General features: G+C 39.7%; 3 protein-coding genes across 15 annotated transcripts; 1 reads left to right on the top strand and 2 right to left on the bottom strand.

The window, feature by feature from the left end:
* The first annotated feature begins 3,518 nt into the window (after positions 1-3,518).
* Positions 3,519-12,561, top strand: LOC132991236 (homocysteine-responsive endoplasmic reticulum-resident ubiquitin-like domain member 2 protein). The gene is made up of 9 exons (XM_061059916.1): positions 3,519-3,613; positions 4,015-4,323; positions 6,708-6,785; positions 9,011-9,124; positions 9,310-9,440; positions 10,290-10,403; positions 10,489-10,776; positions 11,226-11,334; positions 11,705-12,561. Exons 2-9 carry the CDS (start codon positions 4,177-4,179, stop codon positions 11,870-11,872), a joined length of 1,149 nt encoding a protein of 382 aa, XP_060915899.1. The 5' UTR covers positions 3,519-3,613; positions 4,015-4,176; the 3' UTR covers positions 11,873-12,561.
* Positions 12,562-13,853: 1,292 nt separating this feature from the next.
* LOC132991234 (sodium bicarbonate cotransporter 3-like) lies at positions 13,854-55,344 on the bottom strand. 12 transcript variants are annotated; one of them, XM_061059907.1, is made up of 26 exons: positions 55,190-55,344; positions 40,746-40,827; positions 38,555-38,704; positions 35,517-35,655; positions 34,555-34,715; positions 34,184-34,372; positions 32,835-33,194; positions 28,927-29,042; positions 28,030-28,187; positions 27,568-27,655; positions 27,179-27,325; positions 26,690-26,796; positions 25,007-25,181; positions 24,051-24,184; positions 23,635-23,880; positions 23,182-23,287; positions 22,003-22,164; positions 21,404-21,517; positions 21,062-21,223; positions 19,830-20,081; positions 19,256-19,324; positions 18,826-18,999; positions 18,404-18,541; positions 17,548-17,645; positions 17,185-17,233; positions 13,854-16,086 (listed from the first exon to the last, which is right to left on the bottom strand). In XM_061059907.1, exons 1-26 carry the CDS (start codon positions 55,229-55,231, stop codon positions 16,063-16,065), a joined length of 3,642 nt encoding a protein of 1,213 aa, XP_060915890.1. In that variant the 5' UTR covers positions 55,232-55,344; the 3' UTR covers positions 13,854-16,062. The 12 variants fall into 12 exon arrangements, with proteins under 12 accessions (XP_060915890.1, XP_060915884.1, XP_060915896.1 ...); XM_061059901.1 differs by lacking the exon at positions 17,185-17,233 and adding an exon at positions 16,536-16,652; XM_061059913.1 differs by having other exon boundaries at positions 28,963-29,042.
* Positions 55,345-63,820: 8,476 nt separating this feature from the next.
* Positions 63,821-68,795, bottom strand: eomesa (eomesodermin homolog a). Of its 2 annotated transcripts, XM_061059915.1 has the most exons (7): positions 67,097-68,795; positions 66,495-66,649; positions 65,713-65,834; positions 65,351-65,509; positions 65,137-65,198; positions 64,295-65,016; positions 63,821-64,168 (listed from the first exon to the last, which is right to left on the bottom strand). In XM_061059915.1, exons 1-7 carry the CDS (start codon positions 67,792-67,794, stop codon positions 64,155-64,157), a joined length of 1,932 nt encoding a protein of 643 aa, XP_060915898.1. In that variant the 5' UTR covers positions 67,795-68,795; the 3' UTR covers positions 63,821-64,154. The 2 variants fall into 2 exon arrangements, with proteins under 2 accessions (XP_060915898.1, XP_060915897.1); XM_061059914.1 differs by having other exon boundaries at positions 63,821-65,016.
* Between the last annotated feature and the right edge of the window lie 3,294 nt (positions 68,796-72,089).

Raw genomic sequence — 72,089 nt, 5'->3', positions numbered from 1 at the left:
AGCCTACTGATCCTGGTCAAATGTAGATGACTTACAAACATGTGGATGACCAAAATCTTAAAATTAATGATAAAATATTATTAATTTTTTTAAATGATAAGAAAATAAACTCAGTTGTGTTAAAATGAAAACGTATTTTGCTGTATACAAACCAAAAGTATGCTCCTATAATAAAATCAAAATGGGGTTAGCTCAAATTGGTCCTATATTTTATGGCAAAAATAGACTTTTCTTATCTCACCAGAAAGCAAGTAACCCAAAGATCTTTATAAATGCAATTGAACACACAAACAGACAAAGGAAACAAATTGCACCGTGACCTCATAATGAAAATGCATTGTGATCCTTGTTGTTAAAACCTCCTCCTTCCAGTGATCCATTCACACCAATGAGTCATCAACTAAGGCACTCATTATGAACAGAGGGCATGAGAAGCATGTACAGTTCAATAGAAAAGGAAACATTGCAACCTTGTTGAATAAAAGCTTATTATTTGCTGTGACTATTTTTGTCAAAGGTCAAATGTAATGATACACATGTAATATTATATTAAAGTGACTCAGGATTTTGAATTGTTGAATGCTTGTAGCTATTCTTTTTTTTTTAAAATCAGCTAATGTGTATGTTTCACAATTATTTATGTGACTTATTTCTCATATTAGAGAAAGAATAAATAATTCTGGATCAGTAGGTTATCTTTGGACATCGCCAAGGGCAGATAGACATACTAGACAGATATGTTCTATAAGCATCAATTCCGTTTTAGCCAGCCTGTTTGTTTGCCAATGAACAAAAAGATATGTGCATCAATGCTTAAAGTGCAGATTCAGTTAAAAGGAGACAGGGTCTTTATAATTTGTCATTCATCTTCTCTTCTCTTGTGCTCAATGAGGAATGAGAGATCAGAAAAATGTTCACACCTTCTACATTACCCACTTGCTCTGAAGCCTTTCTTTTTTTTGGCCAAAGACCTATGTTCTATTCTTTTATTATCTATTGTTATTCCTATACATCATTTTCTCCCACTCCATTTTGAAAATAAGTGGCATGACAAATGGGAGGTTATCAGTTAAATATAAAATATCAAAACATTAAATAGTGTATTGTTCTATGTTGTTATCGTTTTTTGTTTTGTTACAGATGGTCACTATTTAACTCTAGGTTGTTATATAAATATATAACACTGAACTCATTTCAACCCTTTGAAAATATGTCAAACCGTGGCAATGGGTGTTCCATATTACAACATCAACCACTGTGAATATGAGGAACGCAGTGTGAAAAGCAGTCCTTTGTGAGCCAGAGTAAATGATGGATAAACACACAGGGAGAGGGAAATTAATGAAACTGAACATCTCTAATGCAGTACCACTAAAGCATTGCTGTACATCACTTTGTCAGCATGCTGCTTCCTCAATGAGAAACTGATTTATCAGAGGTGTTAATATAGGGAAACAAACACAATGGATGTCACAAAGAGAGTGCTTCAGAGTGATTTTTTAAATGGAAAAAGCTTGTAACTCATGAAGCAACAAAGCAACCATCTCGTAGGATTCAAAGTTGAGACTCAGAGGCATGTATTCAGACTATGTGAGGAAACTGGAGCACCTGAAGGAAATATAGGTCAAAAAGTGGGTTATTTATTAAAGAGGTTAGATCATATGGTCCTCAGACCAGCTAGGGAGTCAAACATTGTAGATTTACTGGTAGCATTTCCCATTGTTCTGTACATTTGTTATAGTTTTCAGGACAGATTCACTCTTATGTTCCCAGAAAACACAGATTGGCTGCCATGTAACACATGTTATCCTTTATTTTATTAGGAAGAACCTAGTGATACCGAGGTCTTTTTTCCAGGGGTGACCTGCAGCAATTCAATAAAACACAGAACAAGAAAAACATATAACACGGTTAAAATAATTCTAAATACATTAAGAAAACTCATGAACAGGTTAATAAGTAACACTTTAAAACAGTTGCAATTACTTTCCCTTAGTAGATCAGACACTAGCTCTTCTAAAAATGCAATATATAAGAGAAGGAAGCTAAGCCGTCATTTCAATATTGTTCCACAGAATAGACGAAGCACTTAAATCAGTCTTTCCCATTTCCATCCTAAGTGACCCAGTTTTGAGATCTGGTTGTTAGGCCTGATATGTCATGTAAGCAGGGAGTTTACCAACGAGTAGCCTGTAAATAAAAAGAATGCTGTGCCTCTTTCAATGATGACCCACAGAGCGATATTGGACACGTTGGTGAGTATACGAAATCTGTCACATGGAATAAAGAGCATTATGTTATATGGCATCCATGGCTTCAAGACAGATGCAGTTGCATCTGTATGAGCTCAAAGCAGCAGTACAAGGGCAGGATATATGATGGCATGTGCAGGACATGGCAGCCTGTAACTTTTTCTATTCAAGGGCCTACAAGGTCTCTATTGTATGAGTTGTATGAACCACAGGAAGAAGGCTAATTCAGAACAGATTAAACACAGGTTTTTTCCAGCGATGGTCACAGTTTAGCTGCAAACAATCCATACAACAAAACGGCATACGGTTATTTGGCATTGATTTTTCAGGTCACAGTTACATATTTGACTTCACGTCATTATATCTCCACATGAGTAATTTATTTCTGTGTTTATATAAGCCAACCTATTACTTAGGACAACAAATATTTTATGAGAAAGGACTGGATAGTGGCAGGGTTGTTCCTCTGTGCCAACACTAGATGGCAGTCAAATGGAATCACTCGAACACAAATAATCCTAATTAGTCAATTACTTATTTAGCTAGTGATATATGTTGTGTTGTTATTCCCGTTCATTTCCCTAGTTTAAGGTCATAAATGTGAGAATATATTTCATGAAAAGATGCATGTTAAAATTCCCTATCCTAGAAGTTTAAAAGTCAAAGATACATAAACTGAAATTAATACAGTCTTATTTAAACATTATCATCATTAAGATTGTTTTTTTTCCCCTTTTTTTGGAAAGGTGTTGAATCAAATGTGATCATTTTGATGTTTTTTAAGTTATGTCTTTTATTTTTTTTACTAAAACACACCAACTTGTTCACCTAGTTTAAACAAAAAAACAAATTTCAACATTTATTTAAAAAAAAAGTCACAATTTAGAATTAGTCATAGCTACATATATATGGAGGACGAGATCTGACAGAAGTATAAATAGATAAATAAATGTATAAATAAATACTGAAATAAATAAATAAAAGAATGAATAAATAAATAAATAATTAAATGCGTGAATAAATCAATAAAAACTGGTAAATAAATGGGACATAATTAAATGTCTTAAATTTATTTCTACATTTATTTATTTCCACATTTACTCATTTCTACATTTATTTATTTATACTTCTGTCAGATCTCGTCCTCCGTACATATATACATAAAAAAAACCTTTATTATCATAACTGGATTGTGTGATGTATCTGCTGTAACTCACGTTTCTACCACTAGATGGCGGTAGTGAACTGTAAACATTCAATGTATACACCATTTTGAAATCCAACGAAGAAGACGAACACTCAGCAGGTTCAATCAAGGATTGGAGTTACGAGTAGGCTGTCACTGGGGCTGAACTAGGAAGGTAAAGTGAATTTAACACCGTTTGGTTTAAGACGAATATATTATAAGTGTTAAAGAAATGCTATCTGACGACTCTTTGGGTGTTAGTTGACTTGCGTTAGTATCAGAGAAGCTACTATAGCTAACGTTAGCTTAGCAAGTATAATATCGCTCTCTAAACAGGGCTGGCTAGTTGTTTGCAAATGATAATTGTCCCACACCTTTAAGTTAATAACCAGGCCGTTATAATGTTGTAACAAAGTAATACTAGTTGACATTAAATGGCTGGTCAGAGCGTTACTTACCGCATTAATGGCAGTTTCCTTGTCAAATACATTGTGACGTCATACATAAACCTTCATGCTAAACACTTAATGTGCTATTGTGCTCACTCTAAACTCGTGATTTCCTGTCATTCCTCAGGCTCCAGCTGTGTCCCGTTTGGACAAACTGCAGATTAGCATCATCTCACTTTACATAACATTATTGCTCCGATGGTGGCCAGCAGGGATCAACTAGAAAACTACTAGAAGGTCTTGATCCAGAACCTTTTTCTTTTCCACCTGAGACAAATGGTTTTGTGTCATGGATCCAGGTGTTGTGGATGGTCTTGTTACCCTTGTCATCAGGGCACCCAACCAAAAGTACAATGACCAGACCATCAACTGTTGTCAGAACTGGACTGTGGAGAAGTTGAAAGCTCACCTGTCCGATGTGTACCCAAGCAAACCAGTGAGTATTTGACTGTAGTCCACTTAAATGATGAATGAATTCCGAGGCCTAGCTTTACACTTCTATAGTCCGAGCTATTATCCTCTGTCATGCAAGTCAGCTAATCTCCTTTGTTAAGTCACAAGGGACATTTACATCCAGTGTCTTGAGGGGTTTTTTGAGTTGTGTTTTTTTGGAGTGAAACAAAACAGACTGATTACAGAAACATGTGACTAATGTTCCCTTCCTGGCAGAATCCATCAGTTACTTTAGCTGTGTTTCCACAGAAAGTAGCCATGAGCCTGTTAAACCAGCTACGTTGAAGTCCACACTAAATACTACATTGAAACTATTTAGTTTATAACTTAAATGTTGTTATTGTTTACTTGCACCATAGAGACATAATGTTTATCTTGACTAGTAGGACATCGGGTTCAAACTAAGCAGAAATGACTTTTTCACTACATGTCACCACCTTTTTAATGCAGTATTCTAACAGCTGAAAATCACTTCTGTTAAAAACGTTTCACAACATACAGAAATGAAAAAGAAAAATATGACAAAGCGTTATGATTAGGTGATAACCAAAGCCTACACCCTTAATCTACAGCCTGTGTAAAATAACCATGAGTGATGATGGATGTAATTATCCCCACACATGGAGAAAGAAAATAAGAATAAAAAAAGTCATCGTGCATTTCTGAGAGATGTAAACTTTCACAAAGAATACACTGCCAACAAAAAACAAACAGCTGGTAAAACCATCTGCTCCTCCTCATCCTCCAAGTTATTCCACCTTTCTAAAAGATACTCCCTGACATCTGTATTTTACAGAGGACTTCACACCTACTAGGAGCTCAATCTAAGATTTAAGATGAAACTTATGCCTATGTTGGAACTCTCTCAGCTGGTGCAACATCTCAATTGTTAGTAGTGTGTAAACGTCATCCTAAATTAGAAGTAACGTTCAAACTAGTCTATGTTTGAATTTACACATAGGGACTAAAAGTTATCTCCAGCCCACTGTTGTTTGCATTTATGACAAGGTCTTTGACAAGTTACCGTGGAAGATCTTCACATATTTACACCCGTTTGCAGAGGTAATAGCCATGTTGTAAAAAAAGTTATCTCTGCTCCTTAACATGTTTTATTACTTTATGGCACATCACCCGTAATTTATAACTCAGATTTAACTGTACTGGCCTTGTTTTAATATGTTATACAATAGTAAAATTCATAGCCACTGCTCCCTCTGAGCTCTGTAAATATTTAAGCATTGTATGGCAACAAAGCTCTGTGGAGTACTTGAGCAAACATGATGCTGAGAAACTCAAGCCACCCCCTTTCCATCCTGACTTTTTAAAAGTACTACACAGAGACTACACCTTTTCAGGTTATATTAAACACAGTGGGACTTTATTTAGACCGTGTTCCCAGAGGTAGAAAAGCAACGAGTATCTCCTAAATTCCCTAGGACCTGTGTAAAGTTCCCACAGTAGAAATCCAGCTTTTGTATAGATAAAAGAGCAGGACAAACAGGGAGCCCTGCTAGTGATGGTATCTATGAGCTTTGTGGAGTTTGAACCCTAATGTGTGTTTTGGTGTTCATCTCAGAACCAGGGTTGAAAAGTGGACTCTTTGACAGAATAAAACCTCAAAAACAACCATTACATGTTGAACTTGTCTTTTAATCTTCATCTGTAAATCACATTACAGTTATCATTGAAGGAACAAACCATTAACCTTTTTCTACTCTGCATTGTAAGGATGTCTGCCGACTGCCTTCCATAGTAGTTGCAGCTGAAATGCCCGTAGTTTTAGAGTGTTTACCATCCTGCTTTGATGAGCTACATATCTAATTTAGCTGCCATTCTTCTCTTCTCAGGACTTGTTCTGATGTAATCATTGTATACACAAAGAGACAAACGGCTCCCTTATGAAGCGTCAGAGTTCACCTCTGTTAGGATGTGTTTGTGTTATTTGACATGCATACTTTAACAGAGACATATTTAGAGGCAAAATGAATCTAGAATAAAAGGTCCACATCTCTAATTCCTGAATGGACGAGCAGTGAATGTGGGCTTAAAGAGGAGGCACTCTGACCTCTTTTTCCTGCAGGTGTAATCCACTGTTAAGACCTATTCATCCCAATTAAGGTCAATGTGATGTCATCCTTGTCACTCACTCACTCACTCACTCACTCACTCACTCACTCACTCACTCACTCACTCACTCACTCACTCACACACACACACAAAATCTCTATCTTAGGGGTCATGATCTATATTTCCTCATCAGCATCATTAATACTAACTTGACATTTTGAATTTCATTACCTTAAATGTTTTTGCTGATAAATAATTATCTCCCTTGACCCTGTTAAAAGTTCCATTTTGTATTTTCAGAGCTCAAAAGACCAGAGGCTGGTGTATTCTGGGAAGCTGCTTTTGGATCACTTCACCTTAAAGGACGTACTCAGAAAGGTAAGTTCTGGGGCAGCGGTAGCATAGTGGTTAGTGCCTCATGTATGGTGGGTCTGGTCCCCCGAGTGGACGGCTTGGGTTGGAAGCCGACCTGTGGCTCCTTTCCCGCTTGTCCTCCCCTCCTACCTCTCTCCTGGATTTCTGACTCTCTCCACTGTCCAATGTCTAAATAAAGGCATAAAAGGATACTAAAGCTAACAAGAAGCACAAAGCTCCAGTAAGACTTTATGGCCAGAAGTATGCTGTTATGTGGTGGAAAGGAAACCCTAATGCTACAATGACATTTTAGACGATGATGTGCTTCTTATTTTGTGGCACTTTGGGGGAGACCCTCTCCTGTTGACACATGGAAATGACCTCATGCTCACATAAAGAAAATGTCTGCTCAGAGAGTGTAACTCAGAGTAACTGGACTGGCATGCACAAAAACATTTCCTCAACCCCATTCATCATCTTTGAACTGCAGCGTCCCATGAACTGTGAGTCAGGCCTCGTGCACCATCATCCCTGACTGAACTCACTCATACTTTTGAGAGAAGGAGAAAGTCTGCTGTCTGATTGTAAAACCTTTTTAGGGGAAAAAAAGAGTAGAGGCTGTTGTAGAAGTCACTTGTATCAAAGTATTTTTTTTTTTTCTTTTTCCAGCTGTATAGTTACATTCGGATATTAAAGGTCCCATATTCTTCTTTTTCTGGTTTTATATGCCCTTTAATGTGTTTTCCATGTATCCTGTGCATGTTTAGGCACATCTATGTGCAAAAATTCAAAGTCCGCGGAAACGCGGCTTCTCCTACGTCCTCCTGTTAGCTGTAGCATTAGCTGCATGTAACGCTCGGTTCTAGCCCCCCTCGATAAAAATTTGTCAGTGCGGCGTCATTGTCAGTGTGAGATCACTGATCTAAGTCCATTGGCTCGTTGTAGCAAGCCCAGCAGCTCATGTTGAAATTTACGAGAAGCGTGCTGAGCAACTGACCAATAACGACAGAGCGGATCGGCAGACCAATCAGAGCAGACTTGGCCCACGTGGGGTCTAACAGTGTGGGCTCAACAGAGTGTAGCTGACGGACTCAGAGCGTAGAGGGAGCAAGGAGGAGCAGTACATGAAAACACTTTTTTCGGACTTTAGCTATTGTGAACGTACAAAAGTAGGTACATAGATTAAATATATGAACCCCAAAAAGGGCAGAATATGGGCTCTTTAAGCCAGCAGAAATAGATTACAAAAGTAAGATACAAACCAAAATGTCCACTCCAAAGAATATACATATACACAATAATACACATAAACAAACAAGTACATAAATAAATGTTCATAAAAGTAGAGGAGAAATTAAAATCATAAATAAAAGTTGTAATCATAAAGAAATAAATTCTAATCCACTCTAAGATATCATGTGTCAAAGTACAGGTGCGAAGTCAACCCCAGGGAAAATGGTGCATGATCTTGGTCTGCGCCCAAATTAAAAATCACTCTCTACTGCATTAGTAAAGCCAGTACAGGTCTCCATCTTGTTGTGAAAGTTTCCTTTTGGAGTCTTAATTGGTATGTAATTTGTTCCATTTGATAAATGTCCCAAACTTTCTGGATCCATATATTGTAAGTGGGAGGGTCTGGTTTCGCTCAGACATGTTTTGATGTGATGATAACATGTGGAGTTTGTGTTTACGCTAACATTGATAGGCTCCTAAAATGACAGCTAAGTTGAGCTTTTTCTTTTATGAAAAGGTAAACGGAGAGATGCAAACCTGCACTTCAGTTACCATTAAGTGTGTCAGGTGGCATCACAGCGGTCCATAAGAAAACATGAATGTACAATGTATGGTCAATGAGAGCATTTCATTTGCACTTTTTTCTGTTTTTTTTTCTTCTGAATGGAGTTTTGAAAATGTTTTTATCCCCAGTTTATCTGCTTTGGTGCGTTGCAACAAGGCCACAGCAATATTCACTATCAAACGGGATCTCACGTTTCTCTGAAATTGTCATCATTAAAGAGTTTTAAACGTTCATCAATTCAAAATGTATCGATGTAAGTCAGATAACCTGAATCTGAATCTTTTTATTCTTAAATTTCAGCTTTTCAAAGCAAATTTTTTAAAAAGTCTACTCAGAACAGTTTTGAAGTAATCGATGACGCACACAACAGCCATAGAGTTGAGAAGTGTATCTGCTTTGAACCTGCATTACCTGTGCTCTGTTTGATAATGAGCTGCTTTGACTTCCACAGCAGGATGAGTACCATATGCTCCATCTGGTGTGCGCCTCAAGAACCCCTCCCAGCTCCCCGAAGCCCCCCCGCAGCCACAGTAATAAGCCTCAGGAGAGCTCGTCCGGTCCCACGGTAGGTCAGCCACACACCCATCACACCTTTCCATTCATTTCATCATCCACACATTCCCTTTCATCATCCAGCTCGCTGCTGTTATCTACATTTCCCTGAGGATTAAAGAGGCGCCATTTGCCTTTCATTCAAAAAGGATCATTAACAATGACTTATATTTGGAACTCTTTTTTTTCTGGTTACAGCCACCGCAGAACTCTACTGGTTCTTTCACTGGTCAGCAAAGCGGGCCATATCCAGCAGAGAGCCTTGATGGACTCAGACAGAGAACTGGACATTTTCCAGATCCGCATATGTATCCACAATTTATGCACAGGTAAGCCTTTGGACTGCAGTGATAGTTAGGGTACTTAACTCTTAACTTAACTGATGTAGAAAGTAGAGACAAGAAAACATATTTATATTTTCATTTCATTGTACAGTGTTCCCCTTTGTTATTTTTTTTGTATTATATCTTTGCTTTAATACAGTGTATAGCTTCTGTACAGTTTATTTTAATTTACTTAACTTTTTTTCTTATAATGTTATTCTATTTTATATATAATTTTAACTTTTTTGTAGAAGCTGACTCAGGGAGAAACGCACAAAAATTCCAATGTGCCTGTACTGTCCTGTACCTGTGCAGATGGCAATAAACATCTATTCTATTCTTAACTGAGCAAACTTACTACAACAAGAAACTTCGGACAAATAACACAAGAAGAAGTCAAAGTGTTCCTAGCTTGTCCTACGGCTCAAGAATCGGGTCTGAATCAGAGCAAAAACATTTTTATAGTTTTTAAATCACTGCTGCCAGCTTCTTTGAACCGTTCATATTTGTAACGAGATCGGTTTGTGGTGTTAAGTGCAACATTTTGAACAATATACTTCACATCTCCATGTAGTTTGCTAGCTCACCAAGACATTGGTGTTGTGTTGTCAATACAGTTCAAACGTGGAAGTCAACCGGAGGACCGTCACTGTAAAGTTGCGATGTCACAATTTAGCAGAAAATGTGTTGAGACCATTTCTGAGTACAGGCAGTGTGCACTTTTCTGTTTATTTACAAGATATGACTGAAGCACTTTCTACAGTAAGGGTCTTTAAAGTTAAAAACATGAGAAATGTGTGTGTGTGTGTGGCATTGTAAATGTAACTGTTCTAACTTGACTTGCTTTCTTTCCAGCTGGAATCAGTACCCCCCGCAGACATTTCCTGCAACAAACACGCCTGCTTACTACAACCCCATGACACTGATGTGGTGGCAGCAGCTTTACGCCCAGCAGTACTACATGCATTAGTAAGTTCCCTTCATGTTTGTGTCCCTACTTTTCCCCTGAATGTTTACTGAAGTAATGTTTTTTGAACTTCTCGTCCCCCGGCAGTCACTTACTGGCCGCGTCCTCTCAGCACCTGCTGCCAGAACAGCCCTCTCCTCAGTTTAACCAGCACGATCCTCTGGCCCAGCTACCTCAGAGAAATCGCCGTGGCAACCCTGAAGTTCAGATGAACGCACAGGGAGGGGAGATCATGAATGAGGAGGAGCTAAACCGAGATTGGCTGGACTGGGTGTACACGTTTGCACGCGCTGCAATCTTACTCAGCGTAGTTTACTTCTACTCGTCCTTCAGCCGATTCGTCATGGTGATGATGGCCATGCTGGTGCTCTACCTGTGAGTGCTTAGAATATTTGACCCATGAGTTTTACAAGTACTTCAGATAGATTTTAACTTTAAAGGAAACCCAGTGTTATCTCTCACAAATATACTTGACATGATGCTCTAAGTTTCTGTTTTATGCAGCATTTAAGGGTATTTGTATTACACCTATGCAGCTGGAAGGCAACGCTCAAATAAATCAGTGATAAATGAAATGTTTAATCCACCAAAGGGATGGAATCTGATAAGTTTCTTGTTATAATTACTCCTTAAAGGTGTGTGTAATTAGGTTTATGGAAAGTTGTCAGAGAACCAGGCTGACTAAGGTTGTGACTTTGGGCCAAAATATATATTTTTTTCTATACCAGAGAGTGGACAACTCAAGTTTTACTCAGATGAAAGGATAATGTTTTATGAACACTGTGGAAACTTTGTAATCTTATTTTTTTATTTCTGTTTTTAAGACATCAAGCCGGCTGGTTTCCCTTTAACTTGGAGAATGAACTCTTTCCTGACAGAGCCAATCAGGATGAGATGGAGGCAGAGCTGCATAACCTGGACTTACAAGAAATGGTAGCTACCTTTGATCCGTTTCAGCTTTAAGAGTCTGCAGCACAAGCCCTTCACATATGTACAAGCTTCCAGATAACAATACTATGACATCAAAACAATAACACTTAACTGCAGATCCAAATCCAATGCATTAAATAGTGTTTAAAGTTCAATTGAAAACAGGTAGAGAGTATTTTCAAAAATGTTAAACCCATTAAACAACAATATTCAAGGTTTATTTTTTTCTCGCCTTGCGAAAAAAAGTACTTTTGATGATCTCAATTCAACAACAAATTGTCAATTTAAAGCTGTTACTATGGGCCGTTACATTTGTAAAACATACTGTGTCTCCCTTGATTGTCCTCTTCTAATTTGACTTCATCCTCTCCAGGAAGGACTGATGGATGACGGCTCGGATGACGATGGGGAAAGCGGCGAGGAAGGAGTAGATGATCCCAACAGCGGCCCCCACACGGGCTTCCTGTCCTCCACGTGGTCCTTCATCATCACCTTCTTCATGTCACTCATCCCTGAGGGGCCGCAGAATGCTGCAAACTGAACCATGAGCCACTACAGATCTCCACTGGGACACGTTTTCTTTTCTCTGTAACAGGAGGACGTATATCCTACCTGCTTGGGGAAACTCCTCCTATAACAATGCAGTGTTATATTTTCCCCGTTTTTCCACTTTGTTACAAATCAAGGACTTTGAGCCAAGACACAAACGACTGATTTCATCTGTAAAAAAAAAGGAAATGGTCCCTTGATTAGGATTCCTTTTGTCTGCAGAAAGACAAAAAAACAACATAATTTTTAGTTAGCCTGCTACATGCGAGGAGTGCTAGTGATGCCTTGTAAAGAATAGTTGTAAATTCGTTATTTGTGTCACTTATATAATAGGGACAACAGCACATGTATAAAGTGAAACCGATATAGCACTACTTTTGCTTAACCTGATTTTGTTTCCTTTAAGAAACTGCGTTATTTGTTGAAATAGTTTAATTTTTATTGTAAAGATTTTTTGTTACGTTTGTTGTATCCAAATAAGGCAACTTCAAAAAAGGCAACATAAGTCCAAAGGCTGAACCTGAGCGAATAAATGAAACATGTAGCGCCTGTGATAACTTAACATGTGTTTATAAAATGTGTCTGAACTCTTTGTGTGTGTTGTGCTGATGACAGTGATGCTGGAGCAGAGTGAAACAGTGTACCACTTGTTCTCTCCAAGAGTAAAGAAGAATTACCTTCTATTGTCTGCTTGTTACATGAAGCACTGCATCACTTCACAGTTCATGTAGGACCAAACCAAACAAATGTCTTGGTAAGAAGTATAAACATTATAAGTCAGTGGAACTTGGGTTAAAACAATTTTTTCTTTTTACTATTTAATCGTACATACTTTATTAATCCGAGGGAAAATCAGGTTTACACTGTTATTGAGAGACATCCTTGTCACACACACAAACAGGACCTATGGACATGCATTAAATGAGAGATGTCAGAGTGCTATGCAGGGAGCGTGCCAGGGTTGGGTTTTCGGGAAGTAACCAGTTCAGCAACCAGACCAACTTCCATATACCGCACCGGGGCTTGAGCCCTCTGATTCCCAACCTGAGTCCCTACAGACTTTGTTTGATTTCTTTCAAGCGGAGGAGCTGAGATCTTCACCCATGGCCATGTCCTTTACAATGAATGACATCCTGTCCCTACAGGCTGCTAAAGCGAGGTAGTCAGCCCTGAAAGACAATAGTTGAATCTTACTGTATTGCTGACAGACCATTGATGACTAAAGGATAATATCAGTCATATATACAAAAATATTTATTATTAGCAAATCTGAGCTATGCATAGCAGACTTACATGTGTCAAATAATTCCTTGCTTTTTGTTTGTGTTGCCAAATCAAAGTTACACAATAGCGATCTTGAAAAGCCAAAAATGATAAAGTCTCACTTACGTAGATTTCAGGACTACGTTGACTTATTTTAAATGATTCTGAATATGTCAGCAAACGTGCATGTTCAAACCACCTGTCTGTATTAACCATTATTTCTTACTATCTACACTAAAGCTCCTCCAAGTCTAGATATAAATGAAAATAAAAACTTTTTGCAAGAAGTGTTACTTTTCAACACTTGTTCTGGCTCTCTCTCCTGTAAGATAGATCTCTGCTGCCACCCTCTGTCTCCAACATGAAATAGATCCAAGGTTTAGAAACAGAACAGAGCCTTCTCATTGTATCTTCACTGGTCTGACTGGAACTCCTCCAACGCTGGATATTTAAAAAGGGCAGTTAGGTATATATTTCAGGGATTTAAAGAATATGGAGTACAAATATATGCCCTTATTTTAGTTATCACCTAAACATTTCCATTGGGAAGATTGTTTTTTGAGAATTGTGACCAAGATAATTTAGCATTTTACAGTTCCAAAAATGTAAATATACCTCTCCTCTTAAACTGTGATGAGACACACACAACTTAAATAGGATCATACTCTCCTATAGAGCTGTAATTCAAATGAAGACAGAAAAAAAAAAAATCACCATGTATTCACTTTTATTGCTTTGCACAAATCGGCCATGACACAAAAGTCATTGTTCAAGGATGCTGTGTGCTTCATTGATGCTATGTGTCTGTACAGCACAACAAAGACATTTGTACTGAGTGATAAAGGGTCAAATCTCCACCCTCTATGTTGTTGACATCCACTCTTAAGAGCTAACATGTTTAAAATGATGTCATGTGAAAATAGGGCATTTTCCATCAAAATAAACACTATTATTATGAAATTACATGACTGGTGGATGTTCACTTCATTGTGATGTTCACCAGATCAGATGACTCACATTGTATATCAAATAGTCCATACAGTATGTTTAGGGAAATAATAATTTGTGTAAAAACAGATGTTTGGCAGAATGTTACTGACTCCATTTCTGTTGTTGACGGTACAATCATTTGACATTCACTGATCATTAGAAAAACAGTACCTCAATATTGATTACAGAGCTTTAAATGTGAGCATATACTAGAGCTGTGACAGTAAACAGACACACACTGACTTTAGAGTTACATTTGCATGGAAGATAAATTACATTGTTTAAGTCAGTGGCTCAGACTACCACCTTCACACAGATGCTAATTAACACTACAACAAATATGATGAGCCGTTTACTGCTTCACTCTTGTACAATAATGACAGTCTGTCTTTGGCATTTATGTGCCACCTTGTGTGTACCTGTACATCCGTTCTGAACACAAGATAAATAACCAGCTTTGACAAGGCACGCAAGCTAATGTCCGTATTTGTCACTGTAGCTACACACAGACAGAGCCGATGAAACGCACAGAAATCATCTCACTAGTTATTATCTGCCTGAACAGTAGCCACATTCATGAGTCCATACTCTGCACAGTATGGGATACTTATTGCTAAAAACACGACTGCACGTAGCAAAATAAGAACAACTTCATAGAATATTCTATTTTTTTTACATTTACTGTAGAAATAGTTTGCATAAAATGATTTGCAGCGCGAAACATCCAGATTTATCTCTACACTGCACACAGACACATCAACACCAACAATAATACAGACAGTATAAAAAACAGGTGCAACTATCTCATGAATATTCTTTTTTACTTTGCACCTTTGTTATGGTTTATGATTTACAGACTTTATTAAAACAGTTGCGACACCAGCGATGAGAGGTGGGCAGTTAATTATCGCCGCCTTGTGACAAAAATATCAAGTGACCACAGTCAGAAATCGTTCAAGATTCCTGAGTTCTTTAACTGATGTTTGCACTACAGCTCTAGAGATACGGTGAGAGGAGGAACCTTTTTTTTTTTTAAATCATTAATACGCTATACTCTGTTTTAGGTAAGAAACTATACTGGCAAAGTGCTTCCTGTACAGTACAGACTTCATATGGCCTCTTATGTAGGTTTTCTACTATGTTACATATGAAAATATTAGAGCTTAAATACAAACATACATACTGACGTTTCTATAACTTCACATACAATATTAACAGTGAGGTTTACAGTGAAATAACTGAACAACTTATGAGCAGCAATATCAATACTGAGTTCTCTCACGCACACCAGAGAGATGATCCAGTTCTACAAAGATGTATGAATTAGTAGTGTGGTGTAGTACTGTCTGAATGTGTCCTTGTTTTGGTTTGTGTATAAAACGGTACCAAATCAATTATTAAATATAATCCACTGGCAGCAACAGTACCTGTATGGCTTTCATCTAATGAGTTTCTATCTAATGTAAAACCAAATAAACAGTGCAGGTAAACACATGGTGCATGAATAACATAGAACAATACTAGAAACAGTAAAATAAAATTAAAATATACAGAAAAATTCTGTTCCAAGATCCCCACCAGTGAGGCCTGTTCCTTTGGCATCTGTGGTTTTAATGGTGACATGTTTGCAGGAGTTCCTAAACAGTGAGCGTCGGTGGGCAGTAACTGCAGAATTCCTTCATTCCTCAGAGATCTGCCGTCTGCACACCTCAAGACTTGTCTGGAGTAGGACTTACCGTCCTGGGGGGCCGCGCCTGCTGCTCTGAAGAAGGGCACGCTACAGCAGCCCCCTCGGACCATCAAGATGGAACCCGTCAGCGGGAGAGAGTGTTGTGTGGGAGGAGGTGTCTGGAGGGGATGAGGGCCTCTGATCACAGGAAGGCCTCGGCAGTGGAACTTCCTCCTGGTGTATCTGGGCTGACATCAACTCTAACACAAGCCACCTTTTCCTGACTGAATAGAGAAGATGAGGGACAAGATGATCATTTAAATGTATGGTGGTGTTTAAGGGTGGAGGACAACGGCTATTGTTCATTTTTATTAGCTGGAGGAGTGATACTGGCAATTTGAACAAAATTTGACATTTCCTCATGACGACAAATAACCTCTCAAATTCAGATGTACCCCATGTACAGAGGCTAAAGCCCTCCAAACAGATGCCCCGGGTCCAAATCTGTCCTGTGGCTCCTTTCCCGCATGTCATTCCCCACTTTATCTCTCTCTCAGATCACTGACTCTATACACTGTCCTATCACTACATAAAGGCATAAAAAGCCTAAAAATAAACCTTCATTTCAATTTTTCATTTTTACTTCATTTTTTTTTTTTTTTTTTTTTTAAGTCTGAGGACCTAAAGGACACAAAGGGCTCTGGAAGAAAACTCCAGGAGATGGCATAGCTACCTTCCACTACGTTTCTCAGGTTGGACACATGACTCTGCACTCGAGTTCACTGCTTTCCACGCTGCTGTTTTGGCCATTTCATCAGAGATATTTACAACCAAGGGGTCATATTTAGAACTATAAAAACATGCAAACACACGCACACGCACACACAAGCATACACACACACACACACACACACACACACACACACACATACACACACACACACACACACAAACACAAAGAGAAAACAGCAAGTACATGTCAAACCACATGGAGTCAGTGCAGGACAGTTCAAACAAGCAGACACAAACATGCAGAGTTAAAATAAAAGAACAGCACAAGTTCCAGACACACACAGTCTGATCCATGTTCTAATGTATAAGAAATGTGGGATTATAGCTTTAGATGTGAGTTATCATGGTATGACTGCACATTTTCACTAAGTTAGATAAAGATAAAGTTATTTCAACAAGACAAACATTTTATTAAAGACCCTCAAAATAAAACCCAACAGCACACAAAGCAGCAGGTTTAAAAGCCAGTGATTGTGTTTTTAAATCGCTGAGTGACAGTTTTAGCCATGCGCTGACTGTCTGAGTATCAGTGAGGTTAGAGCGCAGCCATGTGGGTCAGATGTGTAGCATCAGACACACAGCCCTGCTACCTCTTCTTCCATTGGGAGGCTGTGGGTCACTAGTCCTATTCTGTAAGATCTGTTCAAGATGGACATAATAACACAAAGCTGACTGACACTGTCATGATTATCATTGTCAGTTGTACATGGCCCTTGTTTATTATTTACTTTCCTTTTAATGCTGATAAGGGAACTATGTACTTGTGATGTCCAAAAAACATTTTGACCATTATAAAATGTTTTTTGCCTCTTTAAAAGACTCATACTACAAAATAATACAAAATAACCACATACCATATATAACTAAAAATAGAAAACACTCTTTAAAATAAATACAATCCATTTAATAGAGATCCAGGCCTCAAAGTGTGCCTCATATGGAGCATCACTCACCTTCCTGAGAGTGTTTTCACTGGGATTTTGAGCAGGTCGGAGCCTTCATAGCCGACCTTCAGTCCCATGTCTTCCTCCTGCAGTCGGGACTCTTTTTGCTGAATGAAAATTTGTATTGGAAGCATTAATCTCGACAATAGCTGTCAATGCAATAAGGCACAACAAGGGAAAAACACAAGAATGAGTTTACGACTGTAATTTTCCTCAGGATGTTTTATGAGGTTTTATTGCTCCGTAGTCACTCGTATATTAAATTGGCTGTTATGAGTCTCATGTGGTGATGTTTCTTAGTCAAAATGTCCCTTCCTTACATAGCAATGCTGTTTGATATCCACAACACAAATATTTCAACGTTATTTACAGGTGTTTATGCAGCCAGACTCACACCTTGTATTATAAAATGATCAACGACCTGAAACCTGACTGAATGTGTTGAGCACTCTTCATTTGGATCCTACTGACAAGACCTGGCAGCTCTGTTTACAAATGTAGTATGTTTCATTCTTCTTAACATTAAACTGTTAACAGTGCAAGTTTGAACAGTGTGTTGGACTGGCAGTCATGCAGGATTTTTTTTAAACATGTACATATAAAACAAATCCCCTAGAAGTCTTAATAAAAGAAGATTAGGCACACATTCTTCTACAGGACAGTGCAGAAAACACGGTCTGAGATATCTGTTCTGTTTTCCCCATTTTAGAAGTTGGAGACTTGTCATAGAAGAACATTAACACTTAATTATAAAAAAAAGGCTAGTACAGTGATCCAGTCAAGAAAAGAAAAACTAAAAATGTCTCATATGTCTGCATGAATTACAGACATATCAGACAAGATATCAATAAATAAATAAGTTTACCAGCTTTTCCCGAGCTTTCTTTTTCTTGTCATCTTCTTTCTTCTTCTTACTCTCTGGAATCAAATCATCAAGCCAGCTCAGCTCTCTCTTTGTGAAGAAAAAGTCCAGAAGCTTTCGGATAAAGACCAGCGCCAAAACCTGAAGACATGCAGACAAGAGATGTATTAAAAAAGAGCATTAACATCATAAAAACTTAATATAATCAGGGAAAACACAGGGATTGTAAATCAGTACATTTAAAAACTTACATACCTACAACCTACATCAAAATCAATGTTATTTATGTATCATGGTGATAAAACAAATGAGATTTATTCAAAGTACAGATACAATAATTCTCTCCCATGAGTTGTGTCAGCCTAGAGTGAACTTAAAGATCTCATTTGAAGTATAAAATGTGCGACAGTCTTTAAAACCATTACCATCATGGGAAACACAACTGCTGCTGCAGAGGCCTTGATGACCCAGAGCAGCACCAAACAGGTGAGCTGCACCAGGGTGAAGATGTGGACCTTCCACAGTGGCACGTAGCGCAGGTAGATCAGGTCCGGCTGGTGTTTGGCGGGCATACCGAACAGCTTGATCCTGTCAAAGAACTGCAGAGAAAACCAGAAAATAAAAGCAGCTCAGTGAGGCTGAAGAGACGAGGGGTGACAGGGAGAGGGGGAATAATTCAATCCATTATTCAGAAGAAGGAATACATTTAACAAAAGCCCTTTAGGGTTCTGAATTACGATCAAAGGTTTGGAAGCACAAGAAGCACATTTATCTTCAGCAACGGTTCATGACTGCCATTTCTGTTCAGAATAAAAGGGTATATTATCTTCAAAGAGCAGCAGAGGAGAGTCTTACTTGAATGCCTTTGAGGGAAGAGACACCCATGTAGAGAAAGACTCCATACAGGACTGGCATAGGAATAAACTGTGAGGGGCAGAAATGAAGTGACAGGAGAACTACAGCATTAAATCACAACTCACAGGAAATGAGAGGAAAGCTGCTGCACAGGGTCAAATTTCGTGAAAACTTTCCAAATTATTCACAAAACTTGGCCACAAATTAATGACTTTAAATAGTAAATGGTAAATGGACTTGATCTTATATAGCGCTTTTCTAGTCTTCCAACTACTCAAAGCGCTTTTACACCACATGTCACACCCTTTCACACACTGATGGTAGTGATCTCTATGTAGTATCATCCATCAGAAGTAATCCCATTCATACACCACCACTGAAGCAGCAGGAGCAATTTGGGGTTAAGTGTCTTGCCCAAGGACACATTGGACATTTGGCCAGCTGGGGATTGAACCCTTGACCTTCTGGTTGAGAGGTGACAACTCTACCAATTGAGCCACAGCCTCCCCTTTACTTATTTAGGAAGGTTTAAAATGTGAGGATGTATTATTCCAGCGTTTCTTGCATATCTCACCTTAAGCACTGAGGTCATAAATACAGAACAACCCATGAGAACAAAGATCATGAATCCAGTGACCCGCTGCTCCCTGATACCCAGGAACTTGGGCTGCTCTCCTGGCGCGGAGCAGCCAGACTCCACTTTCAGGCTGTTAACGTGGGAGATTGATAGGACAGTTGCTGCCACAAACCATGGCAGGCCCATGATCGAGCACACACCCAGCATCACTGCCACGATCAGCAAGTCCAGGTGATAGCCACAGCCTTTCTGTGGGGAGATAAAGACAGCAAGAAAGTCTGAAAGCCAGCTCAGCAGTCATGGTTATCTCCTGTGGAGCAAATGTAATCCTTGAGAAAAAAAAACAGAATTAGATTAAGAATCATAATCTGTTGAAGATCAAATTTGAACATAATGTTCCTGGAATCTCGGGTTAGCTATTCTTGCCTAATTCATTTTCCTGGTGGACTCAATTTATTTTTAACACAGTAACACTGTAGAACCCTAAGGCATAAATTTAGGCATAATACTTCAGAAAAAGGCTGACAGAGATTATAGTTTGATGTAAGAATAGAAATAAAGACTAGAGAATATGTATACTATACACAAGGATGACAGAAAGGGACAGAGATAAATGAGACACAGAGTATTAAGGCGAGAGAGACAAAACAAGAAGCAGCTTGGATTATCCTAAATGGTCCTCATTGCACTGGTTGCATGTTCGACTCCTGATCCTGATGCTGTCTGGTGCATGTCCTCCCCCACTCTCTCTCCCCACATTTCCTGTTAGCCCCTAACCGTCCTATCTAATAAATGCCAAACAGACAAAAAAAATACTCTTTAAATTGTGGTTTGTGGTATATTATCACTGTAGTAATTCCAAGCTTTTAAATTATTTTAGTGTATATATTTTATTGTTCTTTTTGCTCTTTTATTGATTTTATTTTCTGTAGTAGCTTTATCTCATTTCTCGTTGTTTATCATTTATGTATGTTTTCTCGGCATCGTTGTAAATGAGGGTCGCCCTCAATGATCTCTCCAAGAACTTAAATAAAGGTTGATGATGATGATATATTTCATTTGCAACAACTTTTCCTTTTCAGGTAAAGAAACCTCATTCAGGGACTGGGATAAAAGCCTTCTACAGGAGGTCCAGTCCTGTAGGAACCTCCACCTTGAAAAACTTTTAAAATGATGTTTTATCTGGATACTACATCACCAGAAGTATATGTCCTCAGGCAGGTGCTGACCTTGAGCTTATGCTCCTTGCGGTTGATGATGACAGCAGTAATCTGTTGGTCCATAAAGATGAGGATGGTGCACAGCAAGGCAGGCAGCACTGCCACCAGCAGCGTCCACCAGGGATTCTCTCCTAACGGGTCCATCAGCCAGCCTCGGTTCTTTGAAGTTGGCTATGAGGAAAATGCAGCAATAGGCTATATTTAAAATACTAGGCAGACATTTGGCAACTTTCTTTGTATTCTTTAAGTACTTCATTTAGATATTTGCTTACAAATTAAATTAATTTAAAGAGGAAGTATTTATGTGTGATGTCTTATGCAGTGTTCAGACGTGTTGGAATAGATGCCTACCTCAAAGCGGTCAGGAACATCAAGTTTAGGAGAGGGGATCCCCATGAGATAATCCACCACCACCATGATCATGATGGTTATAAAGACAGCGAAGTCACTCGTAGTGGATCGCACCTACACAACAAAACATACACACAAGAACACAGCTATATTTATCTGTTTTTATAAGACATGCAGCTAAGAATTGATGCTTTTTTTCTATTGTCAGTCAGACACACAGCTACAAATAGAACCTTTTTACTTCAGGTCCCCTCTGAGATACACGGCAGAAATAATTACATTTAAGTCGACAGTAACATCATAATAATGCAGACAATACCAGCACCTGCCTACACAGAACACCAAGTGATAACAGACAAGCTGGTACTGTGTGGGAGGATGAAAGAGGATTTGTTCCTCTGTACAGGAGACTGCTCCTGCATACTAATAACTGACACAATGTAAACATTTGCATAGTGTGAGAAGCAATATAGCGTGCAGAGTGATAAAAGGAAAACCATCTCTTCCAGCTTTGAATTTATTGAGGTTTGGATCTCAAACAGTAAATTAATGCATTGCTGTCCTGTGTGCAGGTAAAAGTGATGTTTTAAGAATCTCACCTTGGTGGGGAAATATCTCTGTGTCTTGAACTGCTTAAGGAAGGAGGACAGGAAGAACGTGGTGAAGAAGAGGATGATGGACCAGAAGAGAACATCTGGGATGTAAGGTCCATGATGACCGCAGCCCTCGCCCACAAACTCCCCTTTAAGAATCTTACACATCTAGAAAAAAAAAGAGGTACCAGAATCAGAATCAGAATCAGAATCAGGGTTTATTGCCAAGTACATTTACACATACAAGGAATTTGACTTGGTGTATTGGTGCTAAACAATTAACAAGGAAATAAAGCAGAACTAGCAACAACTTAAATAATACAGTAGAAGAAGCTATTACAATATATAAAATATAATTTAAAAATGTGAAGTATAAAATAAAAAACACAAAATGTACAAAAGGTGTAATGTAGGAGCTGTGCAGTGGACTATGAGAAAAAATCTTAATGTGTGTAACTACTCACAGAGCGCATGTAAGGAAGATACATTTTTAAAGTCCAGTGGGCGTTAATGTAACGCATAAAGAACAGTTCAGCATTCACATTACTTTGATGTTTTACTGGCTGTGGGGGTGATGAGAGTCTGGGTTATGTGGGAGGAGGGGGGAGGGGGGAGGGCAGGGACATTGTTCATCAGGCTGACAGCAGAGGGGAAGAAACTGTTCTTGTGGCGAGAGGTTTTGGTCTTGATGGACCACAGCCTCTTGCCAGAGGGGAGAGTCTCAAACAGTCCATGTGCGGGGTGAGAGGGGTCGGCCACAAGGTTAGCACTGTAATTCAGTTTAGTTTCATTAATTTCATTAATAAGTTGGTCAAATTTTTTGGCAGACTGTGTCCAACTTTAACTATTTGAAAAAGTATTTTTTTCCAAGTTATTCTCATGGGACATGTTTGTCTTTATTCGATAGGACAGCTAAAGAGAGATAGGAAACGTTGGCAGGAGAGAGTTGGGGATGACATGCACCAAAGGGACGAGATTCTAATTCAAACCCACAGCAGCGACAAGGACTACAGCCTGTGTATATGGGACGGACGCTCTAACTACTGAACCAGCATCCTGAAATAGTGATCTTTTTGTGTATTTAGAGATCAGAATATAAGCTTCTCAACACATCCTACCCACGTGAGAGAGTGTGTTGTGTGTTTGTAAATCCTGCATATGACACTTTGTGTGTGCTGGCCTCACCGAAACATTGAGGCTGCTCCATGGGATGGTGTCCGGGGTGTATCCAGTCTGGTTCCACTCCTGTATGAGCTTTTCTGATGTGTTGGCTGGTGGGGAGCAATGGCACCTATAGATGGAGGAACAAACCATAACCAAAGGTTGATGCATATCTTTGGAGTAAAAATAAAGAAGGTGGGCTCAATTGAAAATGAGTTGAAATCACAAGTTGTGATAATTCTGCTTTCATCGGTTGTTTGTTTCTTAATGTTTGTTAATGTAGAATAATTTTCAGTTAAGCCCCCAGCGTCTAAATATGATGAAACCTGTTGTAAAACATACTGTACCAATATCAATTTAAGAAAGCATATTCAAACCTACACCTTTAAAATATTAGTTTATTCCTCCAACTCTTTAAGCAAAAGATCGCCTATAAAAAACCGATTAAAAAAACAAAACAAAGTAAAGGGTACTCACGAGTAAAATGTAAGGTTTTCCAGGTTGCTGTTCATGTTGACAGGGAAGTGTTCTCCCAGGTGAAAGAGCTTCTCCAGCGCTTCATAAATGAAGATAATGCAGATGAGTGCAGCAAAGGCCTCCTCTGTGAATCGGGTGATGTAGCAGACCAGGGAGCTAGCATCTGTGGCCACCAGGACCAGACACAGGAAGGCAGTCCAAAGACCAATGCTGGTCCGTAGGGACAGATAGGATAGTCCATAGTCACTGGAATGAGAATTGTTACATGTGCACATTAGGGGCCCATAGAGGTTTTTAAATTCATAAGAAAATGAACACAATTTATGATAAATGCAGAATGCAATGTAGACAATTTGGTTTATTCATTTTGTGACTGTTTTCAATTTTAAATCAAAAGAAAACTTGCATGAACGTACGTGCAGAACTTGAAAAGGATCTTCTCAAACACTAAAACAGGACCTGTGCTGCCTAGAATAGTGAGGGGTTGGCCTGCGAAGAGGGAGTATGCCACTCCTGTCAGTGAGGCCCCAAACAGAGACTCTATGGCACTCTGTAGACACAGACGAGAGGGAAGGAGTGAGGGAGTGAGAAGCTGGGATAGAGGAGGTGAAACCACACCAAGGAGGAGAGAGGGGGAAAGGCTGAAGGAGAAAAGACAGAGGTGAAAAGAAGACCGTCCGAACAAAACAGAGTTTTGATTAAACTGACATCCTCGGCTGTGCCTAAGAGACAAGATAAACTGTTTGATTGTTTCCATCCCGCTGACTGGCCCTCGTCTGCTGAGTTTACCCAGACGCATAACACACCAGCACACAGACAGTCCCTATAATAACAGTCCCTGTCTGAGCAAGACATCAGGGAAAAAAGGAGTGATAGGCAAACGGAAAGAACAATAAAAAGACAGAGACACTTGATAGAAAAGCTTTCAGTGAGATAACAGATAAGAGCAAACAAATCCCATGTTGGAAAGATAAACCACCCAAATGAGTGATGTTGTTTGTACATCTTGTAAATGAGAATAAAAAGGCCAAATGGAGATATTACATTTTTTTCACACATTTCAGACTTACAAAACCAGGTTTATTTCAGATTGTACAGGTGAACCAAACTGCACTGACGCCACTTATCAGCTTCTGCAAGCTCGACAGCTTGAGGTGTCTTTGTCATATGATCTAACATACCATGACAACATCCATTTATCAAGTGCCACATAATTAGCATACTCACACTTGGCAGCTTAATGTTATAATCCTTCTATGTATGGCAGTGCGTACAATACAGCACTTAGACAAAAGTAGTGCAGTGTTTTATTCCCGCTGGGTTCACAAAGAGCACAAGTGCTGCCTCTTAAGTGCCCAAATTGTGGACTTACTATGTTGTTTTTTGTTGCCTCTCCTAGAAGTCCTCCAAATGTGATGACAGGGGACATGCAGGCGCAGTAGAGAAACAGGATGGAGGCTAGACACTGCAGACTTAAGGAGTCCCTGATGTCGCTCCAGTAAAACGGCAGTTTCCGCTTAATGTCCAAGATCAGACCTCCAAATATCCTGGAAGGGAATGGAGGTTTAATTTAATGTTTGAAATTGAATACATGATTGTATCACTCAACATTGACATACTCTCTTTTAAATAATCAATAAAACACGAGTCAGATTATTGTGATTCTTCTTATGAGTTAATTCAAAAGATGCATTATATGTTTGTAGTATCAGGTAGTATCATGACCTATGAACATGCATCTTTAGGATATAAAATACCAAAAACAGCTGCTTAAGTCCAACATGTTTTAAACTTGGACAGAATTCATCTTTGTGCTCATATTGTACAGAATGTCACTGCCCACAAAGCCTTCCTCTCTCTGTTCTGACTCTTTCAACATTGCTTTTGAGGGATTTGATTTCTCACCTTGTAATTCTTCATCACTTTCCCCTGAAACCTGTCCAAATTCTCTGTGCATCTTCTTCTTATTTTATTTTCCCTCACACCTCTGGATTAACCTCTATTGCCAGCCTCAGCCAGCACCTATCCAGCTTTCTTTGCATTATATACTTGCACTCCTCTGTCCCCTAGTCGCTCCCTCATAGCAGGAGCCTTTTATAGTAGCGGTTAGAAGAGAGAGTGAATCTGTAAATAATACAGGACCTCCCAGCTGATGTATGTGTGTGTGTGTGTGTGTGTGTGTGTGTGTGTGTGTGTGTGTGTGTGTGTGTGTGTGTTTCTCGCTGAGGTTTCAAATAAACACATTTTTCTTGCTGTGTGGCCTGGGATCTAGAGAGGCAGCATGAGTTATCCATAAATGTCAGCCTCTGAGGTTGACAGACTACAGCACAGAGGTATCAGCTGATACACACAGTAATATTGAGCTTAGCTCTTTTAAATCCAGGTTGAAGACTCACCTGTTTACAGCTGCCTTTCATTAAAACATTTGAATAGGATTTTAAACTTTAACTCTGCACTGTAACTTTTAACTCTTTTTATATTTTTACTTTATTTATTTCAATTAATTTCATTTGAATTATTTTTATTTGAACATATTTTCAGATTTAATAATTTCAGTGATTTTTAAATTTTCTATTTTAATGTTTCTTTTCTTTCCTGTCATGATGCTTTTGATGTCTTGTGTGAAGCACTTTGAATTGCCTTGTTGTTGAAATGTGCTATACAAATAAACTTGCCTTGCCTTATAAAATCTATTATATCCTACATTTTCTAAGACAAGTTCAACCTGAATGCCGCGGAGGTGTAATGGGGGGACGAAGTGATCCCCACCTCTGCACCGTCTTCAGAGATTTTAACAGAGCCAGCGGGGAGCACAGCGCTGTGTGCTTGTGCTTGTCTGTTTGTGTGTTTATGTGGAGCTCCTGCTGTGCCATGCTTTCAGCTGAAAATATGAATTCACAGCCTGGGACACTAACATTAAGATGACACAGAATCAATATTATTATATTAAGATGTGATGACGGCTGAGCTTAGTTTTGGCACTTTTGCGAGAAAAGCAGCCTGAAAAGGGCCATACAGTAGTCAATGGTCGGCAAGGAAAATAAGATAAACATACCTTCCAGTCCTCTGCAGCTCAGGCCCTGAATGATTGTCCTCCTCCTTTTCCAGCTCGCCCGATGGAGACGCAGTGCCATTGGGCTGGGATGGTCTCTTCCTTTTCGACTGCATGCCAAGGGAAATTAAATATCATGCATTTAAATCTTTCAAAAATCCTTGGCTGTCATGTTTCTTTAAATCCATAAGGGGGCACTCTCAGTGTGATCATAGTGGTATAAGCTTAGGTAAATACAGAGGACACACTGTAGTCAACAAAAACCTCCAGCATATCGTTTCTGAATAGAGATTTAAATATAGTATAAGGATGTAGTAAATATGTACTGTGCTTGTTAACAATTAATTTGTTTGTATGCAGCAACAACATTACAAGGCAAATTTCTGTATGTTTATTGCACATGGTATTTAAAGAGGGTTTCATATATTTGTAAGACACAGTATGGATTTAAGTATGATTCAAAAGTAATTAACAAAAATAATAATCTTTCACCTGAGATGGGACATTCTTTGGGGGCTCAATCCGGATAGTAGGGTCCCATTCTCCAGGAGGCAGGACAGTCACTTGATCGAGGAACTCATCTATCCCTGAGAGGAGATCTGTTCGGTCTTTTGCCTTATACGCCACATCGTGGAAAATCTTTATAATCAGAAAGATAATGATCATTTATAGGAGTTACTCAAACATCTCAGCGATTATAAATGTTATTGTTCACAGAAACATAAAAGATGCATCTCATATTCAAAGATAGGGCAGCACAATAAATCATACCATACTTATCTGGTATCAAAAATGACAAGTTATTCCTTCTTCTTGAGTTCCAGCACATGCCAAGCTGAAACAACTAGTCACAGAAATGGATCCATCTTTCTTTCTCTCACCTCATCTGTCATTAATGTTGCCATCGATCTCCCAATCTCATGGTATTGTGGTCCTTTGCCATGAGGACCCAGAAGCAGGAAAAGAAACCTATGAAGAAGACAAATATCCATAAAATACATCAGTCATTTCATTGATCAGATTAATAATCACAACAACAAACAAAACATCTGTATACACTTAAAGGTACCCAAGAAAGATATAATGCAACTCGAAATGTTACATTATGTAATCGCTTGGATTTTTTAGAAATCCATTGGTTCTCTGGACGTGGACACCACAATCTCGGTTATTCCTCAGGATAAATTAGTCTCAACTGAGGGCGCTTTTACAAATGAATAAGTCTGTTTGACAAGTAATTACAATCTGGTAGCAATTTCAAGCAGAGTTTTAGACTTTAATATTACGTTTTCTCTTGAATCCAAAGCTTGATCCTGATATTATTCAATTTCTAATTACTGTACCTTGTGGGCACAGGCACCTCCGTGAGGCCTGTGATGAGGACTGCAGGGGACAGCCTTACGAAGGCAATTATGGGCTTCTCCAGGAAATCCACTTCTCCCACCAGTACGTTGGAAGCTTCAGCACCAGGAGGTATCTTTTTCATGAAATTCATGTCCACCTGAAACCAGTACAACCAAGAAAACCAATGAAATTGAAGAACTGGATATGTAGAAACATACAAATAATTCATATATGGAAAATTGATATGTACAAAGACAAACATGCAAACAGGGATGATTGCATGAACAGAGTAAATTCAATGAAAGGGAATGCAGCAGGTCGCTCAGATGCTCTGAGAGTTGATAGCTTCATATTTACCTACAAGGTACTGAGCAAAGATTGTCCATTAATGTGAAGCAAGGCTTGTTTTCATATTTTAATATAGACTAAAAACAGATCTGAGCATGACATTTTCTTTATCCTTGTGTAGAAAAGACTGCGCCATGGTCCCCTCCTTCGGATCCTCTGACTCATCTGAACACTGCACCTTGTTTCTTTGGCAGTCATAACTGTTTTAGGATGATAACTACAAATGGCAGCCTGCCATTTCTTTGAATGGATGAAGAGCTTCAAAATGGTAGGATGAATGGGGGCCATGCGAGGGAGGAATGTTTTTAAAAACCAAACACAGTTACATAACTGTGTATGACTTTTACTTTGATGATCAATTCTTTGTCCATCACAGGTGGTTGCATAATGTCTTAAGATGCCTTTACTGAGCTCAAAAGAAAGAGGCTGATGGGAATGTTTTCAGTTTTCAACACAGAACACTTAAGTGTCTGTGGAAAACTGATGAACTCATGGGCCCCTCCACCATGATGGGACTGGTTCTATGCTCAGTACTGTGCTAATGTTACCTTGCTTAAGTCGACACTGCTGCTTTCTCTACTGACCCCTACTTTGGACGGCCTCCTTTCCACCGCCTTGTTGCCGTCCAGGTTGTTTGGGACAGAGTTCGGAGACACCATTGGTCCTGAGAGTAAAAGAGGTAGTGGAGAGGCAGGGGAGACAAGGCAGTGATGGATGCCGTGTTAGAACTCAGGGAGCAAAGACTGGTGCAGAATATCAGCGTGGTTCACAATGACATGCTGTTTGTAATATTGTTATTCAATACCAACAGTCTTTTATCTTTCTCTCTAGTCAAGCTTTTTTTTTTTTTAAGAACACAAAGGAAAAAATGTTCACAGTAATTTTCCACTGTGATAGACCAGTCATTTTTAAAATGGGCTCAAGCAACTACAGGCAGTTTCACTGATGTTTTACTCATATTGATCAGAGATAATCTCTTGGCTAACAAACCAGCCACAGGATCCCCTGAGTCTCACCTCTGCCCACACAGGTTGGTGCGTGTGATATTTATCTGTCCCACTTTGGTCAGTTTAACATAAAACTTAACTACTGCATCAGGATTTGCAGCGACTTACCTTCCTTAGTTCAGTGGTTGACTCTGGTATCAGTTAGAAAAGTGTATTGAATGTTGCTTTGTTCAAATGAAGCCCACAGCACTATCAGTTAACAGACACTGGACACAGTATTCTACAATGATCAAAGTGTGACAAACTTTAAACTGATAAAAGACAAACTAGTTCAAATGTTCAACAGTCAGATTTGCTGTTAGCTTTTCCTATTTTTGACAACAACTTAAATGATTTCTTGCAGCGAAACCATTCCTGGAGAATTTGTTGATTTGGCACAGAGCTGCTGTAAGACTATGATGTCTCTCCACAGGGAACAGGAAATATCTGACAAATGCTGGTATCTCCGCGTTTGTTGAGCTCATTATTTTGCTGCTTAAGTCAGTTCTGCTGAGACTGAATATTGCCAGCTCTGAGTTTAAGGTGAGAGGATGTATTTGATATGCCTGACAGTAAGTTCACCTTCCTCAGACTTCAGCACCTTCAAGTGTTGAAGCTCTGGTATTTTTCAGAATTGGCTATTTTCAGAATTGGCGGCACACTTCAACATTGCTTATTTCATCCGAGCCATACCAGATCCAGGAAACGCTAGCACTTGAGGTGACACGAGAGGGGGAGATGAAATGAGGGAGTGATGTATTTGAATCCTAGGATAGCATATTGCACACTATCCTCTGAAATTCAGATTAACACTTCTTTTACCAGATTTTCCTTCGTCTCTTAGTTTCCACATGAAAACATTTCTCATTTCACCAGGAAGTCATCAAGCCAACTTCAAAAGTAAACAAAGAGATCATAGAGCTCAAGCAATAAAGCACATGCTCATTTACATTGGAGCCTGAATCAAAAATGTGCATGTTCTACCAGCAGCCTTTGTGGCCAAGGATCCTTACACTTGAACTGTACCCTGAAGTAACCCCAGTGGATGCTGGGTAGCTGTGACTGCTGAACAGGAGCATGATTGCTCACATACCCAACAAAGCCCCTTGGAATAAGGGAGGGATTAGCTTAGGTTGCGTCCGCCAACACACTTCATTCAGTAAGGCTAAGCCCTGGAATGCTCCCCCATACGAGCCATTTTAACAGTGGCGTCACAGTGCTGCCTTATTCATATGCAAAGAAGAGAAACATAAATAACGGATTTATGCAAATGATCTTCTTTTTCTGTAGACTTTGACTATTCTAATAAAAAAGGAGGATGGTGTAAATTCATGTTGTTTTTATAGTAGTTGTGCAGATATGGTGTGTTCTGAGATAATACTAATGCTGGTAATCTACAGTTCTTTCTGCAGTTTACATTATTCTGGAAGAAAATTCAAAGCGCACAAGTAGCTGTATATATACGGGGGATTATATAATGACATAAGGTTACCATGTTTTTGATACAACCATTTTCCTACCTAAAAAGTGGATCATACATTATAAAAATGACCAATAGCAGCAGAGTCAAAGCTTTATGACAAAGAAATTATTATTTTAAAAGCTCTCAAGCAGGGAGATTAACATGGAGCAAGTGTACTGCTGATTCCCTACATGCCCTGTACCCAACTCAATAGCTTTTAAAGAACATAAGAAAATCGATTACTTTCATCCTGCCAATTACATATTTCACAATAAGACATCTTACTGTCTAACTTTATCTCTGTACAATGAACATACCAAATGCTGTTTAGCAGTGCAAAATAGGGCCATTTTTACATCCTGCAGGGTGATTTAAATGTAATAATGAAGGCTTAAAACCCCTCTCTGAATAAAAACCAGCAAGCTGATGTCAAGGCGCATGCCTCTTGGGAAATTATGTATATTTTCCGAGAAGGGGGTACAATTACAGAAGCTTGTGAGCTATAATCAGACTACCCCAACCGTTTAGATTCAGCTCCCACCAAGTGATCGCTAGTACTATTCCATCCTATGAAGTTGGGCGATTACCACAGTGAAACAAACGCAGACACACATTCACATGCACACAGTCTAAAAATAAAATAAACGGACATGGGTCGGTTTGAGAGGAAGGAAAAGTCACTGTAGTTGCCAACACGATAGCACATACAGTACGAACACCACCACCATGGTCTCTGGCTTATATTTAGCCATGCTGCTGGCACAAGCTGCCCTCACTACCTCATTCTATCGGGTAAAAGAATGTTTATACCCCGGAACTGATGAGGCGGAAGAGCATGGGTGCCAAATGAAGGGATGGAAAACACACAAGCTGCAAGATATTTATATCTGTGTATACTGTAAATGGGGAGGTAGCCTGGAAGGATTTATGACTTACTGTGCCAGTTTGTAGTTCATAATTAAGAAATACAAGGGACTGAAAGTAAGGGATGTCCTCTATCTGCATAAAAATGAATTGAAGGCCAAGGCAATTGTTAAAAACTTGACCTGAATCTAAGGTCTAAAGCCCCAGATATTTTAATCCCATGTATTATAAATGATGTTCTCAATGTGCAACCTTTACACATTTTACAGGTGCACCATATTACACTCCAAAGTGCAGTGCAATCATTTTCTGTTAATGCTTTGCAAAAACAGAGCCCTAATGAAATTCCTCTCTTCTTATAATTATGGAAAACACTGTGACCGTAGCAAATAAACTGAAGCAAACTGTGATAGAAAAGCAGTAATGGCAGTACTATTTATTGGTGGAGATTTGTCCCCTCCCACAGTGTACCTGCACCTTTTAGCTTGCTTATACATTAAATAACATTAGCAGACATCCAGGACTAAATGACTATGATTGTGGCAAGCACTAAAATAAACACAAATAATCAAAACTAAAATAAACACAACCTTTCTAACCTGTCCTATATGATATCAACCTATCAACTGGGAAAGTGTGATGGGGCTGGTGAGTGGAAATTAAACAACACAGGACACATGATGCATTATGGGAGAAAGACAGACTCCAACATTTTAAATGGAAGCCATGCAATCACGATGAAGAAGGTGTGAAGGGACGAGTGCCAAGCAAGGCATCGAAGCTGAGGAAAATCTTAAAATTGTTTTTAGGAAGGTAACAGAAATGTTTTGAATGGCAGAAAGAAGTTAAAAAAAAAAGGTAAGAATGCAGGAAGATGTTAGTAAGAAAACAATGGTGAGCGGAACAAATTGAAACAAAGAAGGAATAGAAGAAAGAGTTATGAAGTGGAAAATGGTCAAAGTTAAAAAATCTTTGTGGATTAAAATAGGAGGAGTGTTTTAGCTTGTGAACCTTGCTGTGGGATATTAATGAGATGGCCGCAGGTGGGGAGAGTTAGAAGTTACAGGAAGCAGAGCTTTCATGCTAGTGCTAGTGTTCTCTGTTCAAGCCGTGACTCACACTGGCGGGCTACACAGATATTTGCCTTCTAAGGGCAGCAGCTCAAGACCCTGGGATGCCGAGGATGTTCTCCGGCTGAGCTGTGGTGATGCTGCCTCTTCTCCTGCAGAGTTTGGAGGGTCGTCATCCTCAGGGGGAGATACCACCACCTCGGGTATACCTTGAGGGCCAGGGCCTGCGCCGTGGGAACGGGAGGGAGTGGGGGTATTTTGAGGGGTGGTGAGGGAGGATTGGCCTGCGAAGGGCCCAGTGTTGAAGGAAGAAGAGGGCAGGAGATGGTTGAGCAGGACGGAGACCTTGGACTCTTGTCTCTGGTAGAGGTTGGAGACAGAGGAGGCCGCCCCTGGCTTGTGGAGAGAGAGACGTGAAGAGGACAGGCCCTCTCCTAACAGAGGAGACAAATGCACAAAGAGGAGAGGAAAAGGGAGAGAGAAAAGGAGGGAAAGGAATAAGGGATGGAGCAGAGAGGAAAAACATATGAGGTAGGAGTACATCACGGAGATGGTATCTGGAGGAGACGCAGACGGAAGGGGTGGGCAGCAAGAGCGTGGCAGAGGTGTAGTTAGAGAGATCCGTGCTTGCATAAACATGAGCGAAAGCATGGCTGTGTGCAGAGGACATTGAGAATGATTCAGTGAGGCACGTGGGAGGGTCCACAGAGCCAAACAACTTGTCTCATTCAACTCCAAACAAACCACTCATACAACAAGACTGAGGTAAAGCAAAATTCAATGTTCAGAGAGGCCTGCATGCAGGACAGGATGAGAAAGCACGATGTCAGCATACATGTGCTCTTCAACAACAGACCAGTCTCAAAGTCTACACATACATACTTATGTGGCACAGAACATACATCGTTCACACTACAACTATTACCATGACCAACCATCTTTATAAAAATTGATATTTTTGACCTTTCACACCCGTGTTTCAGGCTTAATGGTATGAAAATGCAAGCCCGACAAAAAACACAAGCAGAGTGGAGAATTTCATATTTCTTTCAAAATGACTTCAAAATGTAAAATGCACACCATACATTAGCACCACTGCGGGCATGCCCAATCAAAGTATAAACAAGGCTGACTGAAAAGCAACATTTCCTGAGTGTCAACCTATGGAGTAAAAACAATCATTAATTCAAACCCCAAGCCAGGCCAGCCATACAGGTTAGCACAGTCATTAGCGCCCAGATTTCTCTTTCACTAAGGGGATAGCTGCTTCAGTGTAGATCATTCTCTAGATTTTACTCACTTTTACCATCCACCTTCTACGCTGGCATTGAGGGATTTGAACAGTGGATTTTTTTTAGGAACAGCTCCCCAGTGGTGGAAAATATGGAGGAAAAAGAAATGCAAGCGCATAGGAGAATCTCACCGTTTCGTTCAAGCAAGAGTGGATCAGAATGTTTCTTGCCTATGTCAGCAATGGAGCGCACCAGAGGGATGCGATTGCTGAGCTTTCTCTCATTCTGGTGGTGATGTTTCTTCAGCATAGCTTCCCGCACCATGTTACGCAAATCCTCCTTCAGCTGGCCTGTTGCCACCATGCTGTCTATCACCATGTCTGAGAGGTACAATGACAAAAGCAAAGACATGAACACAGCAAGGGGAAAAAAACAGAAGTTATGTACTGAGCAGGGAAAATTAGGTTACTGAGGGAGTAAACATGTATTTTTCACATGGTGTTCATCACAAGGCTACATAAGAAATGTATCTCAAAGTATAATTTCTTTCAGTTTATTTTACCTGCAATTTCTTCAATACTGTTGGCCCTCATATCCAGCATGACTGTGCCATTGAGTATGCAGCTCCGCAGTTCAAATAAGCTGTGTAGTGACAAAGTAGCCACGTAGGGTTTACTCCACCTCTCCCCACCATCTTCTACATCCTCTTCAAACTTCAACCACCTGCACATAAACATCAAGACAGACACACACTCAGACCCAAATGCTTTTTCTAAAATCGACAAATCAACTTGCAAAAAACAGTTACATTTTGGTTCAATGGAAAGTTTCTCATTCCTAGCTGAACGTTCTTTAGAATTTAGAACTTTAGAACACAATTTCATAAATCACTTATCAGAGAGCATACTAAAACACCATCCATTTCATTCTATTCCCTTATGGAACATACGTTTATCAGAGGGAAAAGAATCAGAAATACACGGCAAGTTATGGCATACTTATGACTTCCAACTCCAAGTTCAAAGTGAAATAACCCTGTTGAAGTTTTGTGACCTGAGGCTGAGTACAAGCAGAGTCTGTCATTTCAGATCAAGATAGAGACTGGTTTGTGGAAAAAAGGAAGAGAACTGTTTCAACATTGCTTCAGATTTTTGGGCTACATTAAACAGATCTGCAATCCCCAAACTTCACAGGGATGTAGACAACTTTTTCCCAAAACAGTCATGAAACAAGAAAAGAAAGGAGATTTCAAAACGGGGCAATGGGCTCAAATGGTCATATTCTAAGAATATATTTTTTTTACTTTTGTGTCTGGAGAAATCAAAGTTTATCACCTGATTATTGTGACTAACAGATTCACTAAACATCTTATCTGGGATTCAAGTTAAATATGAAATTCAACAAAGCCATCACACAGATACATTAAAAACCCTACATAAAAAAAAACAATAGTCTTGGACGCGCTGTATTGCTCTAAGTTGAAAGTGTTGTTATCATGATGTCCCCCTTGAGTTGCTTTCTGACCTGGCAGTCTCCTTCCATTCAGTGGCACTGCCATCTCTAAAGGAGAGCTCATCCAGCTCAGTAAAAAGGTCATGGGGGACGTGCTCCAGGTCATCGTCTTCTGTACCCAAGATGAACTGGACCCTCTGGGATGGTGTGTCTGCAAGTCAAGATCGGGGAAAGGCCAAAAGTCATTTTAGCAACATTTCCATAATAATCACAATAACCTTCTTGAGTGTGATTCATGCACAAAGTTGGCACAATATACAGTTGAGACTAAAGTGTCATACCAGTCATCTCTAAGGGGAAAGTAGAAGACCAAGAAACAGAGATGTGCCAGTAAAGGCAGGGATGGAGAAGACAACAAGCTAGTTAACACGGCTGTAAGTAATGCAGGTTAAAATTGTTTGAAAGACCTCAAGTATACAAACAAAGCATTTTGGTGAGTAACACGCATTGTTAACACAACATATGTTCATATAACCCAGTATCCATGAGCCACCTTGGAGTGGATGTCTAAATCTCAAACATAACGTCCTCCTAAATCTCAAATTTTGTGAATTCAGAGTCATGGAGGATGACAATTAGAAGATGAGGCAGTTAAATGTCAACATGGTAAAAATACATTTTAGTAGGATGAAACAGAATACTTTGCAGTATTTGAAGGCGTGTCTGTGTGGCTGGCTATTGAAGTTTGAGAGAATACTGTGATGAGCTGATTATATTGCACCCTTTTCCAAAAATGTACTGCTTCTCACTCTGTGACATAAAGAAGGCACCTTGAGCAAAATGTGCAAGAGGGAATAATAAATACTTGATTTCCAGTAGTTTGCCTTTCAAGTCTGACTGAATAACATCACGGATTTAAACCATCTGAATCCACAAAGAAAACGGAAATATATATGGCAGCTTACATGACTAGAGCAAAGAGGGGAGTTATTTCTTATTAACACATGGGAACAGCGTGAAGTGGTCTGGTGTAAATATACACGTGAGCTGGCTTCATATTTATGTTGCTGCTGCTTTCAATTACTTCATACCTTTGCATAAATATGTTTTAGCCATTGACCAAATTACAGCCAGGCTAATAACTCGTTTTTTGGAATAGGACAATTTGCATCGTCCTTTCTGGATAAGAAAACAAGAATAACTGCTATGAGAGAATACAGCTTTGACACAAAATAGTAGTAGTAGTAGTAACATTCAAACTATGAATGCATTACTGTGATTTAATCAATAAAGATTGTTAAGTTTGTACAGCTAACGTTAATGTGATTGCAGTTTTGGAATAAAGAAAAAAGATAATGCTCTATACAGCCAAGCAGGCTACACACACGTCTTTATCAAAAGCTAATATTTTATATACGACAGCTAGGTGGAAAAGCCTGAGCACTTAATGCTTTTCATAATTCATTGGTAAATAAGCAGGGATATTTAAAAATCACCCTCTATCTTTTTTGCCATCCTGTACTCAAACCTTTGTAACTGTATCATCTGATTACGTCCAAGATTGGATACTGTCTACTCTTTAATTAATTATAATGTATATGTTATATAATTGTTTTTTTAAATACTTAGATGCCAAACAACATCTGGCAAAGGGGCTGCCGACAATTAGCTTTTTAGCTAACTTGGGTACATTTATATTTGTCTGAATGTTGATAAATTAACATTGTCCCTTTTCAAATAAATCAAGAAATAAAATAAATATGGAGCATCATTATGCAGAAAGAGTGCAAAAAAAAAACATTACAGCACAAGTCTAAACAATCTTGATTCACACCCAATTCAGCAGCTAGAAAGGGAATGTGGGTGTTTCTCTGTGGGATATGTAATGAAGGTCCAACTGTGTGGATGAGCAGAGGGCTGCTTCAGAATGAGCGTCTTATAAAGTGAGATGCTCTCATACTGATATTAGCTTGATAGTGTTGTCTTAAAAAGAAGCCTGCACATTAAGACATGTCGACATCATTGGATGAACATTGTTATCTTTCATTTTTACATCTTACAAAAAACCCACTAGATTTGTACATTTTGGGAAAATATGAACTCACTCATAGGCAGCCATCGCTGTTCACACTTCAATGCCCTATGGGCAGTCAAATCAAACACTTGTTTCATTCTCACCTCGCAAGCTCAGTATTAGTGAAGAGTACAATAATAAAGTACAGTAAGTGAATATAAATGTGGAGGAGAGGAGTGGAGCATGTGGTTGCTTTGATGCTGTCTATACTGCTTGTCAATGCCAACTTAGAGAAATATAGTAATTAGTGATGTGGTCTGACTGATTTGACCACAAGTGGACTGCACTGCGCACAGCTGTTCATTAGGCAATGGAAGGAGTATACTGTGGTGTAAATTTTCTCAAAATATTGAAATGTAGTGTGTGAGTTCAACATGTTGTTATGTGCAGTGTTTGTTTTAAAGCATTGTTTGGTGCTTATGAGTTTTACAGCTGAGGTGATTCAGCACTTCCCACACAAGTGCACGCGCACATTGCTTAAAATGTCATCGCCTTCAATCAGTGTCAGAGGCAAGTACCCAGTGGCCTTTAATGCCTTTTAGTGCTGAATATTTTATACACAACATGTTTGAAAAGTGGAGACACACAAACAGCTTCAGCCAAGTGTTGTCCAACCTGGCAATACCAAGTCAAAGCATAGTGTACACTTGGTTACAACTTTCCTGTCACTGCTTTGTCAAGCCAGGTTGGAAGTGACAAATGACGTTTACATAACTGAGATTTATGCATGTCTATTTGCATCAGAAATGTTTTTTTAAAGCAGTTAAAGTACAATGAATTAGACGCCACAAAAATCCAATGAGTAAAAAGATACTCAAAGACGGACCAGATCAAAGTGAGGTCTGTCTTTATGGATTGCAAGAGGTGTCTGTTTATCTTCAATGGCGAGTACTTTGAATGTATGAATAAACACATTTGGAAGCTATCAGAGGTAGACATAAGCTGTGTGATGTAAAATCAGTAGAGAGGGGAATTCAGGGGAGGATTTCAAATAAAAACATTTGTTTGGTAGTAATCAGAGGCATTTAAAATTTACCATAAGAGGGGGATTCTCTTCCATCCTCCTTCCCTTCCTCGCTGTCTCTTTCTTTTTTCTTTCGGTGGTGTTTGTGTCCTCGATGGCGATGCCTCCGTTTGCTCTCCCTTCCAAGAGGAACATGGACCCCTACATACACTGCTCTGTGGCCTGGGGAAAACAAAGAGTGCAATACCAAATCAGACGCCTTTCCTACACAACCTCTTTTACATTGATTAGAAAAGTAAAACCATAGCGAAAATAGGTTTCAGAGTACCTGTTATTTACAAGTTGAACCCAAAAAACATTTGAGACAGAAGACCAAGAATCTCTTTTTATTTTGTTTGGTTTCAACATTGGTTCAATGTTTTATCTACTTCCCCTCATTATTGTTACTGCTGCACAGGAACCATGCACTGGGTTGTAACGCCCTACTTTCGCCCTACATTCTCTACCAATAGTCATTTTCCATAGATGAGTCATCTCTCTTTGATTTGAGAGGGAACCCAGGAGTGTAACCGAGATGCGGCACTCAGAGGAAGGCACAAGCAACACATACACACATACACACATACACACATGAGCTGAACAGATGGAGAAAAATGGAGACGAAGAAAGAGGAAGACCGGGAAAACGGATGAGATGAAAGAGCATGGAGGGGGAAAAAAACTGACAGCTTAGACGGACCGAAAGCAGAGGGCTCAAGGGGTGTCATAAAAGGAGAGAATGAGATATTTAATGGATAGAGGATACAAAGAGTGACGGGCCCGCATAAAGGATGAACATTGAGATGTAGGGGGGGATAGCAGGACAAGTAGCAAACACTTATGGGAGACATTGTGGGACTTATAATGTTTGTTGTGCTGCTACTTTCTCTACGTATGAACAGCATTGCGACTAACAGACAATTCACAGTCCACTACAGGTTCTTCAAATGATTTTATGTTCTTCATTAAGTAATCACATGGTCTATGAACCTATAACAATTCTTTATAATATACAGCAGATAAATAAGGCCTACACCATATGAGAAAAATGTGGGATAACATTGTTCAGTATTGCAATAATAATGTGAAATGCGCTAAAGAAATTTAAATATATAAAGAGTGCAAATAAGTTAGCAGTGTTTCCCCTACCCTTATATTAGGGGGGCGGCCCGCCCCCCCAACGGCCCCTCCCGCCCCCCGTGAAGGTCAAGTTAATATATATATTTTTTGAAACATTTATTTTTGGGCTTTTTGTGCCTTTATTGTAGAGATAGAATAGTGGATAGAGTCGTAAATCAGGGAAAGAAGTCATTTAAAGGTCCCATATTCTGCTTTTTCTGGTTTTATATGCCCTTTAATGTGTTTTCCAAGTGTCCTGTGCATGTTTAGGCACATCTATGTGCAAAAATTCAAAGTCCGCTGAAACGCGGCTTCTCCTACGTCCTCCTGTTAGCTGTAGCATTAGCTGCATGTAACGCTCGGTTCTAGCCCCCCTCAATAAAAATTTGTCAGTGCGGCGTCATTGTCAGTGTGAGATCACTGATCTAAGCCCGTTGGCTCGTTGTGGCAAGTCCTGCAGCTCATGTTGAAATTTCCGAGAAGCGTGCTGAGCAACTGACCAATAACGACAGAGCGGATCGGCAGACCAATCAGAGCAGACTTGGCCCACGTGAGGTCTAACAGTGTGGGCTCAACAGAGCGTAGCTGACGGACTCAGAGCGTAGAGGGAGCAAAGAGGAGCAGTACATGAAAACAGACACTTTTTTCAGACTTTAGCTATTGTGAACGTACAAAAGTAGGTACATAGATTAAATATACGAACCTCAAAAAGGGCATAATATGGGCTCTTTAAGGATACTTTTCCAGATAGAACAGGACGGCTGTCATTAAAAGTCACATTGCATGACATGTGATGCCAATCATGTTACCTGAGGCACATCATGCTGCCAAATTTCTATTGTTGGACGCGAACAAAAAAACACAAGTTTTCTCCTTTTCTATGACTCATCTGCAATAAAAGCTGAATTAACTGTTTGTCTCAGGCTCAGCTAAAAGTAATCCAATTCTTTGAACAGCAATAGAAAAGGCTTCGTAATCAAGTTTACAAGATTTATGAAGCAAGTGCTTCTGATTAATGTGAGCTGACTTAAGAACCAAATATGTCCATTGCTTGAAAAAGAGAAATATTCAACAGAAAAATAAATTCAGTATGGTTTTGCACTTACTTTCCAAATCTTCTTTTTCGTAGTTTGTGTGCGTGCTGAAGCTGGATTTTCCATGGTCAACTAGTGCCTCCTCATCTAGACCCTGAAATTGACAGAAGAGAGTAGAAACAAGAGAGAAGTTATAGGAGATGCTGGTGAAACAAAGACAAATGTATGGTAAGTCGTTATTTCCCAAAAGAAATTCATGAACTTCGAACGCAAAGTAAGGACCCTTTCTTTTCTTACCGCAGTTTTTCTAATGGCAACACAGCTCCACTACTGTAGCATTTCTTCTAACTCTCTTAATGGAAAGTAACCTTTACTTTTGAGGAACAGGTAAGAAGGAAATATATTGTTTAATATATTGGTATTTTTCCCCCATACTCCCCATTCTCAATAGCTTTGAATTTTAAACACTGCCAATGACAGCAACACATTACCAAACAACTTAAACATGACAGCCAAATCTAAAAGCTTGGAAAGTGATCTTGACATAATTATAATTTAGTGAGCTTTATGATTAAAAGAAAGGAGTACTTATTATTAAAAATGTAATGGGGAAGTAAAAAAAAAGCTCACTCTCACATATTGAATTTGACAGAAGATGTGATACAAGCCTTTGTCTAGCTTATTAACTACTTTGACAACCTTTGTACAGCAAGATATAACTGGAATGTTATGAGGTCTTATCTGTGTGCTAATACCTATAACTAATGAGTATTGGAAAATCAATTCACAGTCACTGCCCTTGTGATAAAGGTCGAGTTTCATAGCAACGACCCGACACTGGCTGCTCTCATTAAATAAGGGGTTATGAACTTAGTAAAAATAATCAGCCTGATATCAAAGTCAAAGAGACATAAAGAGAAAGAAGGATCCAATTAGAGGACACCTAAAGCTGTCAGGATATATACATTAAAAGCAAAGGTATAAAATAATAGTGGATTGAAACCATAACTAAAGAATCAAAACAGACATACAGTAGATATAGACGAATCCGTCGAAAAACAGGAGTTGACAAGCTGCTATTACTGCGGTCAAATTCCCTTTAACAGCTGCGGGATTCAATGTGAGGTGTTCTAAAAAAGTTAACATTTTCTTTCTTTTAACATTACATTCTATGAAACTTTACCTTTTACAATAATGTAAAGGACTTCAAGAAGAACTTGTGGCGTTCTAAACTGCTTGTGACAAACTTTAACCTTGGGAAAAAACAGGGAGTGCACAACACACACTGTATGAGAGCGGACACTACACACATTCACTGTCCGTGCAGAGGACTAAGAATTCTTCAGAGGTGAATCAAGACAAGAATCTAGTATTATTTTAAATAATTGCTGTCCTCTCTGAGTGATCTGTAGATGGTATTTAGTTGTAGATCACCAGGAGATAAATTAAATCATCTCATATAACATTCCTCTATAAGCAAGCATAATTAGGTAAAAGCTGCATGTGATCATTACACAGTGTTTCCTCTAGGTTTACAGCTTTTTTTTTTTTTTTTTTTTGGGGGGGGGAGAGACGGACGCCGACATAAACACTTGAAGGAATCTTGGTGTTCATGCGTTACTTTTAATGACAGCTGTCCTGTTCTATCAGAAAGGTATCCTTAAATGACTTCTTTCCTTGATTTCTAACTCTATCCACTATCTTATCTCTACAATAAAGGCACAAAAACAAAAAAGGGTTCAAGGGGGGGCGGGGGGCCGGGCCGCCCCCCTAATATATTGGTAGGGGAAACACTGTTACAGATCAGTTGCTTTCGCAAAAAAAAAGTGCTGTATGAATATCTATAGCTAAATGTACTTCACAGTGCAAATAGTCTGTGATGATAAAATGCAGCAGTTAATTGATTACGCTAACTAGCTTGTAGAATACTTTAGTTGTACAGCAGTTCATCACATTTTATTTGGCGGATGGTTGATTTCTCTTTATTTCTCCATTATTCAATCAGGTTATTTTTGTAAAAGATGTCTAAAATGTAAAATCTTAATGTTAACATTTTTATTCCAACTATGAATGCTGTTGTCACATTAAGCAAGCAGCAGCACAATGAGATGCCACAAGTGATGGCGGCCACCGCAAGACGGCAGCGCCAAGAAAATCTGTTTGCAGATTCGTCTTTAATCCTTAACCATTACCAGTAGGGGAGAGTTGCCATGATTTTAACATTTCACCCTTTTCAAAAACCTTCAGTGGTTTATGACTGCAGAGATGTTTTGGTTGTTTGCTGGAAAATATTACATATGTGGGTATAATTATGTCTGAGTGAATATTTTCCCTAACCACTGAAGGTTGTTCAACTACTGACACAAGTAGTGAGGCATTAAATAGAAAGTGAACACAGTTCAATGTTAAAACTGAGGCACACAGTCTTTAGCGTAACATGTTAGCTACAGTTGTTGTAATACTGCTGAGATAACGTGCCAGCTGCAGATGAGCAGATCTATGCAGCCTGCTTTGATTTTACTCTTTAACAGTGAGAAAAAACATGTTACATTAAAAAGTAGTTACTGCTGGATGATACTTTTCAATAAATTGTGGCAAACTGGTTTTCCAGACACTATTCTATGCAAAGTAGACAAATCCTATAGATTTTTCTTTGGTGTGTTTAATACAACACTGACCACCAGCTAATAGGATGAGATAAGATTTATGATTAGAAAGCATTCATGGAGCAAGAGAAAGTGTGTGTTACAACTGTAACACATATAATGTAAGGAGACTCTCCTACATGATTAACCCAAACATTTGACCTGAGTTTATCCCAAATTCTTACTTTGAAACAGACATTTAAAACTAAAACCATTGTTCAGTTTGAACCCCATGTTGTTTCTCAAAAAGACTGAAGTTAAAGTGTATACACACACACACACACACGCACGCACGCACATGCACGCACGCACACACACACACACACACACACACACACACACACACATGCACACACACACATACAAATAGAACCATAAACCTGCTAAACCTAAACCTGGCTTTGTCCAATTACCAACAATATTATTAGTGGTCCCCTGACTCCCTGCACTTAAGTGCCAGAACATTGGAGGCCGCCATAGAGACTGGGTCAGCGTAGGGGCAAAACAGAACTAAATGTGCTGGGAGAGGTCCCTGCTGGTTTACGACCAGCATCAGCAACTGATACCAATGTAACTTAATGCCAAATCATAAATATAGTTGGAAAACCAGAATCCCCACACCGGACCTAACTTCCCCATGGGATTAAGAAAGTATTTCTGATTCTGATTCTGAATCTGTCAGTTATTCTTTTAAATGCCACCATGTCTAATCACTTAAACCAATACACCCTAAAAGTCGTAACAAGGTTTCCGTAGGTGAACCTGCGGAAGGATCATTACCGGTAGATCCCTGCACCCGAGGCCGCGTGGCCCCTCGGTGTGGCAGCGGGTCGTCACTCACTCTCCCTCACTGCAGGCCCATGTTTCTGTCAATATGAGGCTTTGTGACAAGGAAGGGAGTTAATTTAGATACATTGATATCACAGGATGGCAGCGAGCTACTGTTGCCTATAACTGGCAAGTGGCAACACTAGCTTGCTGCCATTTAAAGAACGGGCAGAACTAAGGGGAAAATAGAGTACGCCTTGTGTTCAAACACTTTGACGCAACAAAATCCTCAATAGTAGGATCCTTTCATGTGCTTCGACCTTTTACAAATACGCACTGCTATTAAGGAAAAGAGAGAGGAAACATAAGGCGACATTGTACGTCACATGTTTTTAGGAAACTTGATACGTGGATGACATCAGGGCCTCGTGTGTCTCCTCGCCAACATGCCATCCAGTTCTCCTAACTGATCTCACTGAAGTTTCATTCTGATGAAAGCACGTAGCATCCCATGCTCTTCCTGTTGCATTACTGCTGTACTACTACGAATGTCTATGACATTCACATAGCAACACATATATTACCATAACCAGTCTCCTAGAAGAGCTCCACCTCAAATTAAAGATGCCAGCTGTGATTGTGTTTATGTGTGCACTGGTTAGCCTGTGTGTGTGTGTGTGTGTATCAGTTGCTTGTGGTTTTGCATGATAATGAGCTGCCTTGCTCTCTGACAGCTCCTTGATGAGGAACGGTAATAATTCAGCTTCTGGAAGAAGAGCAGCAAAAAAATTATTTGTATCTAGAAATTGTAGTTATGGCACACAAATGGCGACCAAAACTACTACCAAGACTACTTTCTCTGGGTTTTGTGTGATTTAGAGGCACTGTAAATGTAAAATATGTAACGGTTCTAATGATGCATAATTAAGGTCATATGATGTCTTGAGCTGTGTAAAAACATTTCTTTATTCTTTCTATTAGTGATTACAAAAATGTAATCACTGAGAGGGCAAAGTTTGAAATTAGCTTGGCTAATGGCTCTTGTTTTAATTTCCTATTCTGCAGGACTCACATAAATCCGTGGTAACAAGCAGGTCACACAAAGCTAGAGTTTAACTATTCCTGCTTCATGAGTATCGTCTTATCTGTGATCTTCTTAAAATACCACATTCACAAATCTGCTAATTTGACTGTATTTACACTTGTTTATGTGCAAACATCAATTAACATCTATTCTATGCATGTTGTCGTCATGCCTGTATAGTAAAGAACATGCACGTGTTGAAGACTGTTGTGCCCCTGACCCTGAATAGCTTGGGACAATTTAAGAACACATGATGCAACCTGTCACATAGCTTTGTCCAAAATAAACTTGTAGTCTATCACGCCAGAGGTCCACAGGCCGGGGAGGCGATTGGCCATTGTGCCCAAAAAGCCCAGCTGTGGTTGGGCTACACAGGCAGTGACAGTAGGTAGGGCTTCACAGGCAAAGAAATGGCCAGCTGAGTTAGAAAAGCAAACAGATAGTGACACCAACAAGGGGATGTTAATAGATACATTTCTGGTCGCGTTCATACAGTTAAAAAAGCCAGACTAGCCCATATGAGTCTAGCACTGTTTTCTTTCCTGTCGATATCAAAATATATATTTTTTTGTATTGTTGATACAATACATTTTAGATAATGACAGAAACATGAAAACTAAGTCGAATGTAACAAAGGTAACAGCTTAATTAACAAAACTCTCTGGACATACAGTATAAGTCAGCTCTGTGTTTCATGGCCTATAACTTCCCAGTAAGACATGCGTGCTGCCACATGAGACACATTACGTGAGGGATTCAAACCATTCAGCTCCCAATACCATTGAGAAAACAGATGTCTAGCACAGTGGGGAATCGTCATCAGATGCCCCTTGATGTCACATGGGAACATAACGTCACCTCTAGTGAGAAGAACTGAAAGCATGCAAGGAGTGTGTAGCAGGATAAGCCAACCCTGGCTTTTCTCAGTACACTTCAGAGGGGACAAATGTGGATGAGTATAGAGTGCGTTCTACGTGGCAATAAAAAGGAAGGACATAAAAACAGAAGGCAACGTGCCAAGTGCAAACATAATCACATCATGAAAAGTGTCACTCTTGTCTTCATCATTTCTCATTTTTAGATCTCCAACCCTCACCCCTTATCGTCTTTTCTTTTACACATGGTGGTCAAATAAAATTCTTATATAAAACACTTTATTTTGAATATATAAATGTGTCTTTTAGGACTTTTACATAAAAAGAGACTTGTACTGTAAGATGCTGCAAAAGTTCATATTTGCTTTTATACATAAAGCATAAACTGTGGTCAAACTACCCCTAACCCCCCCCCCCCCCCCCCCTTTGCATTATGGTCCCCATTTCCATTATCACCAACATATCAACAATTGTCTCATCTCTTTATTAATAAATAGGGCTTTATGATTGTAATTTATTGGAAAGCCCTTCTCCCTCTTGAGCAAAGTGGCTATTGAAGGAAAATATTGTGTGAAAGGGAACACACCATGGACACCTAAACAAAAAGTATTAAACAAAAGGTTCCACTTTGTACAACAGTTTCTGGGCCATATCCACGTGGGATAAAGGGCTGATAAGAAAATGACTGTCAGTGTGTCTGCATAAAAGGATTTCCACTGGCCTTAACAGCAGCTTACATAGTAAATCACAGTAAAGTAGTTGGGTTGTATGCAACAGGGGGATTTACGGTTCACATGAACCATAACGAGTGAACACAAGGCTTACCATATGTAAACAAGGATTTCCAAAGTACAACTTAAAGGTTGTGCTATGATCAATGGGCATGTTCAAGTTCAAGGTATTCTTAATTTGAAACTGTTAATGCAAGTTTATAAAGAGGTTTTCAAAGTATTGTTTGTTGCTTAAATGTTTGGTGCTTTAGCTTGAAAAAGAAATGTTTGGTTCTTGAAATTGATAGCAGGCCCCTGAATCATTTGAAAGAGTGGCTGTGTCAAATCCCTTCCTGAACCTACCAGTAGCTGGCTGAGCCTGAGATTGTTACAGTTCACCGTAATTGAAATGGTTCATGTTCAGTGATTTGCTCACTGAATGTACTACACAGTACAGTGTATATAACGCCCCCTTTTGCTGTGTTGCTAAACCCAGGTCCTTTTCCTCTCCAATTCCTTTGAAAACAAACATTTAAAGACTTTTACTTCATCCAGCTTGAAGTAACCTACTGCGGTCCTTTCATCAAGTAATTATACATTCATACAAATAATTTGCAACATGAAATACAGCTATGATGGCCTATTTCTAAAGCTACATAAAGAAGACAATTCACCCCAATACCATGGCCTTACTTAACAACAATGAGGCTTCAATAAATGAAAAGACATAACATAACTAAAATTGTAAATAAAAACTATTGCACTTTAAAACTCAAGTTCTTTATAAAAATGGATACATATTTTCTTTAATAGTCCATCTTTATTAGTTGGAATGAGGGCCGTGCAAAAATAGTGGCCACAGAGTATTTTTTTGCGGACATCATTGGGCCATCCTTATTGTTGAACTATTAGCATTAGTGTTAATATCACACAAAAGAAAAAACGGAGAAAGAAAAAACTGTCAACAACTGACAATGCATCGTAGACAGTAAGCTGTCAACAAGACGGTTTACCTCGCTTGTTTGTGTGGGATGATTAAACTCAACAGCAGCCAAACACCTCTTTAGCCAACCATTAAAGGAAACAACCAGCAATCCAACAAGCCAACAGGCCTGGTTCCCTCTAATCTCACTCCCTTGCCAGCGTTGCTTTACTGGGACCTGGTCCAATCAATAGAGACTGACGTAAGAAATGTGTTACATAGTGAGAGACCTGTCCCTTGAGATTACTGAATATTACTTACTGCCAATGCACAATTGAATACTAAGGATCAGAATATTGACTTCTATTTACGCCAACTATTGTTATATTATGTAACCAATTAAATCATGACTGAAAACAGAAAAAGAGACAGACAATTTAGAGGTTATAGATAACTGCTAACAGAGTAAGGTGCGATTACCTTACCCGACCAAATTAAATTAGGGGTGGGACAAAAAAATCGTTCCACTACAGTAAAGGGATTTTTTATAGGTCTATTTTTTTTATTTTATTTGATGTGCATTGTTTTTGGAAATATTACACATAATATTCAACTCTATCTGCTATTGTATGTTTTGACTTTTGGTTTTGTTTAAAAAGGAAAAGATTATCGATACTATTGATTTGCAATACTTGTTGAATTGCAATACTTCAAAGTCTGATTCGTACAAACTGAATCAGCACCCAAGATTCGGGATAAAATGGAATCGGAACAAGGGCCCTGTTAAAAAGAGTGAAAATGAAGTGTAATGTATTACACTTTTCAGGAATGTAACATCCAATTATTCCTACCTGTAGCTGAGAGATAAGTGTTAAAACAATAGTAGATACAGAATTAGAGCGGGCAGCAATATTTTGGTTGACTTTTACTTACTTACAAGCCATACGTTTATTTATCTCCCTATAGCATCCGCATGTTACACAGGGCGCAACAAGGGAGGTAGTCAGAAGTGTGTGTTGATCCATATGCTTGAAACATATTTAATTCGGAGTGAATAGATAGTTTATCATAGTCTTCCCTGGATGAAATGCATCTTTACAAACACACTAGAACTTTGCAGACAAACACACATAAACATAAAGATGGAAACCAATAGCTTTCTCTGTCCAACAAACATATCCCTCTTCAGATGACCACCTGATTTTAACAGTACCTCTGAGCTCATCGCACCCACACTGGGCATAATAATTTTACACTTTGCACAATAAGCTAGCCTAAATGCAAACAAGCATTTTATTTATTGTAAATCAGACCAAACACATCATCTCTTTTGACAGCATGCAGCTTGTTTTGCTTTTAGCATCCTTCGCAGACCAATATATTGTGGTTCTCTCCCTGACACTCCTTCCCTCTCTCCTCTCTTCCTTCCTGTTCTCCTTGTCCCACTCCTACAAGCAGCCATAACTGTGTCTGCCTCTTTCCTGTCCTTTCTGCTCCTTGAGGCAATCAAATAGAGGAAAGGAAACATTTCCATTTCAAAACGCATGTCCGATGAGGCAACAGCTTCTCATCCCCAACCCCACACATCCTGCCATCTCTGCCTATTTCCTTCTGGTCAAATGTATTGACCACCTGCTCCATTCATTACCACGGACCACTACTCACTCTACAAATGAAGACCAAAATGGAACAAATCCATATTTAACACAACCCCACTAAAAACGCTGCTCAAACAGAGCCACTTGATTCATTAATGAGGTGAAAATACGACAGTTAGACACACATTAAACCACACATACACACAGAGAGGACCAGACGTACCGTGAGCACATGCCCCCCTTCGCTCTGTTCCTCCATTTAGACTAAAACATCAAAGCAAAGAAGCCGGGACGTTAGCCAGTTCCTTCGTTCTGTCGCTTTACTCTACTGTAGAAGGTGTGTGAGAGCTAAGTGCTAACAGAGACACTGTCGCACTTGTCTGTTCCCTCTTCCTCTGCACATCTCTTTATACAGAGAAAAGAAGAGAGAGAGAGAGAGAGAGAGAGAGAGAGAGAGAGAGAGAGGGAGAGCGAGAGAGAGAGCTGCTTTAAAACGTACACTGCTCTGCTTTATCCTGTCAGCCCGCTCTTTGCTCAGCAGCCAATCCCACCGTGCCACCATGAATATTTCATTCGACCAGCCAAGAGCCTAAACACACACGCACATAAACACTGCCCCACGGAGGACATACACACGCATTTGGAGGACATTCAAAGCTCACCCGCTGAGGTATTCAGGTCACAAATGAAGACCCACCCCCAACACAGATAAATAGAAACAAGCACACGTGTAGGGTTGGCATTCCTCAGAGGGTGCAATGAATTGAAAAAGCACAGATAGCTGTGTGTTCATTACGATACCCCCAATGCCTCTCTGCCTTTGACTTTGACATTCACGATCTTGGTCATAGCCTGAAGGTTAAACATGTCTTTCAACGAACTGTTATTTTACGAAGAACTGTGGGTCACTTGTTTCCTGTCCACAAAAAGAACTGTTACATGAGAAGGGCAAAAAAGAACATGCTCCTAAAACTGATTAATTCAAAGGAATGCTGGATATCCTAGTCCAGACATACTCTGTTGACATGACATTCATAACAGCACAAGTCGGCCCCAAGCACATGAACCACAAAACTACAAAGACGAAGGTGAAACCAAATTTAAAATTGTGACACCTGATGATAAGAGTGCATGCATTTAAATAGAAAGAGTGACATCTAAAGGCTGAGCCGAGGCATCAGGAATTTTTGACTCAACTACCTGACAGCCTGTGTATAGTCCAGAGTGAACAAAAAAATTAGTGTACACAAGTATAATACAGTAGGACAACCATTTTAGGTAAAAGATTAAAGACAACTGATTTCTGTAAATAAGGATCTGCATTACAAATTACAGCTTTAGCTTCACAACTTGGTGCAAATTATTCATTATTTATTGATCCAACAGTTACTTAATAGATCTGTCAATCAATTGTTGCGTCCAACTGTAACTGATTGTACAGCATGTCGTCTATTTAGACTTGGTCTTCAAAGAATCATGAAAAAGAAAACCGTGTGGCCACAGTTATTTTACTGTAAAGTTAATAGAAATTCCCATCAAACTGTCCAAGCTGATTATTTTGGCAAAACATAAGACCTGAAACCTTTCTGCTTACTATCATAGAAGACATAAACAGTGACGATAATTTCTCCTACTGGAGAAGTAAAGCTGAGAGAATGGTTGCAATTTGAGCTTGACAAGTTACAGAACATCAATCATTGATTAAAATTAGGGATTTTCACAGCAACTAATTTTCCTGTCAATTAAATGGAAATTTAAGACTAGTGGAATAATCTAAAGGTAATTAAACAGTCAGAAAACAGTCCAAATTCAGCACAATTTATTTAACATGGCTAAACACTGTCACAAACCATATTGCGTGTGGCCTATTTAATTGCTATCGAAAAAAGTTAATTAAAAAAAAAGATCAGATTCTTCAATAACAACACTGTTGGCTTTCTTAGATACAGCTGAAATTCACAGGCATCACTCTACTGGTAAACAATGTCAAAATGGTTTGTCAAGGTTAATGTTATCAGTGCTAGCACCAACAGCCTTTGATAACATCCACATGCCTGTGCTAAATGCACTGGTCCTATCAAATGGTTATATGCCAGTTTACCGGCACTTCACCTACGAGATGCCAACTGTCCACTGTGCTGGTTCACATCCATCAAGTGGGAAGAACAGGCCCATCAACCCCAGCTACAGCACCAGCTAGTTGCTGCAATACAGCTTAGACACAACATTAAAACAGCATTGGGGCCTATATTTATAGAAATATAAATAATTACTTTAACAGACTTTAATACTCGTGAAGTCAAAGGTTACTACTTTAAATGTGTTGCCAACTAATTGCGCAGACCTCTGATAAAAATGGTTGTATTTCTTCTTTTTTTCCCCACTCATCATTTCTCCAGCTTATTGTTTCGCTCAAAACAAAACAAAAAAGGACTGCGCCGCTTTTGCGGGCGCTAAACCTGTAGAAATGAGAGGAAAAGATTTGGTGGAGTCCACAAAGCACGGGCAAAGGGTGAACTGCGCGCAAACTGCAGTGCCAAGAAGATGGCGTCCTTTGTGCGCCTAAGTTATTTACATTTATGTAATTTAGGACGTTTTCACAAATTCTGTGTAAATTCTCCTTCCTAGAAAAGTTATATGTCAAGGAAACGCACAGAGCATCTGTTAAATTTGTGTTATCTTGTAGTTCTCTTTTACCTTCTGAACCCTGTGTACAGCTGCTCATGCACAGACCATGTGGGGCAGGGAGCGCGCTTTCAGACTGAGCAAACTGACTGAGCAACCGTGGCACTGACGGAACATAGCACGCACGGAAAATGTGGAAATTTCTGATTACAGTACAGCTCCATGCAGAGTAAAGGTGCAGACTGCCTATCTTCAAATTAAGACGCAAAAAAATAATAAAAACAGTGCGGAGCGGGACAACTTTGTGGGCATGTTAGCGCAGGCATCCAATTAGATCAATTTATTTTGTGAATAGGGTGCTAAAACACAAAAGATTTCAGTTGCTATTTCTGCCCAATTCACGGTGCTATCAGCGGGTGCAATCCATTCTTAGTGGATCTGGCCCAAAGTGCTATCTTATCATATCTGCCACTTGGGGGGAACAGGAAGCCTGTGTGCATGTGCAGTTTGAGCACCCTTTAATGTTTTATCAAAAGAATGAGGCATATGGAACAAAGACAAATTCTCAAAGTCTTAGATCCATTATCCATCCTAGTTTACACCAGCAGCAAACAACAACATGCTAAGATCCCATTAAATGCAACCACCAGGACCATTAAATGCAACCACCAGCATAGTGGGGTTGATTAGTTTTGTAAGTTTTACATGACTTTGATGACTTCTTAAATCCTCGCTGTAAACAAAGTGATTAAGGCATAATCCAATTAAGATTAGTACAATCTTGAGTCCTTTGATCTGCTACTATGTCTTTACATAATGAAAATAACCTTTGGGGCATTGTCCTGCACACATACAAGAATCGAGTTTAGAAAAGCAGACCTATTAAAAGTCGCTGCTTTTCATGTTCAGACTAGTTGAGAGAATGTGGTGGGTTTAAGAAATGGAATGCTTTACCTACGTCCACCAGAGAACTTTATAATCACACCTTATTTATAATGTTCATTATTACAGAAATATTGGATACAATACATTAACAGACATTCTTAAGTGTACACCAATTAGTTTAGTTGGAACTGTAGGAATTGTCATTTTTTTAATCCTATTATCATAATACTATAGCTGAAAAGAACAAAGCTCCTCCAGACTGGCAAAGAGGTTCATTAGTTGTAATTAATTACCTATTCAAAGTAATGCCTCACAATGAGCAAGCTCCATAAATAACTCAATAAGATTAAGATTTACTTGTATTGATCCCGCAAGGGGAAATTCTGTTTTTACACTCTGTAAGTCATGCAACACACACATAGGCTGAAATACACACACATGCACAAACAGGATCCTATGGACATGCACTAATGGAGAGATGTCAGAGTGACGGAGCGGCCCACAGTGGTCGCTCCTGAGCTGGTGGTGGGGTTTGGTGCCTTGCTCAAGGGCACCTCGGCAGTGCTCAGGAAGCGATCTGGCACCTCTCCAGCTACCAGACCAACTTCCATATTTGGTCCGCACCGGGACTTGAGCCGGCCACCCTCGGCCAACCCAAGTCCCTACAGACTGAGCTGCTGCCGCCCCCACAAAGTAATCAAAATAACACAGGCAGTAAGTGCTGAGTCGGTTATAGTCCAGGTCAAAGAGCCTACTTTACACTAACTAGACTAAACCAGCTCTCACTAATGAAACAGCAGGATGCACAAAATCTCTGTTCTCATGGCAAGCAGGCATACATCCCTGAGGCAAAAAATCAATCAAAGCTTAGCTCAAATTGTAGAGCTTAGTTATTACAGTGAAAAAAAACAGTGTTCAAAGTGTCACTGACATATATGTGTATTATTTGTCAAATTATTAAACACACCAAACACAATTAAAGGGAATCCTCCTGGTGGTTAATAATTGTGTTATTACGTCCTAAAAATCACTGGGTTTAAATTTTACCAAATAAGATAACACTAACACAACACTGAGCAAGACATAGCTGGAGAAGGAATTTCCTGATCCAATTTATATGTTCAAAAGTTTTAGTAAAATATATACTCCTAGAGGCATTCTGTTAAGGTTACAAGCATGGCCTGTAATAATCATCAGAGGCACATTAGCTTGTTCCTTGGGTTGTGCATTATCATGGGTTAATAAACAATTTGTCTATTATTAGGTAACATAGCTGGACCTCTGCATAAATGGTCGTGTGTCAGTGAACTCACCAACTTCCATGCTTGGGGAAGGAGTACAGCTATTGAGCTTTTCATTGGGCAGCAAGGGGTCAAGTTTCCTCATATGGATGCACAGTGACACACACACACACACACACACACACACACACACACACACACACACACACACACACGCGCGCGCGCGCGCATTGATGTGTGACAGTCAGCATGCTTTTTAAACTTAGCACTGCAACCAGTTTCTTTTTTTGGGCTTGTAAACGCTGCTGTGTGTTTGATTCTGTGACTGTAAAGTTACACCCAAGAGCAGAATGTGAGTTTTAAATATACTCAGCTACAACTCTGTAAAAATGTAACATCTAAAAGAGGTTGGTCAATCTAACATACTGCGATTCAAACTGAGATCTCTTCCACTTCCATTTCTATCCCCCCCTCCAGCTGCACACACTTTCACAGTAAAATTAGCAGCACTCCCTGACTTGGAAATGTCCGACAAGAAAGCAGATCTATTTTGGTACACATTTGATATGCAAATGAGCCATTTTATTTATGTTAATGTTATCTTATCAACATGACACATTATCAAGAAAGAAACGAGTGAACCTGTTGAACTTGAGGGGGGAAACGCTACGACGCTGGTACTACATAGCGATTACAGGCATTAAAACCCGTTCTTACGTTTATTCAAACATCACCGAGAACATGGCACATCTTGTACGTGTTCATATATTTAAGAATTGACCAAACTTTTATGTCAAGACTTGCAACCTTTCCCGACATCTTATATCTAATTACAGTTAATAACGTCACTGAACTGGGCTGACGTCAGCAAGTACTATCTGAAAACAAACGTAGACGAACTAAACTCTCACAAACTGTGCAGGAAAACACATTTGAATGAAAGCTTTCGCTTACTTTATGAAGAAACCTAAACATAACTTTTTAACCATGCCACGTGTCTGAAAGAAAAAAGCCGGCTAACAAAAGGAGGACTCCCGAGCATCCCTCTTACTTCCACGGCAGCTTGGCAAACAAGGGGCAACCATGGAGGGGGCAACCCCGGACAAAGAGCCGTACAAACATGGAGGTGGGCCAGCGGTAAACTGTGTTGAGCGGTTACTCACTGTTCTCAAGAGGGGCCTCATTTGTTCCGAAGGTTCATCCATTTTAACTTCCGGTGGTCTACGTTTACTATTCTTAAATTCCGCCTACTAGTATGTTGAGGAGACTGAGCCGAGTGATACTTCAGTGAACTGAGACGCCTGGTTGAGCTTTCACCCAACGACGCCGTTAGGACACGCCTCTGACTGATTGACAGGCATTAATTGCCAATTGGTCTTCAATGTCCGGCGTTCTCAGCCAATCACATCCTGAAGTGTAACGATTAGGGCGGGGGCTGTTTCCATGTCAGCTCAAAGTCCCAAGCGGGCTTTTTGTTGTTGTGTTATTTTAACCCTGCTGTGCAGACTTTACAAATACAGTCAATGCTGCCGACTCGCGTTTTCTATCGTTTATAACACAGTTTTGAGGGACGAGCAGAAAACAGAAAACTTTCGTCAAATTCTAGTTTGTTGTTTGAAAAATCCTTGTCTGTGCTTATACTGTATATGCTCCTTGTCTGTGCATGGTGCTTTTGTCTGTGTTTAAATGCTCATGTATTTAAATGTGCTATATGTTACACATTTTTATTTTATGTCTGTGCGCTGATTTATCAATTGCTTCCATGCGTATGTGTTATGTTTTAACTAACACTTGTGTTTTATTTGTTATGCTTATGTGTTCTTGTGTCTATGTTTTTGTGCTGCATTTTCCTGTATGTTTTTTAATGTTTTCTTAAATGTCATCAACCTATCAGGGACTGCAGATGAAAATTAGCCTGCATGGCTAAATCTGGCACATTTACATGTGTGACTTCGTTGCTCTTGTTAATTAATGTGCGTTGTCCCTTTTAAATAAAAAAATCAAATGAAAATCAATTTTTTTTTGTTATTTTATTTATTTCGCAATAAAATAAATAATAATAAATAAATCAGGAGAGGATATATAAAAGTAATACTATAGCCTACATGTAGGTATAAAAATAGCCAAAGACAGCATTTACTAAAACAAATCAGCTTACTCAATTGCTATAATAAGCTTATATTTAAAATGTGCTTATTTATATCAACTGCACCGCTATAGGCTGTTACAGATTTTCTCAAATAAAATAAAATCACTCACAGCTAAACCACTGTATTGAAGAGGAAGATGAACAATCTTCAGCCAGTTTTTTATTCATTGCTACTTTGGTAAGAAGAAGCCTTACAAAAAGTATAATAGTAATAAGTTGCATAAACATTTCATGAAATTCTTTCATCCCCCTATGGCCTCCTGACATGTGTTAATTATCCAGAAACCATTTTACTCTATCAAATGCTAAAAGCCGTTACAAACCCTTTGTAATAAACAATTTCCACCAGCAGATGGCACTGCTGTATCATCCATTTCATTGTAGTTACGTAGCATCACAAATACATTTAATTCCTTCTTTAGAGGTAAAACGTTTTATTTCTGGTAATTGTGGATATATCACTATTCAAGTTAAATTGCCTGTAATAACCTACAAACTAAACAGATTTTTAAACAACCTTACATTTGCTTTATGGATCAAGTACAAAGCTTTGGATGGAAGAAATCATTTTGGGCCTTGTTTAAAAATGAGGCAAGTCTGTTTATGCGGATACATAATAGATGCTCTTGGACTTTGCTGCCTTTAATGGCTTAGTTGGAGGACTATCTTTCTTGCAGATTGTGCTTAAAAAATACAAAGTCAACTTCTGCCATAATAACCCTCAGTCACCTACATTATTACAAAATCCTGACATAAATGTATCCAAAGTGAATTGTGATACATTTGGAATAACAAACAGACAAGTGTCAACAGCAAAAAAAAAGTCTGTTCTTTGAAAGGAGTTTGTAGGTTTCTTCCTTTAAATAGAGATTGCTCCTCACCCGCCCATCAACCTCCGGCAGAATCACGCGGCAGCTCAGAAATAGAACTGCGAGGTGGGAGATCAAACTATCACCTCTTAATTGTACCCTGAGTCTTAAAGATGCTGAGAGCCCATTAGCGCACAAAGAAGAGTGCTGTGTACCTCTCCTGCAACATGCATCCACATAATGCAGCTGGGAGATGAGTCAGAAGTTAGACAAAAAGTGGAAGAAGCATCACACTGGCATCCACCTGTTCTGAGACTCTCATAAAGAGCCACAGAGGTGTTGTGATCAAGAGGGAGAAAGTTTTGTGTTTTCCAAAGAGAAAGGGGGGGAAGGGAAAGAAGCAAAAAGTTTTACAGTGCTTTGTTTTAGAGGGAGAATTTGTAATGTGTAATGGGACAGAAGTGCAGCGCTAACAAAGAGTGTTATGTTTATCAGAGCATAATGTTATAAATCAGAGTTTTTCCACAAATGTTCGATTGATTTTTTTATCAAGCCACTAGGAGGGGTAGTCAATATTAAAGCTACAGTAGGTTATGATATGGCCCAAGTTAACGATAATATCACCATTCAGTGACTCTATGCTAATTCATTTATTGCAAGACAATCATATAAAAATACATCCCGACATCTGATTAAATGAAACGTTCAAGTGCAGGATGTATGTTTTTATTTACCTGTATAATTCTTTATGCCTTGACCTCCTTTCACTAGCACCATCATTATCTTGCTGGCTTCTTCTTCTTTTAACCTGCTGCCAGTTTTTTTTCTTTAGCCCATAAATTTTTCATTCACGTTACCTTAATTTATGTCATTAGCACCACTGTGAGGAGTTATCAAGTTGTAATACTGAGTCAACTTGGCAGGGAAATCTTTTTGGAGTGACAAAATTTGTGTTAATTAAAATATGGTACCATTCAATGATTATTTCACAAGAGTCAGGTCAACGATATATTGCCATATTGATATTTTGTTCCAATACCACCGCCCCCCCACCCACCCCTTCCCATCGTCCAATAAGAAAGTCTAGGTAGAATCAATATCGGGGGGTCGTATTGCAACTTCTGTCATCCAGCTCAGAAGCAGCAATAAGTGACACATTTGAGAGTGTAACATGAAAGGTTTAGGCAATCAAATGATTATTGACTGTGTCATATTTTGTCCCAGAAGCTGCAGAAATTAAGAGTCCCTCTTTCCCTGAAGGTTTAGTGGCTGTTGTTGCTCTCCAGCGTTGAGGCCCCTCTGATGGTGCCAGGAGAGAAAGAGTAGAATGTGAAATTCCCACATCTGTTTGAGCGCTCCATCAAAGTGCCAATGCATTGATTTTGACCACAGATCTGTTCCACACGGCTGCCTCTGCGTGCCCTACCCAAAACATCGCTCTCAAGACCATGCGGGGTCTTGCGGGAGATATGGTGCCCCCAGAATCCTGCTCAAATCCTGTGGGACACTTAGAGGAGGGAGGAGGGGTAAAGGCCAGTGACCAGCATGGTGTACCCAAATCGACTCAGCGATGGGAGGGGTAGATAGTGGAAGGTGGGGAAAAGCAGTGGACAAGGGGAGTCATGCCTGTTGAGGAGTGTCCCACTGCCCCCCAGAGGGGACACAGGGGTTTGAAATCAATGTGCTGTTAAGTGCAGCTTAGCTGCGGGATACTCTCCCCAACGTTATCCATGCACCAGTGAGTCAGGGCCTTTTTTCCTGCACCATACACACGCGGTTTGAAGGCACAGACAAGAGGCCTCTGGTACCTCTCACCTCCGCACTTTGTGCCAACACTCAACGCTCCTCCACAAACAGTTGTGGCCCTGCTAACTTGAGACTCATCTCACACCAGGGTCTCACTCCAACCAAACCTGTGAGCCCTTCACCCACACTGTAGTCAGCCCACCCCACTTCAACTGCTGATTTACCAGGTCCAGCGGTGGCTAAATAAAGCTTGTGTTGTATACATTAACACCTGGGGTGAGCTAAAAGGAGGGCCTTTGTCAGCACCACTGTGTTCATGACCTCCTCTTAATAATGCAAAGAACATATGCTCATTATGCGTTTATCCCAAAGGGTGCTGCAAAGATAAAACAGTTCTCTTGATCTGGCCCTCGAAAGGGCCTAAGAAGGAATTTGTCCAACATTTCTGATGCAATTATTAAGAATAAATGTGACTCATACGACTCATGATATTAAGCTCAAAGGGGATCAAAACCCCTTGTAAGATAATGGCGATTAACTAGATGAACATTTAAAAGATGAGTGGTTATATGAGGCCCAAAACGTCCCTGAGGAAAAATTCTAGCGTAATCATAACTGGCTTCTTAATCATGTAACAGAGGTGACATTTATCAACACATCAAAAGGGGGATATAGTGTGAAGAGGAAACATAATCAGTCTGGCTGGTCTATAGGTTGCTTTAAAAAAAAAAAAAAAAGAGGGCATCTAAAAAATATTGACCCAGACACACACGCGTGCCTGTGGCTGCATTTAGTCAGTGAGAGCAGTAATAGTGTGTGACTGAAGGTGAGGAAACAGCCTCAGGACTTCATCTGGGTTTACATGTCAGCCCTCCTCGGCTACAATGTCTCAGCAGCCTGCTTGGCCTTTTCTTACATGAACTCACAACATGGCCACCGATGGATGGCCTGAGGGAAGGGCACAGACATGCAACTACTGCATCATTTATATTTTATAAAGTTTTACTAGATCGCTTTAGAGTCTTACAAAACACAACCTGGTCCTGCCAGGCCGCCGATTACAGACACAACAACAAAACTCAGTCAATTACTGAGATTGTAGTTAGTAATGTTTACAACACACCAGTCAATTCCTCAGGTCTCATCCCAATGCACATATCTCCTCTAAGTCAACACGCTCTGAATTCATGGAAGCATGTTGCAGAGGTGTCTATTGATTACTCGACCTCTTGCATGAATGGTTGAGAAAGAATCTATCGACTTGTTGCTGGGTTTTTGGAGCAGTCAGGAGCCCCCATAAATCGTATGTTTTCATGGAATAGCCCCTGAATGAAAGAGGTGAGGATATTTGCAGAGCTGCAGTGGAGACTGAGGGGGACTTTTGTCGTTTTGTATACAAGATAGATGTCTGTGCTGCTTTTTGGACAGGAGATCATGATAGTGGGAGGATGGCAGAGATTGCCTTTTTAGTGCCCGTTAGCAATGCCAACATGCCTTCAATTTAGCATTTAAAGCTCCTGCGTGGATTTTATTAGCTGGCTATGAAACAGACTGAGGCAAACAAGCCCATCAGTGAGAAGACTGACAATTTCTATAAAGTCATTTTAAAAGCCTGTAAGGTGTCAGAGGAGGAGATTAATAACACGCTCCGAATACATCCTTTTTGTACATTTTCCACGGCAAAGATGAATGTCGAGTGATACTGTTGACTGTGTAGAGGTAGATCTTTCAAAAGAAAACACTTCTCACACACAAGGACAAGATCGGCAAAAAAAAAAAAAAAAAGGTATCACGTTGTCTACAGAGGGCGCCAAAATCAACCCAAATTAAAAGTTCTTCATAGGAGCTTTAAATAGGATGATGGACTCGAGGGCACAGTTGGTTGCTTAAAACTGTGTTTCTGTTTGTAGACTGATTGCTGATTCCTCATTGAAAGTTTCATACAAGAAATTAGTTAAAGGGATACTTCACCCGTTGAAACATGAATCTGTATTGACATTGGGTCATATATGTAGTAGAAATGTGAAATACATTTTGAAGTTGGTGCCTTCTTGGCCGAGAAAAGGCAGAAAGTGTCTTTTTGGCTCATGTTGATGAAAGACACCAAATCCCAGAATGCACAGCACCGCAGGCCACTCCCACTAAGGGCCGAATCAGAATCAGAAATACTTTATTAATCCCAGAGGGAAATTTGATCGATACAGTTTCTCCAAAATATACAGTATAGCAGTAGAAATATAGTAATAAAAACATTTACAGACATATTTACTTCAACACATAAGACCATTTCCTCAACTGATTCAGAGATTTCTTCCAGAATTGATCTTGTAAATTCCTGTCAGAAAACAGACTCCATGTCTGTGTCCATAGGCAAACAGTGAGAGCACAGACACTACCAGTCCGCCCCAGCTCGAGCCGGTCCCGGCTCCTCGTCCTCACCGCCGCCGACAGGCAGGCATTATGTCTCGGCTGCTGAGCTGGCAGCGGCCGGTGGCGGCAATATAGCAATATAGCGGCGAGACGGTTGCGGCCGCAGCAGCCAAAACACAAGACCGGCCTGTCGTCAGCAGCCGTCTCACCGCTATATTTATATTTTTTCGCCATTATCATCTTTCTCCATAGAACCTGTTAGCATAGCTTCCAAGCAATATGGCGGACGTTAAGTTTTGATTCTGGGAGTGAGTTCCCACCCTCTGATCTGTGATTGGTCTGTAGCTTCAGTGGTCGAAAATATGAGGAACTAGCGTTGTAGTTTCACCCCGCTAACCGCAACAGCTTCCAGTGACGCTAAAATCGTCATTTTGCGTCACTGGAAGCTCCTTTACAGACTCAGAAATACAAAGATTTCCCATCTCAGGGGAAAATGAGGGCGGGACGCACGACCCTTCAAAAATACTACCAGGTTTCTAATGATACAAAGATTAATGCAAATGGATGAAGTATCCCTTTAAGTGGAAGTTTAACAGTAGTGTTTTCCCATTATATGTCTCAAAAACATTGCACCTGCATGTCTGCAGATCCATACAAAGCATAACATGTTTTTGACCTAAAATGACTGAAAACGTTGCTGCAACAACCTTAACTTTTAACCTTGACTGAGAAAGAAAAGGTTATTGCAGCAGATCTTTTTTTTCCACAAATGTAAAGGTTAGTTGTGGATTTAAAGTAGTACTGTAGGTGTGTAGAGTTATTGTTTTATCTCCAATTGTCAGTGTATCAATATCTAACACGTCTCCGCTACTGTCTTTTCTACTTCCCGTTGTTGCTGCAGTTCAGCTCGACAGCCATTCCTCACCTCAAACACAGATGAGCCGAGGTCAAGACAACATGAAAAAGGAGAAGTGAAAACATCATCAGATGCTCAGAAATATAATTTGCTGACAAGCGCAAGTGCAAACATTTTTATTCTCCAGACTCGAGCCCCCCCATGAGCCTTATTTCTTACAGCTTTCCTGAGAGGCCGGGGCAATCATGCTCTCTACCTTGTTAGGAGGTGTTAATTGGAGTTAGTCAGACTCCTCACTTTGTCATGAGTCTGACAACAGAATTAATTAGAATTTGAGTATGTAAATCAATTCAAATTGGGGTTCTAATGAAGAAGGAGGAGGGGGTTTGAAGTATTTTCACTGAGGAAAAACAGGTGCTGAGAACAGGAGCCAAGTATGTGTGCGAGAATATTATGACTTCTCTTTTCATGGATTTTATCTCCTCTTATCCACTTTTGGAGAGATCACTGATGCTCTGTATAAATAGAGGTGTTAAGCTGTACATTGCCCTTAGTTGGATGGTTGACGGACTCATTTTCATTTAGCCTGTGTTCATATTTTCTAAGTGCACAGGCCTCGAATGCAGTTGCATTGCTTGGATAAATGGTAAAATGTGTGAAAAATCCATGGCAACAACAGATGGGATAGCAGGACTTTGTGCTTTTCACCTAATTGGGTTTGTGTTGTGAGTCGTGTCATGTAAGACATGTAAATCTCTTATTTAAATCACACTTTGCTCGAGTGAATTGAGAGCTGTGGTGTTACCTTGTTACTCTTATTTGTAGTTTGTGAAGGATTGCTCAGCTTTTCTGTGCAGAACAACACAGCTTCAAAGAATGCTGCTATTTCCAGGAGTGAAAAAAAAAATTAAACTGTCTAGGGTATGTTTTGTTAAAAATCTTTATTTAGTTTTCCCAAAATATAAAATCCACATAATTGGAAAATGAAAGAAAACAAAACTTACGACAACAACAACAACAACAACAACAACACACATTTACCCCACAAATACGTAACCTCATCATCATTATACCTGGTAAACCTACCTGAATATGTTTCAATATAAATGAACATATATGTATATTTACAGCAAGTCTTTTAAAACAGTTCAGACCCATTCAGTACGATCATCCTTTACCCAGAAAACAACACAACACAGTAAAACTATCTCAGCATTGACTGTAACTGCAGAAACAGCCTTTCACTCTATATGCCATCATGCTTTCCTCTTTGTCATCATTACTGTGATATTATTATTCATATTTAAGACAGCTTATTTTAAGTGTTTTCACATGAAAAAATATGTTCAAAATTTTACAAAATATGATTTATGAGCAGAGAATGTAGTAAAATGATCTCAGACTGAAGCAGTGATGTTGCTGGTTACTATTCCCCTTCTTCCATGCAGTAAGCTTTATATTCATTACAAGATATGTTGATTGTTTGTACCTAATATTGTTTAAATGATAATGATGCAATTGGTGTTTTCATAGCCGAATGGAAAGCTTTTATTAAAATGCAGGGTAGGTTCTAATATTTTCATATTGCTTCTTACAGTAAATCAGGAGGTCTCATTTTCAAAGGCAAAACAAAAGTTCTGATCCAGTAGGGTTAGAGTCCCACTATATAAACACATTCTATGCATTACTAAGAAAGCACATTTTTATTTGGATTCATCTGTCAATGTATCATATAAGAGTCATTTTTTATAATACTGAGACAGTTTTAGTATTGTTGTTGTAAAATGTGTGGATCTTTATGAACAAAACCCGGTCTCTGTCTTTATATGAACAAAACATACGTAGAAAACCATGTGGACACCGCTTTGTGAAAAGCTGTTTTTATTATCCATTTAATAACACCTCCATGAAGACGATTTGTACAAGATACATCACATTCTAAAGTGCACGAATACTGTACAACGAAATTGACTTAAATACGCAGGGAGGGGAGGGGAGGGGAAGGGGGGGGCATAAAATCAAAATCACATTTGCAAAATAAAATAGAATAAAATGTTTTTAAAATAAATTGATTAAAAAAATGGGGGGGGACATGCTTTTTGAAAAACAACAAATCACTATGCATGTTTCTGCTCAGGTATGTGAGAGGGGCTGGCCTGGGAAAATAACCTTGTGCAGCTTGCTTGGGGGGGAGAACACTAAGCTTTGGCACCTTTAGAGAAAAGAGAAAAAAGACATTAACAAGGAATGGAGAGCACTCAATAAAACCAAAGAATAAGATTTGAGCTTCAATAAATACAGTCTTAGGGGCTTGTGTAGAATGCATAATAACCCATGCCTTTTGGGTTGTCCTTGTTGTACTCTTCTGTGGTCAAGTCCTCGCACTTGATTGTCGGGGAGTTCTCCGTGCTAGAGCCCCCGGGAGACATTCTGCGTCTCTTGCACACCACCGAGTACACACCAGAATCGGTAGAGTCCACTGATTTTAGCGAGTGGGACGTCTCGATCCAGGTTGAAACAGGTGGAGCGCTCTCCTCTGGTAGCTTGTCTTTTGTAACACCGAGCTGGTCCTCAGGGAAGGCTGGGGGGCTCGGGCGAGGGGACCAGGGCAGACCGGTGGTCATCTTGCGCTGATACGAGCTTCTGGTGCCCCATCCTGCGGCCATAGAGGCGAAGGCCGAGTCTGGGTAGTAGCTGAGGGCGTGGGACGTCTGCAGGGAGAGGGGTTTGATGCCGTAGGAGAGGAGGCTGCTGGTGGAGTAGTCGTTCTCATACGACAGATCCAGCTTGTTGGAGCCCGGCTGCTGGACCGGGGGGACGAACCAGCGCTGGGCGGAGGCGGCGGCTGCGCTGGCATCCTCGCTCTGCGGGGAAAGAAGGCTGTTGGTTTGGGGGACTGCCCGTTCACTGGTGTAGAAGCGGTTTTGTGGCAGGTTGTTGACAAACTGGTCCTGAAAGAAAGGCTGCATGGCATAGCGAGCACCAGGGACGATTTGGGTGGAGCGAGGAGAGTCTGTGGGTGACGGTGTCAGCCTGTCGCTCTCTGGGGCCGTGTACATCCTGTGTGACAAATGATAGAAACACACAAGAGAAAAATGATCAGAGAATATTCAGGGTCAGAGATATGCATCAACAAAAACAAACAGATCGACCGCACTGCTTTGTATGCAAGACACGTACGAGTCATAGTTGTCCCGGAAGCCTTTTGCAAAGGGGTTGTGATCTATCTTGAGCTGCGTGATCTGAAAGAAAAAAAGGAAATGCTGCATGAATAAGGATCTAAATGCAAACCACTTCACAACTACAAAGTAATTTAAAAAAACCAAGCGGAGCATATTTCATTTAGTTTTATAATTCACAACTCAGACAAAACATGTATCATTAAAATGCTTACATCTGTGTTCTGGTAAGCAGTGACGGCTATAAACTGGTTCTCTGGGAAAGTGAAGGTTTGAGTTCTGGCCTCGTTGCTCATGTCCTCCACGCCTTCTTCTGTCACCTCCACAATGTGCAGCCGCGGTTGGTATTTGTGAAGCGACTGCAAGACGATCATCTGCAGAGGAGAAAAGTGTAAAGCTCTCAACTTTTTGCAGCCTGCATGAATCTATTTGTGCACAAAAAAAAAATCAGATGATATTTAATATCTTAAGATGCAGTCAAACATGAAAAAACATAATCTAAAAAAAAAAAACCTTTTAAAAGGAAATAAGACCAGAAAGAGTAAAAGAAAGAATATGTAAGAAACCAGTTTCTAACCTGTGTGTTGTTGTTGTTTGCTCCTTTATTGTTGGTCAGCTTCAGTTTGCCAAAAGAGATTTCTTGCCTCATCCAGTGAGCTCCAGTGTTCGGGGATTCAGGATGAACATACATTTTGTTACCTGAAATAGAAATCACATTTACTAATCGTCTCTTGTCAGTACTAAGGCAAAAAAAGAAAAGAAATGGAGATCAAGTCTATGCAAAACATGCACATGATAAATGATATTTTATTTATTGGCTGACATTTTAGTCAATTGCTGATAAAGGTAATTTTTTTGTTTAAAAAAAAAAAACATAAAACCTGATTTTTTAATATGCTTTGAAGATAATGAAAAAATTTAGATATGGAGAAAAAGGCAAAGGGAATTTATTAATTTAAACGTTTTTGTTTTTTTTAACAGAAGCTGAAAATTTCTCCCATCAAATGTATTTTCTTTTATCATTAAATTTGTAACTTAATTATTAATTTGAGTTCTTACAAGCATTTAAACTAAAAGTGCAGAATTTACTTGGTTCCTGAAACCTTGATCTAAATTTTCTGAGCAGTCAAAATTGTTTGAGTAAAATCACTCCACTTTGCAGCCTATCAAAAATCAGATTTGAAGTAAGAATGTCTTTAAAAGAAAAAATCCAAACACACTAATTTTGTGTGTTGAAGCTCTAAAGATTTATTGCAACATCTGTGATTTTTTTTCGATCCAAGGTTCATTTTCTAGAATCTATAAAACACACAATCATACATTTAGAGATGATCGAGCTTTGTTGATTCTCTTACCCACCTTGCATATTATTGTCTGCTTTTCCACAGGTGACCCACTTCCCTCCCTGAAAGCGCCAGTGATTCGGGTCAGCCAAAACCACTTCTACGAAGACGTTGTAATGGGCCGTGAGGTTGAGTCCAGTGATGTTGAAACTGAGGAATGGGAACATTCGTCTGGGGGAAAAAAATTCAAACAGAAATAATTCAAACAGCTGTGCGGATAAAAAAAAGGTTAAAATAAACAAAGCAAAACAAACTTCCGCAGTGAAGGACGCGTGGCACTTGGCATTATCTGTGTCTTGTATTTCCTTTTAAATGTAAATTCCACCAGTGTCGTTTAACCTGCTGTGTAATTGTGAATTTAAGATTTAGCAGGAACGAAAACTTGCATTGTATTATCCAAAAACCACAGAAATGCGTTTAAAAAAGATCTGAAGGGTGTGCGTAATTTTTTGCTCATGCGTAAAAGTTGTTTCAAAAAGGCCAGCATCCCGTAAAATTATAAAAACGAATTTACTAGTTTTACAAAAACGATTTTTTTGTTTGTTTGTTTGTTTCGTGCACACATTTGTCTTATGTTTGAAGGTGGTCTTTGGAGCCTCCGTCAGCGCATCTTCTTACCTGCCCTGCTTGGTGATGATCATCTCCGTCTGATGCCGGTGGAACTTGAGCCACAGAGGCCGGTTGCAAAGATAGACCTGCGCCCTGGCTCCGGCTGCAGACCCTGGTAGAGACATTGAGCTGATCCCCGTCCCTGCCCCGGGATAGGAGGGGTACAAACAGCCCGGCCCCTGGCTGAACTGATACCCTCCGCTGCTAAACTGACTCCGGCCGGTGCATACGGACGAGGAGGAGAAGCCTGTTGGTGGCAACACGGAACCGTAATGAAGCGAAGCTGGGTACCTGGAGCTGCTGGAGCCGGTGTACACTGACCCGGTCTGTCCTGCGTAAGGGAAGAGTGAACAGGGGCTCGCCATGTCGGAACTCGCCTGGGAAGACGAGATGAAGTATCTGTCAGAGCCAAGTTCGTCTATGTTGTAACGCCTCGCAGTCGTCAACTCGTCCTCACCAAGCACCGGGGAGCCTTTCCTTCCATCCGGCCCGGTTTTAGTGAAAGTGTCCCCCTCTCCCTCTCCCAACATCCCGTTACCCAGGTACTTCTTCGGCGCGCTGGATTCTGATTCGGTCCGCTCCACTTCTTGATACTCGAGCTGTGATGACGGCCTCGGGCTGTTGTTGGCGCTGTCCGACGATGAGAGGTTGTAAAAGGTTTTGGGTAAATTGATGCTCGTGCTGGGTAGGATGTTCTCTAGCTGCATTGTTTTAGATCTTACAATTTAAAAAAAAAGAAGAGCTTCAAGAGTCCAGAGAGTGAATCTCAGCCGAGAAGGCGACACAAAACCACCGCGCCTCCCCTCCCTGACAAAATGATGGAAGGAGGTAGAACCTACTTCTCACCTTCGGATTTTCAGCTCAGATTATGGGCTGGACATGGGCTGTTCAGCAGCTCTTATAAGATGTACTTCTCCACACACCCAACTGATTGCAAGCGACAGGGGAGGAGCTTTTGTTGAGGCATGCGGGGGCACGAGCCCTCTCCATAGCCAATGAAAGCCCTGCTTTAATTCAATTAGAAAGCGTATGGTGGAAATAATAGAGACAAATTGTCCTGACTGTCGTTAATGTATACTTACTTTGATATCATGGATAGGCCTCTTAACCGAAGTAGAAATCTCTCCACAAGTCGAATATTTAACGACACTTAAAAAAATAAATCTCAAGCTCAAATATAGTTGTAGAAAATAGGTGAAGCCTTTTTTCTTAAAGAGAAAAAACGACAAGATTTTTTTTTTCACGTGTCACCTCAAACACAAAATCCCTCAGCAGCGAGCACAATCAACTCTAAACTTCAGCTTCACGTCATCACTTCCAACACAGCAGCTAAATCCACATTCAGATGTAGCTTTTCAGATGACTCCCACTTAACCAAAAAAAGGCTTATTCTCGATGTTCAGCAAGACCCATTCCCCCCAAGCAAACGTCTCCAACACGTTTAAAAAAAATCACATGTGCACCTTGTTTCCTATAATTGGCCTCCGTCGCCTCTTCCACTTCCAGGTTTTCAGTCCAGGCTGTAATAAAACAATCGGCTGTCAACGGCCTGATAATAAAGGCCTGATATTAAACAGACCAGCATTTTTTTCTACAATTCATTTTGTCTTAATTAAAAACAAAATATATATCGAGTTAATTCAGTGTTTAGTTCTTTCTGAGACACAGCTGTCCTTCTTCTCCTCCTCACGGTGTGTGACAAACGGGTTTTTTTTGCCTGTATTTCCGGGAAACTGGAAAAAGTAAAATAAGCCTTCAAATGACATCTTTTCTCACATTATTCAAATATTTTTTTTTTTATTATAAACTCAGCCTTTGGGTTTAATTTCTTTCTCTTTTTCTTTTTTTTTTACAACTGACACGTAGTGCAAACGATTTACAACAGTATTGAATAACAATATGAGATATTATTTTGTGTTAAAAGTTGCATATTTAAAAACAAGTAAAAAAAAACATTTTGATAAATGAAATCGTTTCAATTTGTTTATCCCTACCTTAAAATAAAACAATGTAAATAATCAAATCAATCCTAAGATATGCATTTGGAATATTTGTATGCAATTTTAATTGATAGGCTCCAAAAGAAAAATGCTTTCTTTTTGCATTTGGAAAAAAACAAAACAAAAAGGGTTAAGAGAGTTGAGCTTACGGAGTTGAAGAAACATTAACACTGCAGGTAAAGCCTATGCGTAAAGGAACAGGGGACACTAAGACGTAGAGAAAAACAACAACATTTGTTTGGTTATTATTAAAAACAGAAGACGATTTATAAAATCATTCTAGAAGTGTATAGTATTTAAGAATTAGAATTTACTGCCAGAGAGTCTGGGCCCACACAAACACACACACACATGCAAACAAAAATCACAAACACACACACACACACACACACACACACACACACACACACACACACACACACACACACACACACACACACACACACACACACACACAGAGAGAGAGAGAGAGAGAGAGAGAGTGAAAAAGCGAGTGTGAGAGATCGAAAGCAGAAATAATCAGGGAAACATGTCACACAACAAACGTCGTTCAAATTGCACACAGACCTGATGACAAACCGGAACAGCGCCCTCTAGCGACCGCTCAGGATGACTGTGTAACATTTCCATCATTTCTCATATTAAAGTAACTTAACACTGCAGGAGAGCTGCATGCAGACCTTTAACTCTCACTTCTTCCACTTGAATCTCACTTTACATCATCTTCAGCTGCTGTGAACTCAGCTCGTGCCTGTGTTTGCAACTGTGTGTGTGTGTGTGTGTGTGAGGGCAGTTTGTGCATGTGTGAGTCTTAAAGGAAGCTGGAGGGGGAGCAGGGGGTGAGATGAATTCGGGGAAAATGGGGATACAAATCTGTGAAAAGCTGAGGGAGAGCCTCGGCTGGAGGCAGATTGGCTGGTGTCATAAATGGGACAGTAAAGCTGGCTATTGGGCCATCGGGGGACCGGAGCTACATGCACACAGCAAACAAGCTGTCAATCAAAATCAAAATCCCAGGCCCTTTTCTTCTGTATGAAGACGAAGACTTTTTTATTTCCACCAACAAAAAAAAAATCAAAACCAGTCCTATTATTTATTTTGACCTGCTCTCAACACTTATCAGCAGCATAACCAAATCCTGATTTTCACCAAATCACCTTATTTCTGTTTGCTTGTTGTAAGAAAATCCAGAATTCCTCAGGGAAACCGGTAAAATGAAGTCACTGCAGCAGTTGTAATCTACAAAACAGGGCTGCTGACTGTCATGTTTGCAAAATCAGGAGTGAAAACATTGTGATTTTCCAGGAAATCTCTAAATCTTTGAGGGAACGGAAATGTATTTAAAAAAGGGGAAAATTAACAAGAACTGCAGTATGAATGATGAGCATTTCACACTGTGCTTTTTTGTCAATCAGTGTGCAGAGGGGCTGCTCTCTTCACTCTGTGTTGCTTCATTCTATGATAAAAAAGGGGAATCTATTGTTTAAACTGCATTTGTATAAGGACTAAAGTCAAGCAATTTCACACCTGAGCTGTCAACACCTCATTAGTGCAAACCTGTCGTATAGCTTTTTTTGTTTCCTTGCATTGTCATCTTATAACCCCAGCTGCTCAGGCCCAGCCTCTTTGGTCCTTTCAAAATCGTATTAAAATAAAAGTCAAGAGAAATTTTCTTTGCATGAAATATTTCCAAACTGATCATTGCACTTTACGGTGATGTTTCACACATGATTACAAGCCCATTGAGGGGAAATCTTGCTAAAACAAACTTAATGCTTTTGCTTTTAACTGCCCTGGTTGAAACTCTGTAGGTTTTTTCCAAAAACGACACCAAAGACTGTTTGAAAGCTAGGAAACAAAATAAACGTGATTTACAGGCCACCTATAAATAAACTAATTCCAAATGAGGTGGACGTTTCAGTGCGACTCATAAAGGAGCTCCCGCTTGTGACCTGTCAGCATGTTTCTTGACCACCTATAAAAGTCCAAGTGTGTCTGCGATGACCCTCTTTGGCCCCGAGCCAGGGCCTGCGCGACAGGGGAAGGGAAGTCTTACCATATTGTTGTCAGAGTAGATCATCAAGAGAGCACATGAAAGGAATACATTCCAGGTTTTATGGGCCGAGGTGGCTGCTGAAGCCTTTGCTCTGGAGTGAATTCATGTACCCCATTGCAAGGATTAATAACGCAAGTCTCATTAGAGATCCTCGCCACCGAGACCCCTGGAGGGAGGGGTGCTGGGAACAAGACCAAGTGCAATGTGCACCGTGTCAGCGCTGTGCTCCTCCGCAAATCATCATCCTCAGGAACATTTTTATTGGAAAGAATTTATTTCACAAGTTTATCAAAGATGTCCCTCAGTATATTTTCCAGTGTGTGGGGATGGCTAACATTTAATCAAAGCAGTAGTCTTTACACGAGGAGAGCTTATGTTACAGACATGCTGCTGTCTTCAAAGATACCAAGGTGACAGCTTTCATGAATTTCCATTTGGGTACATATTGCTTTCATCAATTCCTTTTCTTATTTCCTTGTCAGTACCGTTTTCCTCACGATTTACGCCTCACAAGGTTCTCCCTCTGGACTGGACAAAATGCATTTGTGTAAAATAAGGGCTTCATATTTTTGTCAGAATGCATTTTCTTTTACCTATACTCACAGAACATTATAATATGTAAAGTGTATTCATGTTTAGGCTATTTCATTTCAGCAGAGCAAATTATCATGAAATGGGAATCTTCCCCATCTGTAACCAGTCAGTGAGTGAAACCCGGGGGAATTCTCTCTGTATATGCAGCACGTTTGAGTTCCTCAAAATACATTAAAATACGCCAGATTGCATTAAACCATCAGATGCTACTTTGCGTCATATCAACAAATAAGTCTCAATGTCAGCATGTTGCTGCATGCATGCATGTGTGTGTGTTGTTTTCTGTATTTGTGTGTGTGCGGTCTGTGGAGGGTGGATTATTGCACAAATGTATCTGGGGATATGTGAGCCC

Source organism: Labrus mixtus, chromosome 16 (genome assembly GCF_963584025.1).
Source record: "Labrus mixtus chromosome 16, fLabMix1.1, whole genome shotgun sequence".
NCBI classification, from domain to species: domain Eukaryota; kingdom Metazoa; phylum Chordata; class Actinopteri; order Labriformes; family Labridae; genus Labrus; species Labrus mixtus.
Note: the sequence above shows the minus strand (reverse complement) of the source record. Positions and strands in the feature narration are given on the sequence as shown.

Excerpts from the sequence above, each read along its gene's own strand:
- LOC132991234 (XM_061059901.1), bottom strand. The coding sequence starts at position 55,231 with ATGGATGAACCTTCGGAACAAATGAGGCCCCTCTTGAGAACA. Across the intron at positions 26,797-27,178 it reads CAAAGAATGTCCCATCTCAG|TCGAAAAGGAAGAGACCATC; the intron begins GTGAAAGATTAT and ends CTTGGCATGCAG. Across the intron at positions 18,542-18,825 it reads CAGTTGTGTTTCCCATGATG|GTTTTGGCGCTGGTCTTTAT; the intron begins GTAATGGTTTTA and ends GCATGTCTTCAG.
- LOC132991236 (XM_061059916.1), top strand. The coding sequence starts at position 4,177 with ATGGATCCAGGTGTTGTGGATGGTCTTGTTACCCTTGTCATCAGGGCA. Across the intron at positions 4,324-6,707 it reads ATGTGTACCCAAGCAAACCA|AGCTCAAAAGACCAGAGGCT; the intron begins GTGAGTATTTGA and ends TTGTATTTTCAG. Across the intron at positions 11,335-11,704 it reads ACCTGGACTTACAAGAAATG|GAAGGACTGATGGATGACGG; the intron begins GTAGCTACCTTT and ends CATCCTCTCCAG.
- eomesa (XM_061059914.1), bottom strand. The coding sequence starts at position 67,794 with ATGCAGCTAGAGAACATCCTACCCAGCACGAGCATCAATTTACCCAAA. Across the intron at positions 66,650-67,096 it reads ATCATCACCAAGCAGGGCAG|ACGAATGTTCCCATTCCTCA; the intron begins GTAAGAAGATGC and ends TTTTTCCCCCAG. Across the intron at positions 65,017-65,136 it reads TTCCGGGACAACTATGACTC|GATGTACACGGCCCCAGAGA; the intron begins GTACGTGTCTTG and ends TTTGTCACACAG.